Source organism: Poecilia reticulata, chromosome 6 (genome assembly GCF_904066995.2).
Source record: "Poecilia reticulata chromosome 6, P_reticulata-male-v2, whole genome shotgun sequence".
In the NCBI taxonomy this organism is placed as follows: Eukaryota; Metazoa; Chordata; class Actinopteri; order Cyprinodontiformes; family Poeciliidae; genus Poecilia; species Poecilia reticulata.
This window is the reverse complement of record NC_088835.1, coordinates 8,132,221-8,204,309: the sequence shown is the minus strand read 5'-3', so window position 1 is coordinate 8,204,309 and position 72,089 is coordinate 8,132,221. Positions and strand designations below refer to the sequence as shown.

The following is a 72,089-nucleotide window of genomic DNA, read 5'->3' as shown; positions in this document are numbered from 1 at the left end:
ACAAGGTTACGGTGTTGTGTATGCTACAGCAGTAGATTGTATTAATTCTTGTATTTTATGTTAGAAAGTCACTTCTGAACAATGACGCTTGTGACTTTAACACAACATGTAAGTGTGTTTATTGTATTTTTGAGTTAAGACATATTTAATTAAGAAACCAGAGGTGGGGCAAGTAACCCAATTTAAAAAAAAGAAAAGGTTCATTGCGGTGTGCAAACTTACCTTGTGTAAAATCGGATGTCAGCATCGGACCATGCGAACTTTTGTAATCTAAAGGTAGATTGGATTTTCAGTTCTTCGATCTGGTTTGTCAGGGCTTTTATTTCTTCTTTTAATTTCTTGTTTTCATTTATTGCCATGTCCAGGCCAGCTGGTTCTGGGACAGAGCAATAATCGTGATCTGCAGAAGCGCATTGCACAGGCGGATCAGTTGCTCGGCTGCCTGGCTCTGGTCTGCTCACTCGTTCCCATACACTCGCTCTTTCAAGCTGAACACAGAAGTGATTCCATTGAAATAACACAGGGACGGCTCCTTTATTTACCATTCTTCTCCCACCAACAGTTTTAGGCTGAAAAAGCTGATCCGGAGTGAAGGCAGCAAACTTTGCTATGCGGTGTTGGCTTGAATTTGTTGCGACAAATATTTACAAGCCATCGTCTTTTTAAGTCAGGATCGCTTGGAAATCCATGAACACTTACACGGCCGTTATATATGGAAGACGCTGTGCACCGTGGAACACAACAGTGTTCATGGTATTGCTTAAATTGCTTTTGATGTACAATTTTGTCTTTCCTTGCGGTTATGGTCACTTAAAGCGGAAGCAAGTGAACCGCATTTCGCTCATGCGGATGTGACGTCAGCGCCGTGCAAAGAGCCCATTTAAATTCCAAACAAAAATATTCCAATCCAGATTTTTTTTTCTTGCCAGTCCAATCCAGCCGAAAAATAGCATAAAAGAAAACTCCACTCCGCATTTTCCTGGCAATCCACAACAACAGAGTCCCAAACAACAGTCCTCAGCTGCACACGACGTTTAGCAACCTGTAGCAGCAAACGCGGATATAAACAGGTGTTTTTTTGTTTTTCTTTTTATTCACTCACTGCGTTTGGAGAGACACTTGGACCAAAAGGAAGGTTTCTGTTGGGAGCCAGTGGAGCTGTGAAATGACTCTCTCTATTCTGCCCCGTTTCCTTTCAAAACGTTCAAAGGTGCGTTCCAACCGGAAACGACTGAGCTCTCAGCGGCCATTTTGTCAGAGGATGTATTCTCCAAAAGGAAATGGGGCGTGTTGGTAAGTGTAGAGTAATCAGGCTGCCAGAGCACGTCCAATATTCCTCAGAACTTGAGGGAATTGCGTCACAATAAAGGACATTGAGCATTTCCATGTAACGTTACCTCAACTCTGATTATGGCTAGTACATGTGATTAAATATAGGCTATGTACATATTTCATATGATTTACATTGTTTTATCATATTTTTAAAAATCTGCAGGTGTGGCGGCTTCTATTCTTGCCATGGCTGTGCTTCACGATCAATTACATGTAGAGAAAATCCTGTTTATCAAGCAGAAAGATCTCTGCACGTAAAAAGCAACATTACACACACGCCTATAGTAAATTGTATGTGTTTGAGTGTGTATTTATGAGGAAAATAAACCACGCTTTCTCCAGTTATGCTCTAGTTTGTTTTGCATCACATTGAATCCAAGTCAAACACGTCGGTGTTCGTGAATGTAAAGTAGACGTATTAGTAAATTTTTTCAAAGTCCTGCATCAGTGTGAAAGCACTCTTATGTACTGGAACACATGCCTGTTCAGCACTTTTTTTTTCTCAAAAGGGAGAGAACTCCTTTTCTTCTTTACATCTTTGAACTTTAAAGTGGATGTTCGCTGTGCGGACATGCCACCTGCCTCTGGTTTGTTTAGCCGCCCAGACATGCCACTTAGATGAGCTGCAGAAAGAAAAAAAAAAATATATAACCCGCTTCTAAACCACTGATTCGGCACAGAGCCGACTCCGTGACATCTCTCTCCCATCACTTTCGACCGGCGGCCTTCCAACGGTTCTATTAGACAGAATACCGCCATATGTATGTGAGCCCATAATACGGCAATGGGAATTAATACAGGCGCACAAGCGACGGCGGCTTCCCTGTCATTCATAGACTCGAGGACACGTGATGAGCGATGAAGATGAATAGCGTTCCATTGCGCTGAATGTCACGCTGAACAAATGAATTCTGTGGCAGCTTCCCATTATTACAATGAGCTCCCCCTCACACCCCCACACACACTTTGTTTCAGCATAAATCATGTTAACCTTCTCATTTTCAAGTTCATTCATTTTTTAAGGTGCTCTTCCTCCCGTCTTTCCCAGCTCTGAGCCCTGTAAGATGCATCAAAGAGATCTAAGATCTGCTGAGATTCCATTAAATCTCACTCTGCAGAATAGAGTGTCACATTTCAATTTTTTTATTTTTTTTTCCTGGGAGTGCCAGCTCTACTCTCTGGCATATTCAGAAGTGTCATTTAGTTGCTCGTTGCAGCATGTAAATGGCCACAGTAGGTCTGTGAGAATCAGTGAAAATCTGTTTCAGTGCAGGTAAGAACCGGAAGGTTGAAACATTTCCAGACCCACGTTTGGACAGTGTGTGAGTTACCTACCAGAGAAACTGATTGTGACTTATTATTGCAACAATAAACTCACTGAGACGTAGGAGTAAATTTAAGATAAGGATAAGGTAGGGATAGCGTCCCATTCCACATTCTGGAGGTATTCTCCGGTAAAGTTCACTCTGTGAAGGTGAGCATTGCAATCTGGGACTGAGTTCAGACTTTGAAGATATTTTATTTGGCATTGAATCTCATTTCGATATCTTTGCACTGAGATTGTCTTGCTAGAACAATCATTGCTGTTCAATTGAGACAGATTCCACACCATCACACTAACGCCACCAAAAGCTTTTACCTTATTGGTGAAGCAATCAGTGCAACATTCTCTCTCATCTTCTCCACACTCTGATTTTATTACCCTACTGCCTTTGTCACCATTTGGAGAAATTTTGGGATATTGTGTTCCTGTCCATGTTCATGTTCGAGTGCACATGATTCCTACACCAGCTCAAATAGGCCTAATGGTGGTATACATATTGATTGAGGAAAATCAATGGACATCCCAATGGATTGTTTGGGAGGACAGACTTTTTCCATATCATCCAGCAATCCTGTATCTTACAGCACGAGGAAACTGCTTTGTTGTGATGTTGTCTTGGAAAACTCTTTCTACCGTCTTTCTCAGACATCCACTTGTATTTAATTTGGATGTAGGGCAAGGGATACATCTAAATAAGAGTACACGAGATATTTGCTGATCTGGTGGTTGTTTTCTGCCACACGGTGGTAAGTTGTGGCAGGTTTTATAAAGAAGCTGGACCAGCGGTTAGCTCTCCTTGAAAGAGATGAGTTTCCTAGGTAGTTTATTAGGTGTGACTACATATATGAATATATAAGGAAGTTAATATATGAACTTGGAAGTCAATTTGATAATCTGAGAGCAGGTGTAGCAGAAGTTTGGGGTGGATTCCAATTTGGCATATTTAGGACAGAGACGAGAGGCAAGTTACGATTTTACTTAAGGAACAGAACAACTATAGCCTGGATCAATTCCGCTCGATTATAGTCTCGCTGCGCAGCTCAGTCCGGGCTTTCTCCAATGACTCGGATTTGTCCAGTAGATTTTTAACCGGGCCAATCAGAAGGAGAAGTTTTGAAAGTTGATTTCCTGTGCTATTTTAGAATTGTAGTCTGCCTGTAGCTTTAACAGTGGCGTTTCCAAATACTGAATTAACATTAACAGCCATCTAGTTCGGCTCGACACGTCTCTCTTCGCGGTGAGGGATGGTTGTTTACACCGCAGACAATTTCCGGTAAGCTTCATATCATCAAACTGCCGCATTACAGACGTCACTACCAAACAGTGATTGGGTGAAGTTTCAACTTCAATACACACATATCCAAGCTAAAGGCTGGTTGTCTTATTAAAAGTGTGGATGTGCTGCTTAGTGTTGTGCCAGGGTCAAACTTTAAGCGGTCAGTTGTTTTATTTGTCCTTCGATTCACATCCCACAAAACCCAAACATCCTGACCCCATAATGAATTCTGCAGGGGACTACCCATCCAGCGCTGTCCAACTGCGACCTTGACCTAGTTGTTCTCATAAACAGTTGTTTGTTCTCTGTAGCCTGAGCTGTGAACAAGCAAAAAGAAATCCTGCAAGATCCTACAGACTCAAAGCAATATCAACAGAGAAACATGCACTTAAACTGATTGCATTTTTCTAACATAATTATATTAATTCTGTAAAATAACTAAACTTAGTATAGAGATTAGTTATTCATTACATACTACTACTTTCGGTTCCCTTTCAGTTAACTTCTGTGAAAACTAAGCTTAATATTACTCTGATCAGTGGTCAGATCATTGTTCATTATTCCTCAAACGTGCATGAAAGAATCAAAGCTACACTCTAGGTTTGTTTTTGATGAGAGTGTAACATTACAACATGATATAAATCTCAAAAAAAGTCAATTTAACAACCCTTTACAGCATTGCCATTTGTACAGTGCACCTATTTTTTCCTAGTTATTTAAATAAATATATCTCTATTTTACCTTTAAAGCTGGGACTGTGCAAGAACATGTTGCCATAACAGTTCTGTTGTGTAAAAAGTGCCCCAGCAGAGAAAAGCAGTTGAAAATTACATGGTTTACCACTGCGTGGTACAAGTTGTTTTGCACAGAGTTATATTCTTAAGGGAATTACAGCCTACAGGGATTAATTTTTTCATAACTTTTGATTTGGTCAGATTTCACTTTGAAAATATTACATAAAAGCATCAGACCAGCAAGTCACATAAAGCGCTAACATGTTATGTTGTTATTTGTGCCACAATAATGGAACGCCACATGTTGCATAAAAGCTGTTTTCACAAAAAAACATCAACAAAACAACTGCGTTGGGTGTCTGCCATCCACATAGTGTGGATTTTGGTGGGAAAATTATACAATTACAAGCTGACCGTGCCTGATTATAAGCTTATAAAGAGATGATTTCTATAAATATATGCCTAAAATAACAGCAACAGGGAATTTGTCCAGTTTAGGTCACAAGAAAACTTCTCTTTCTTGAAGTTGCTTCAGGCAGGGAAGAAAAATTTCAAGAATCTCTAGGTTTATGTAGGAAGTGTTTTGACAAGATGAGCTTGTGAAGCATAATAGGTTAAAGATGTCAAGTGATATTATGCATCCAGACATAATAATGCTCCTGGGCTTGTCTTGATGAAGCAGAAGACAAGCACTTTTGACACCAGCTGACCTAATGACAACATGGGTGCTTGAAGAGTGTTGTGACAGAGAGACTAAACTTGTGCAGTTCCTTAACTAGAGATGACAAATTACGTAGAATGAGTTTTAACAAACTTGGTTTTTTACATATTCCATGTTACTTTTGTCAAGCTAAACTGGACACATTCTTCTCAAGAAGTCCAGCTGACCTTGTTCTTTTTGTGAGATTCAAGAGTCTCAGACATGTTTAATAATGTCAAGGTAAACCTGCCAGGGTGAGTTTCTTTTAGTGGTGTTTGTCCATGTTTGGTGAATTTGTCCAACCAAAACACAATTAATTTCTAAAAGATCACACAGCTTGCAAAAGCCACAGAAATCCACCAAAGCGAACCCCTCTCTAATGTTCTTCAGGTCATTTTTAAAACGTAATGAAATTACCCCAGACAAAAATGATTTAATAAATCGGGCTGGCGTTGTGGGACCAAGAGGAGTGTGCAGTTGAACTTAGCTGGGGTCGGTATAAAGGGTTACACGATAAATAATCATCAGAAGACTCCTAGACGTTTAATATCTGTTGCGTGTGACATCTTTGTTTGGTTCTGCTTTAAAGCTGCTGAGGAAACTAACAAGCTGAAGTCTACCGAGCTGTTCCGTCTTGGCACATGTGAGCGCGATTTGTCCTTTCGGGGTAGATGGTGATACAAAATGTGCATCTGTTGCCTGAAACTCTCTAGCTAACTAGTACAGAAAGAATTGCTGTATCTGCAATACACAAGAAGGAACAATGGCTTAATCTTTCATAAGTCAGCAGTTAAGGGGCTTTGACAGCTGACTGGTTGGTAATTCAAATGGGCATTACAGTGGCTGGTTGACTTCAACCCCCTTTCACAAAAGACACAGACACTTGATGTGTTTTGTGGAAAATGCGAAAGTCTCACTACTTACTGTACTTCTTGCACAAAACCCATTGAAGCTTTCTAGACTTTTGTTTGAAAGGCTGGTGGATAGCAAGTGGATAGATCAGCGATTGCCAAGTCCTTGTCTATGTTGGGGGAATTAAGTTTAATGGATGAAAAGTTCATGGGTACAATATCCAGCGGTCCATCACAATGCAGATAAACTCTGGGACTCTGAGTCTCTTATAAGGGGAGTTGAAGTTATGGTAATTTTCAGAATCTGACTTAGTTCACAGACAGTATCTTCATCAAATCACAAGTCTTCTTAGAATCCAGACAGCAGTCGTTGTCCATGTGGTGATTTCAAAACCATGTGCTTACAGTCTTCACGTTTAGACCAACTGAGGCTTGTCACGTAAACGCCTCGTGAAATTTTCAATCGTTTCCACTCTTTAAGAAGCCTGGGAGCACGAAAGATGGTTTTTCTTGTCCAAAGGAATAACATCACAGTAGCCTCTCTGAGATCGGACCGTAAATCATTAATGCCAGGATCTCTTCTGGTTACTGATGAGCATTAAAGTGTCCTGAATTCCCTTAACTTACGAGCCACTGTTCAAAATAAACATGGAGCCCGTTTGAAGAGGTGTGGCATGTTCCCCTCCTCATCCTCACCTCCTCCTTGCTCATTCTGTTTGTTGTTTTCTTCCCGAGGAGCATCCAAGGTCAGAGAGGAAACATGTAACTTATAAATCCTTCATTAAGTACACTGTAACCTCACTTTGTGGTATAACACAACATTAAACATGAACAATGTTATTAAAAGAAAATTCAATCGACAACCTAAGTAAGTTGAAATGTGACTTTTGGAAAAATCTTAGTTTAAAGTCATCGCAAACCTTCATTTGACAAAAGGTCAGTTATTTAGTTAAATACAGAACCTAAAATCTGCAATCAACAAAGTTTTAGATAAGTAATTGTAAATAACTTAAAGGTCAGAAAAGAACGGATTACTGATATTACAGCAGAATAACCTTAATAAGCACTGCAGTTTATTACATTGTGCAGTCACTGCATGTGTCTGGATTTAACTAGGATGTCTTCATGTTGTTTTAGTCTTTGAGAATTATTACATTTACTCCTGTTGAAGGCCATACAGCTCCCTCTACCTAGTCAAAGGCTACCTGAAATGATAGATCAAGCAGAGCGTTACTGTTTCATAATGAGGCCTTTTCACTTTAACTGCACAGATTGATTGGATTCATTAAAGATGCATTTAAAGGACATTTCTTCGAAATCATTCAACACATTTAGATGCAACATAATTTTTTTTGCTCTACTGAAAACCGTCATTTGCTTTATAAAACACAAATCTTTAGTAAATCCTGAAACTATAGTGCTTAACTTTAATATGTACCTGAAGCATCTTTTTATCCTGAAAAAGTAATACAGTAGCAGTAGAGTGAATTACTAAGTAGGGTTTCCCGTTTTTTTATAATAACTTCAATGTATTTTCTTGTGATTTTAAGTAATGGAGTATCACAAATCAGACTCCGTGAAAAAAGGGAAGAAAAAGCTGTCTAATTAGTAAACTAAGTCTTCTTGTGTATATTTTATTCTCACAATTGTTGTACAAGAGCCAGAGATCTTTTTTTTTTTTTTACTGATATTTGATAACAAACAGCATCATATATTCCAATTTGGGCCTGGTAGAAACAGTCCAACTGTTAAAAACAACAACAACAAAAAACTTTCGGGCATTTTCTTGCAATAATTTATAATTTTTTGGTGTCTAGAAAACAAGACATTTCAAAAACCTACAGGTTATGGCAGGGGTGTCAAACTCCAGTCCTCAAGGGACGGTGTCCTGCGGTTTTTAGATGTGCCACAGGTACATCTAAAAACTGATCTTCTTGTGTAGATCAGTTCTCCAGAGCCTTGCTAATGACCTAATCATTCTATTCAGATGTGGTGCAGCTGAGGCACATCTAAAAGTTGCAGGGCAGTGGCCCTCCAGGACTGGAGTTTGACACCTGTGGATTATGGCATCACAATCAGTGGTCACTGCTCATACCTAGAAGACAAACACATCTGGCCAGTTGGTTTTATGCCGTATGCGCTATACAATGGCTGCTGAAAAAGACAAATGTTTTGTTGTTGACTTACCGTCCAGAAACCACTTGCTGCATTCTTGTTGGTGACGCAGGAGGCCCCACTTCTGTTTCTGGGTCAGACTCAGCAACAGAGATGTATCATTGCACAATTGCGCATCAGTTTGCACCCGTTCTCGTGTGTAAAGTGCAAGTGTAAACTTTGATTTGGGGGCAGGGGGTGTGGCCAGCAACAGCTTATTTGCATAAAAATGACAGTTTTAAAACAGCTGAAAGGAGCTCAAATGAGGCAAAACTGAGCAAATTAAATTTCATTCTCTAAGAACAATGTTTGTGTAGAAAGTGTAATAAACATGTTTTGTCGTGCCCATAGACCCATCCTGACTTGTTTAAAAGGAAGCGTAGATTTACTGCAGGGCAATTCTGAAATAGTACCTGTTAGAGGCTGCTGGACCAGCCTAGAGCTTAGATGTCCGAGAATTGCTCAGTCACAGTTCAGACATATACTTTCACCTCTATCCCCCAATCATACAGCACATTGTGTCGTCCTTCCAACAAAATACATAGGTTGTCATGTGAAAAACCACAAACGGGCTCAAACGGTGTGAATACTTTTGAAAAGGACGACAGTTCTGAGATACGTCAACAATCAGGAAATGTGTCTAAAATATGTTTTGAAAAAGAAATGTAGCCACTGATTGAAAATTACCCAGACGCTGAAAGAAAGCCTCAGCATTTAGACCAGAGGAGTGGCTTGTAGCTGATGGACCTTCACATGGTCTGAGTCCAGTGATCCACACAGGCTCATATTGACCGAAGCAGAGTTATTGGTAAAATGCCAGTTTACGCAGATGTGGTTTGGGAAAACCTTCACCCTGGAGAATCTCTCAGTAGCTTCATGTACGGTTCTCACTTATATAACCGCAGACGTTGGAAGCCTTAGCTTGAAGTTAAGAAGGATGTGGCATGTCAGTGTCGGGGAGGAGAGCAGTAACATATGGTGAGAGTCATTAAGTGGCGTATTTATTTTGTCTATGCTTCTTGGGGCATTCATGCGGAACATACTTAATTACACCAACTACATATAAAAACAACAATTGTAGGGATTACGTGGTGTTGGACTGAAATCGTTTTTTATGCAAATGAAACAAGTACACTCTAAAATTTGACAAGTTGAGCTTACCTAAAAAAAAAAAGCTTGGAAACCAAGTGCCTTGAAAAATCTAAGTATAACTATTAGTGTTGACTTTTTTGTACTTAGCAGTCTTGTTCGGTCTACTGAAGACCTTGTTGCATGAACTTCATTGTGTGAAGTTAGTTTAACTTGGGTTAGTGAAGCTGTTTCCAGTTAGAAATAGCAAGTAAATTATTTGAACTTAGCTACATCAGGTTAATCCAACTTGTATGACGAGTACAGTTAGCAGAATCTATGAAACCGATTGCCTTAAATCAGTGTTTCTCAACCCTGGTCCTCAGCGCCGACCGAAGACAAACTCAAACCACAACAATTATTTGCATTGCTTGAGTTAAATCAACAGTATGGCACACAAACTCAATCTAAATAAGCATTACCTTTTAGAGTGTTACTTTCAAACATTACTGTGTATGTCTACATGTCCCAAAACACACGACTCCTGCATTTGCAAACTTTATATAAGTCTGATATGTTTAAACACAGAACAGACTACAACAAAACAAAAGCAGTGGAAGTAATTTAATTTGAAAAAGTATCTATGGACCTCTCCCAAAATTAACCCCCTGCCTCTCTACTACTACTACAGTGTTAATAACTTGCTTCTGTTTACAAATGAGTAACCCAAGTGCTAATTAACGTAAAATACAACATGTTTATGCTTACATTAATTACCAGTTAGTTATTCGACGATGCTGAAGTCGAGCCAAAACCGAGGCATTTTGGAGCTCTGTGTAATTTACAAATGTATTTAATTGTTACTGGGGTTTTTTTTTTGTTTGTTTTTTTTTTTTTTTTTGCATGAGCTGAGATTAGTTATTCATACACTACACAGCAATTACCATCACTGTTAGAATATGAGCCTCAGCAGCAGCTCCACTGTTACCAGACAATTAGCTGCAAGGCAATGGAATGAATTAGGCAAAACACTGGGGGGGTTCTGGGTGCTGCGTGTCAGACCAAAAAGTTGAGTATAAATATGTCCAAAATGTGTGTTTGGTCTTTTAAAATTGCTTATATGTGAAATGAAGGAGCACTATCAATTAGGTGGTAATGGCTTAAAGACAAAGCACTGTAGAAACGGTAAATCAATAAATATTAACTGATATTTGGATTTGACTTGAAAAAGTGTTAGCACAGTGGAGCAGGAGAGTAAAATATATCCCTGCCCTTGTAGTTGGGCCACTAAATATTAAAATAGTATTCATTTAAGTTTTTGGAAGCTGAACTTTTACATGTTTTACCCTGTTTACTAGTTTTACCCTGTAACACTACCTTTAAGCAGTGGCGCAACTACACATTATTCAGGTGGATGCCCCCAGGGAAGGAACGTCAGGGTGAAGGAGCGACATTCACTCACTCCCCCCGTCCCCCCAAGGAGACGATACGTGAAGGGTAAACTCGCTACATTTACCTCGTTATGTGAAGGAGGTGAAGGAGCGTAAGGCGCGCTGAAGTGTACGGGAAAACATCATCGGCTCGCCGCCCCCTCCAGACGGGGTTTTGGCGCCCCCTCTGGTGCTGCGCCCCCATGCGTTGCATACCCTGCGTACCCACTTTTTGCGCCACTGCCTTCAAGTAAATGTAAATTGAAGCAGTTTTTTGAATAAATGTAACACAAAAGCAATAAGCAAACAAAACAAACATCAAAAACATTTTTGATGTCATATTGTTTTGACAAACAACAGTCAGGTTACAACTCATATAAAAGTGACATAGAAACAAAATTAATAATAAAAAAAAAAAGTCAGCCTATATATAGAGAACATTATCTGTAAACATTTATACTTATATATCTCATTGGTGTTCCATAACATACGTATATCCACCATTTTATTTATATCTTTCTTGGGAGATTCTAGCACCTTTTAATGAATAATCCATGACTTTAACTTCTCCAAGGGTTGAAATATGATTCAAAGGCTTGTTTCTCCCAGCTGCTACGCTGGTAGAGGATCCAAATGTTTATCTTGTTTCCAAGGAAAAACAGCTTCCAATGCTCACTGTTAGAGAAGTGTGACAGTGAGCATTTTGTATTTATTAAAGGAAGAATGTTATGTAAAATAGATTTTTTCTTGTCTTGCTTACATCATGTTCTAGTGTCATTCCCTCATCAAAAACATGCCTGGAGTGTTGTTTTGATTCTTTCATGCAAGTTTGAGAAATCCTTAAATCTCCCGTGGCAACCATTCCACTCCTTCAGACTAGCCAGCAGCAATTAGCAAACACCTGGTGGAATTGCGCACATCTGCTGAGCTCATTAAGAAGCTACTTCTCAGTGCAACGCTGGTAAAAACGTTGTTGAAGGGTTAATAGAGGAGCCATGTTGTAATGACTCCCGGAAGATGGACATTCAGAAAGAGCAGGAGTTTCTTAAAGAGACAGAGGCACAATTTCAAGGCATTACATTTCTTTTAAGTTATATTTGATTTATACAGGTTATTTGTAACAACTCAAGGTAACATAGTTATTTGATTGTGCTATAAAATGGCACTATGTGGCTGGAAAACAAATAATACTACCTTATTAAAGCTCCAAATACCTACTGCTCTACCCACATTTTGGCTAAGAATATGCCCCATTCTATGTCTACCGAGTCCAATAAAAATATTCTGGACAACATGACAATTATACTTTTGTCAAGATCCGCACATACTTAAAAATCTGCCATTGCTTTCATTTTTCAGTCCGGTTTGTGAAAGGTTACATCACTGAAGAGCTTAGCAAGAGAGCGAAACCCGCGAGCCATGACGGAGTCTACAGGTCCGGCTGCAACAATTTTAATCAGGAGCTCATTATGTCTCTCACACAGAAGCCACTCAATCACATCTATTGATTAATTAAGTGCCAAGGGCGTTCAGCAGGGACCCAGGTGACAACATGCGCCCAGGGGACACTATGAAGGTCCAACAGCAGTACTCATTAAACAAATTGTACTGGGTCCGTGAAATAGTCAAATGTCAAAAGCTGGTGCATCTGCATAATTAAAAAAGAAGAAGAAGAAAAAAAGCAAATGGTTTCTCCTGATGAATTGCGCCAGTTCACCTCAAGGACACGTTCCGCTGGTTTCAGGTGAAATTAAATCCAGTGTCATAAACCATGTCATATAATTAGTTTTTTCTTTCAATATCTTGTTTATTATCTTAAGTGGAAAATCTTCAGTTCTGTGAAGATTTCTTTACGCTGCTGTACAACCCAGCAAGTAATGATTTCTGAGTTTTTATGTTGTGAATCTACAATTGCGACAGCTCTTTCAAATTTTAAGATTTTACAGAAATCAGCCAAGAAGACAACTCAAGGTAACCATAGTGAGTGATGAGGAAGAAATCAGTTCTTTAAAGCAGAATAAATTGAAATAATACAGCAGAACTGGGAGTCAGCTGTTGAATCAATTCGTACACTGCCCAGTAAATTGGTGGATTTGTATTCCTGCATACCGATTTCTCTTCAAAGATGTCAGGGCACTGCTTTATCCAGTGTTTATTTCTCATTGTTAGCGTGGGCCACTAATTCCACTGCAATGCCATCGAACTACAGCCGTCTTCAAGGGAATCTTTTTAAACATATTGACATTTTATGTTAGATATTAGACTTCTCTGCATGGCCCAAAGTCAATATGTGTGTTTTTAGCAGTTCCAAACAGAAATATGTCTGGGTGTTGGAAAGGTGTTATGAAAGAGATGCATTCAGTTTTTCTGAACGGTTTCAGCTAGCCGTCATTGCATCCGACAGTCTCAACTCTGACGAAGTAATTATCTTAATACCTGTCTCTTTTTAAAGTTGAACCAGTTTTTCATATTTTTAGTTAAGTTTTCTTCCCCTGAAGCAAAAGAATATCAAGTGTGCTGTGTTTGAAGGATGCACTGGTAGAAATATAAAACTTGATGTCATCGGTGTATTTTTAGCTTTTCTGAATTGTCAGGTTTTCCGTTGTGGCTGTGAGCGATCAATTTCGAGAGAAGATTGATTTATCAACCAACTAGGGGCAAACTTTGGGCATTCGCTCAATAATTTAAAGACGACATTTGCATGTAGGCTTTTTTTATGGTTTCAATCTATCAAGTGTATTTGTATAGCACATTCCAGCAATAAGTCAGTTCAAAATGCTTTACACCATTAAGACATAAAAACATTATAAACACCACTGTATCCACAAAGTGTTGGCTTTGTTAAAAACAGCCATTTCCTACCATTAGGCTCTTCACCAGAACACACAGTGATCTGACTGCTGCTACACTACAGCTATTCAAGTGTCATTTGTGGTCATTAATATAGATCGCCATGTAAACATGTAATACTTACATGTTTTCTGCTTAAGCACACCAATTTTTGAACAGAAGCCCAGAAGAAGCAAATCAAGCTCTGTCCATTGAAATAAAATAACAAAGAAAAAGGTTATTAAAATAAAATAATTGCAAAGCAGACGTTCACTTTCTCAAAAATTCCAAAAACTGAGAGGAGCTGGAAAAGTAGAACGCTCAGTAATCTAGCCAAAATCATTCATTCATGTTTATCCATCTTCAGGACTGATGCGGTAATTACTGATTTTATTTAAATTATCCTTTTCATTTTGCGTTTTCCCCTAAGTGTGAGTAACCTTCTCCTTGGAACTAGTTAACAGGCGTTAATTTGCCTCAATTATTATTGCATTGACCTTTTTTTAAAGAGCCTTAAAACAATCATTGCTGTTTCATTAGGCTGTTTGGTCAGACGGTTTACATTACTTCTCAGAAATATGAGCAAATCTAAAATGGTATGCATTTTAAGATGATAACTCGGCACAGACGGGACAAATCTTTTCCCGGTGTCTGAACGCTGGTTCGGGGAAAACTCTTGACAGAGAGCTCAGGTGCATCGATACCGACAGTGGCCCATAGGAGCCAAGCTTACTATTATGGATAGATTCCATTTAACATCTGACCTCATAACATTTCTGTCCTGAGTTGACATCTCAGCTGCATATCCATCCCGTAGTAGCGACCGTCTTTATCTAACTAGCCTTAAAGGAACAGTTAATCAAAACCTCCCAGAGTGAAGAGCTCAGTTGCAGGGTAAGTTGTGCCGGTCTTCTTTACAGCTTTATTTACCACACTCTACCTGCACTCACTCCACTTTCAAAACAACAAGAGGCTGTCAAAACGACACCCAAAAACTCTGCAGCTTAAAGCCTCAGTGTGGAACTTTTATACAAAATATATATTTTTTACACATTTGTTGAAACTGTCACTATATTGTGACAGTATGGTGTGAGACAGATGATCTGTGGAAAAAATCTAGCTCCTCTGGTTTCTCCCAGTGCTAATTGGAAATAACCAATCAGAGCCTGGAGGAGGGTCTTAGCGCTGTCAATCACCTTCCATGCGGAGCTGCTGAACCCCCTCTCCTGATGGCAGAGCCTTTCGTAAATGCTTACACTAATTAGCATGGCCACCGACGATAGAGGAAAAACGTTTCTCCGCCATTAACACATTGAGCACGATGCACTAAGACCCTCCCTCTGGCTCTGATTGGTTGTTTTTGTTGGATGTGATTAATTTCTTCAGATGGCAGTTATCTGTGTCATGACATTGTGTCACTTTTAACACATATGTTTTTATATAATAAAATATATATTTTCTATAAAAGTTACATACTGCAGCTTTAATTTGAACTTCAAAAACCTTTGTGGTTACGAACTACATCTTTCATTTAAAACTTTACAATCAGTTTTTTTTTTCCAAACACACTATAACAGCCATGCAAACAAAACATTCAGTTAAATGTATATTTTTTGTAATGTAAGGCTGTCTATTTTTTCCTCTGTAAACAGAACAGTACTGTTAAAAGACCCCACATTTATTCCTGCACACACTGATGCTGCCTGGGATGCATTTTCAAAATGCATCCCAAAATGTACTTTGTCTATTTTAAAGTGCCTTTGAGACGATTTATTCTTTCAGTATAACATTTACCAAAATACCGCGCAACATGCCGTAAAATCCCCTTCACAGTGATGCCTCATGCATATTTTAAACATCCAGTGTTCATTGTGAAATGTGATCTAGGACAGTCAATGAATGAAACCATGCCACTGTTGGCGTCTTTTAACTGAAACATATATAGGACCACCACGACAGAGAATCAGTATGATCGCTGAATGCAAACATGTCACCGTGAACTTCAGTCAGAGCTTGTCGTCCTTTGTTTGCACTTTGGATTTACCTGTCAGAGAAACTTTATTCTCCTCAAAGCTTAAGGATTCCATGTAGGAATGATCTGCTGGTTTTCTGTCAAGGCAAAAATGTCAGTTTTTCCAAAATAAATATTTTATTGCCTCAAACCAAACATCTAAATTTTTCCAGGTTTTCTGGAAGGTTTAAAGGGGCAGTATCATGTAAAACGGACACTTTCATATGTGTTTGAGAAATCCTTTAATCTCCCGTGGCAACCATTCAGCTGTGGAAAATGCCTGGGTGGGACGTAGCCCCACCTTCGATGACGCAGCTCCTCCTCAGAGCTGCAGTTTCCAAGCTTATGAGCTTCTGCATCACAGAGCATCCCTCCCTGTGACTCCCCCGCTCAGCTCCTCCAGACTAGCCAGCAGCAATTAGCAAACACCTGGTGGAACTGCGAAACAGGAGAGCTCATTATAAGAGTTGTTAAAGAGATAATGGAGGTGCAATGCTGAGATGACTTCCTGAAGGCGGAGTTTCGGAAAGAGCAGGAGCTTCTTAAACAGACAGAGGCCCAATTTCAATTGCAACTTGATTGTTCTATTAAATGTCACTATGTTGCTGGAAAAAACCTAAAACTGCCCCTTTAAAAGAAGTCTTTTATTTGTTCCTAAAGTAATTTAGAAATGTTAACCATAAACCGGTTATGCTTCAAAGTTCCAATGCCTTATGAATATTGTAAGTAAACTTGAACGAGCGCTTCACAACCCTGGTCCTAACCACACTCTGCCTCGATGGTTTCAGGTGCTTCCCTGTCACTAAGGTGCTTTGGCTTAAAGCCAGATTAGCACGACCCAACAGACTGTTGTGGTCAGCTTCATCCAGGTACTTACTTACTCTAAGACAGGGATGTCAAAGTCAAATACACAGAGGGCCAAAAAAACAAATTTGCTACAAGCCGAGGGCCGGACTGGTTTAATGTTTATTAAAACATATTGAAATGATTGCACATAGCCTATTGAACCAAGACCTAACACAGTGTATATTATTTAACGATTAAATGAATAAAGCAATATTTTGTTATGGCTCTGTCCGTAACTTCAAGGGAAAACATTTTTCAAGAGGCAAACAGCAACAAATTTAATTGTTTTTAAAAACAAAATATGTTTCTTAATATCAAGATAGATGCATAAATCAAAGTGCATGCATTATAAACTGAAAATGCATTACTGTGCTGCTCTATGATCCTACCGATCACTGCTTTCAAATAGTAAAGTAAAAAAATAAATCAAATCAGTTGTATTCTTTCTCATGGCTCTTATCTGCAATTTTACCTGAATCCATTCAACTGAAAAATAAATACAATAAAATAAAATAAAATACAAAAATATATGGCACACAGACAAAACAATACTTCATTCAAAGAAAAATCACGTTTTGTAGAAACAAATGTAAAAATTGAACTGAAACTTATAAACTGAAAATACGTTACTGCTCTGTGATGCTCACTTGTCTGAGGCTGAGCCTGATACTTGGAGGTGTCTCATCTTTTGTACAAGTTCATCAATGTTCGGGGTGAGGCTCTGAGCTGATGAATAATGAAGCCGTTTGGGCGCGCTGTAGTCACTTCGCGGGCTACCGTTGCATTATGGGAAATGTAGTGTTTGCAGGCAAAACACGAGCGGGCGGCTCTGGCTTGCGGGCCGGTTCTCATAGTAATTAAATATCATTCAGGGGGCCATAGATAATTGATTTGCGGGCCGGATGTGGCCCGCGGGCCTTGACTTTGACATATGTGCTCTAAGATGTTTTGGGTGTTTAAATACGGCCTCATTCTCTACATAAGCACCAGCAACAGCCGGACAAACCGCTTGCTAATTTTAATGTCGTTAAGGCGTGCAAAGCTTCAATGACCTCATGAGGGTCGGATCTGAAAAAAAAAAAAAAGCTAACGCACAGGTTCAACTAAATCCGTCATGCATTGTCTTTGTCATTTGTAATATTTCAAAACAGAATTAGCATCATCAAATAAAAACTATTAATTATTAATTAATTAATTAATCAATCATACTTTAATGAGATAAAGCAAAGTTGTAAATAACCCCAACTGATTTGTTGTATTCTCTTTTTGCATTCACTGCATTTACTTTGTTTTATTTTGTATAATACATGACGGACTTCAGGTCTTTGATTTAGTGCTTTTTGATAAAAGAGCTTCCACAGCAGCTTAACGACAAAAGCAATGGAAAACAAGCTTCAACAAGGTTGTAAAATCTATCGTTATTAGCCGACCCCTTGATAGAGGCACAAGTATGTTTATTTTGTAAAAAAAAATATTTATTTTATTGATTGGTTGGAATTGTACATTTGTTTTATTGTATACAAACACTAGGGCGGGGGGAGGTCTGCTACAAAAGTATTTGTGAAAATAAATGATTAAGCGAGAATATTACAAAGCTAATGCGCAATGCTTTATGTCATGCTACGTTTACTCCAGGAAACGTATTTGACAGCTAATGAATGATCCTGTATCAATATTAGATACGTCAGTTAAAATTCTGACAACGTAAAAAAGGAACCACATATCAAAAACTAGATGATTTCTGAAGAAATTTAAACGGGGCCTGCAAAAGTGTGCCTGTCAGTTGGAACCCAGCGTATGGCATGTGGAGAGTTACAAGCATTTACTCCATTCAGTATGTTAAAATTAGTGCATAAATTAAATTCAGCCAAAATGCTAATGTTAGCCTAAATGCTGCCAGTGACATGTGGGGTATCACTAGCATGTTGTCTTACATTGACTTCCTCCATTCAGTGTGTCAAAACATGATTAATAAAAAAAAGAAGAAAAAAAGCTAAACAGGTTAATGTAGGCAAAGGGCTAGGGAAAAGGAACTACCTGCTAATGTTTGTACTAATGTTAATGCACCGAGTTCTGATTTTAACTTTTGCAAAAGTGAAAATCAGATGTTTACTTCGTGGCCCTTGTAGAAAACGCACTCGTCTCTTAGCAACAGATGTTATTGTTCAAAAAACGTAAGATTTCCTCTGTTCTTTTGAAATACAACTAATCTTATACTAAAAATTCTGCAGTTGGGGAATTTTTGCAGAAAAGAGAAAATGTTTTTTCTTTTTGGTCATTGGTGGTAAATATATTATAAAATAAATATTTCAATACAAAAGTAAAAATCTTATTTATACTTCGTGGCAGTTCGTTATCATAAAAAAACGCTCATCTCTTAACATCAAATTAATAACAAGTAATATTACCGTTTATTAAAACTTAAGCTCTTTTGAAGTACTGCTTATATTTGCTTAGACACAACAAACACAGAGTTGGTAAATTTTGCAAACGTAAAAATCTGACGTTTACTTCGTGGCCCTCGTCTCTTAGCAACAACAAATATTGCTATTGTTCAAATAACATAAGATTTCCTCTGCTCTTTTGAAATACGACTAATTTTAAGCCCTTTTCACACTGCAGGGTCCGGCACAGAACGGGACGGCACGCTTTGGTCCGGTTCCACCCTTACTACAACCCTGTTGTGTGTGCAAATACACTGAGGGGCGCCATCAAGCTGTACCTGATGTCATTATTTTTGAAACTAAACTATGGTTTCGATGCAGCGGCCGAAGCCTTTTCCTCTGTGATGCGGCGGAAAACGTTCTCTTTCCTCGTTGACCGATCTAGTTCGTTCTGTAGTCGTTCATCAGGGGGTAAGGGGAGGAAAAAGAAATTAGCACATCATGGGACCAGAATATTGGGAAGAATTCATTGCAAATTAAAAATAATAATAATAAAAATATTTAAAAAGAGCACTCTTTACAAAATACAGTAAGAACAGTTTAGTGAGAGCCAGCTAGACCCGATCAACGGCTGACTGCAAAACAACCAACGTCTGACTCTAAACCAATCAGCTGCTGAATTCAAAGCAGCCCTGCTTGGCCGGTCCGATTGGAACCACAGCTCTTCCAAAGAGCCGGGTGGAACTGGGTTGGAAGTTCTAATGCAAAAACGGTCGGCCCTACTTTGAACTCGTGCCGTCCCGTGCCGGACCCTGCAGTGTGAAAAGGGCTTTATACTAAAAATTCTGCAGTTGTTGAATCTTGCAGAAAAGTGAAAAGTTTTTTTTTATTTTTTGTCATTGGTGCCAAATATATTATAAAACAGACATTCAACACAAAAGTAAAAATCTGATTTATACTTCGTGGCAGTTCGTTACTAGAAAAAAAACGCTCCTGCCTTAACACCAAAACAATAACAAGTGTTGCTATTGTTTATAAAACAATAGTATTTCTTTTGAAATACTGCTTATCTGCTTAGACACTACAAATTTAGAGTTGGTACATTTTGCAAAAGTAAGAATCGGATGTTTACTTAGTGGCACTTGGCTACTAGAAAACACGCTCATCTCTTAGCAACAGATTAACAACAAATACTGTTATCATTCAAAAAACATAAGATGTGATGCTCTAATTTTGACAGCCCAAAGTTATTAGCTGTGTCCGAATTCAGGGTCTGCATCCTTTGAAGGACAGGTCTACGTAGGACGGATCCTTCGAAGGCCGGGAATAAACTAAGACCGGAAGAAAAATATCTGTGGATTCCGACAGGCCTAGCCTTCATCAACTGTCCCCGGCCCCACCTCAGGGTAACTCATGTTGCCAAGCAACCGTGACAGCGTGAAGCAGAGTGGAGAAGAAAAAAAAAACATTCTTCACTTTTTATATTAAAGGATGTTCCATAGTAAAAAGGAAATATCTTAGTTTGATTCTAAAATGTTCAAATGTGTACTGCACTTTTTCTACAAGGAATACAAATTATTCATTTACAAATATAATTCTCTCCACATCGCAGATAGGACATTACGGTTAAATAAACCCATTATGTTTGAAGGCTTAACTTTAATTAATCAATCAAACCGATGTGCTCTGCTTTGAAATACTTTATAAACCAAACATTTTTCAACCAGACCTGTTTGAATAATATCGGTGTTTAACTCCCACTCATTGGGGAAAGCTAACGGGAGTTTTTAGAACAATGTGCCACCGCGTTTTCTCTCGGTGTACGGAACCTGGAGCGCCCGGCCAGCAGACAGCTGGCGGGGGGAGCTGGCTGTTAACGCAGCGGTAGCAGACAGGTCCGAAAATGTCAGAGCAATATTGCAATTAGGTGAAGTATTGATGAACCGATGATATATTTGAGATTTACACACTTACATACTCGCCTAAAAACGTTGTACAAAGTCACGTGTCATTTAAAGTGTTATATAGCTAAATAATTTGTCGCTATTCGCCGCCATTGACGCTCTGCCTGAACGCTCGGTTGGAACCCGCAATGAATTATGGGATATCGTGGACTGTGAAGGATACATCAGACCCATCCTTCAAATCTGGGGAAAAGAAGGACGCATTTGAAAGATGCATTTGAAGGAGTCTTTGAATTCGGACAGGCCTTGTCGCCACGCTATGACGTAATCGGCCTACAAATCCGTCCTTCGAAGGATGCAGACCCTGAATTCGGACACAGCTTATATCTCTGCTCTCCTCAGTCTATTGCTATGGTGATTAATCCTCTCTGAAAACTGTCATGTGTGAGTGAGACACAGAGGGGCAGACAAAATTCTATCTCTGTTTTGCCTAACTGAAAGAACAGTCAGAATTCGTTTTGATTTGAATTTGGATTGTTTTTCGCTACTTACTTCACCATGGTTACTCGAAATGACAACAAAAGTAATAGCACCTCTCACGGGATCTAGCCGCTCATTTTGAAATATATATTGTGAGGGGAAATGCAGCCAGCAGAGGTTGCATTAACCGAATATTTTCCGTATTTGACCAGTTATTTTTTTAAACGACCGGAAAATTCGTTTTCCGGTCGTTTTAAAACTGTTAACGTTTAAAACTGTGAACGGTTTTAAACGACCGTTTAAACCATAATTTGTTTACATGTTAGCAATTCGCTAACTGGCTTTCGTCAGAGGTTTTAGGCTACAAAATATGTGGGAATGTCAACTATTACAGCTTACATGTGGCAATGTTGTTTTACCGCTACTATAGCTAAATTGGGGAGGGATGGTGACTTGAAGAAATGGCCGTAAATAAACCCGCACTAGCATAGTTAGCTGCTTACTGACTCAGTTGCTTCAGAAACAGATGCAGGTTTTCTTCCCTTGGATTTTTCCCCACAATACACACACGTAAAGCATTTTGGGTTCTCTCCAAGTTTAGAGTTTTAGCCAAATTCTTTTTGTTTCCTCATCTGTCGGTAGGCGATGAAGACATGTTAATTTGTGATTCGGTTTGGTTCTAGTCCAGTGGGGAGATTCTCCATATTTACGGTCTGAAGTGCAGCAGCTGCGGTCATTTCTCTGCTGATTTGCAGATGGACTAAATTTAGTCTGATGGACTAAATGAACTCAGATATTTTGTCTTATAAAAAATAATTGCTGGCCCAAACATAATGATAAAGACTCAGATTATGAACTTTATAATGTTTTTAAAATCAAACAAAGAATAAAATTCACATCACACCAAGCTAATATTATGTAGTTCTGGTATTTTACACTGTCTGCGCAGAACGGCAGCTCAGACTCTGACCAGCTTCTCTGCTTTTCTCTTCTTTATTACCATCAGCTCTTTAGAGAAACGAGCCGCTAGCAGCGCTGCTAACTCACGTTACAAAACGCAACGCTGTGTTCCTGTCGCTCCCCGTGATTAAACTCACAATGATCCTCTGTTCTGAGCAGGTTTCTAACGAAAAGCCACTAACCCTAGCGAACAAGTTTTACTAAATATTGTACAATAATCAAAAAGAGATGTAACTTCTATCATGAATGTAGACTAGCAAAAAACCCTACAAATTACAGTGAAATACTGTTACTTCGCTGGAAGTAAGACCCATGATCGTTTCCCCAGTAAGCCTCCAAGGAATAAGGTGAATAGGGGGAAAAGTTAGGACAATTCCAAGGGCGCCTGACCGACAGGGTTCCCCACACAAAAAATATATTTATATATATATTTTTTTACAGAAATAGAAAATAAAATTGGGGCCCTGTCAGTTTCTGTTGTATTTTTTAAAAATGTTTTTCGCAGTAAAAAATTAAATGTTACCCCTCCCAGACCAAAAAACACACATCTATATTTGCACTTAACACCGCCCTGGATCTACATGAAATGGTTCGTTACTGCTTAGCGGTTGACGGTGACGGTGTTCAGCAGTAGTCAGTACAAGTGGCCATTACTATACCGCCAAGAAAAACAACAGTCAGGTTTTTAAAAAAATTGAGATAAGAGAGACAAAAACGTACAAGCACAGATGGGGGGCAACAAGTATGTCCACTCCTGCTCGGCACCCCTCACAGTGGGCAACTCCAGAGTGGAAGTATGTCCAGCCCCTCTCAAGGAAACTGGTTCCAGAACCAGAGCCATGTGTTGAGGTGAGAGGCAGTATTTCTTTTGGGAACTCTGTAAAAACTGGTCCCAAAGCCTTTCCTCATCCTCACAATGATCTAAATCAGTGAAATCAAAACCTGAGCTGTGAGGTCCGCTTCCGAGTCATCCGAGTCATCATCCTCACTGTCAGAATAACCTTCCCCATCTTGTTCCATGACAGCATGCTCGTTTGCAGTACTCTCCAGGGATGTTCCACAGTCAATGGTCTCCTGCTGACCACAAATCTACCTCTGAGCTGGGCTGGGTCTCATGAGATCCAGCCGGGTCAGCTTGTTCTTGGGGAACAGGGGAAAATCCGTCCCGATCCATATCGCTCAAGCCCCAAAACCCAGGGGTGAAAATCTGTTCCAAAACAGATCACTCTTATCCTGAGAGTGATCTGTTTCGATTTCTTCTGTAACACATTAAGTCCCAAAACAAATCACTCTCATGCTCAGAGTGATTTGCTTTGATTTTGTCTGTGCCATTTCCAGGAAAAAAATTGTCAAATGCTTTCTTCATCCCTGTCGTCACCACGTATCCTAGACCAAAACCTACTAGCGCCATTGAAAAAATAGACAACTAGACTAGACAGAGTTGAATCTCAAAGAACTGTTTGGAAACTAACTGATGTACTGAGATTCAAGCATTAAAAGCCACAGAACTTCTTTGATCTGTTGTGATGGACCCAGCCGGGTCAGCTTGCTCTTGGGGAACAGGTGAAATCCGTCCCAATCCATATCGCTCAAGTCCCAAAACAAATCACTCTCTAAAGACCAAAAACCTCCCCTGGAATAAGCTGACCCAGGGGTGAAAATCTGTTTCGATTTCTTCTGTACCACATAAGTCCCAAAACAAATTACTCTCATGCTCAGAGTGATTTGCTTTGATTTTGTCTGTGCCATTTCCAGGAAAAAAATTGTCAAATGCTTTCTTCATCCCTGTCGTCACCACGTATGCTAGACCAAAACCTACTAGCGCCATTGAAAAAATAGACAACTAGACTTAGACACAGTTGAATCTCAAAGAACTGTTTGGATACTAACTGATGTACTGAGATTCAAGCATTAAAAGCCTCAGAACTTCTTTGATCTGTTGTGATGGACCCAGCAGGGTCAGCTTGTTCTTTGGGAACGGTTGAAAATCCGTCCCCATTTTGTCTTTGATTTTGTCTGTACCGTTTCCAGGAAAGAAGTGGTCAAATACTTTCTTCATCCCTGTCGTCACCACGTATCCAAGACCAAAACCTATTGGGAAAGTCAAGGGGAGTAGAGTCATTGAAATATTAGACATTCTTACCAGACACAGAGTCGAATCTCAAAGAAACGTTTTATATTCTAACTGATGTATTGAGATTCAAGCATTAAAAGCCTCACAACTTATTTGATCTGTTGGGATATTAAATTTTTACCATTCTAAATGATTTTTCCTACTAAGTGTATTACCAGAAAACAGCAGAAAAAAAATTCAGCCCATTATGTCCAACGGTTTTTGAGATTTTGATGTGTAGGTGTACCAGGGGCGCCATATCCACCTTATTCCTGGCCCCCATGAGGCTTTGCATGAGTTATGGGCGCAACTTCCGCCGCTAACCGGAACCGCCATTTTTTTTACATGTTAGCAACTCGCAAACCGGCTTCCCACAGAGGTTTTAGGCTATAAAATATGTGGGAACATCAACTATCGCAGCTTAAATGTGGCAATATTGTTTTACCGCTACCTACAGCTATTGGGGGGCGAGGGCGGGGGTGACTTGAAGAAATGGCCGCAATTAACCCGCACTAGCATATGAAGCTACTTCACTGACTCAATTGTTTCGGATACAGATGCGGGTTTCTTCCGTTAGTTTTTTGTCCACACAATGAAATGAGCACACTTGAAGTATTTTGGATTCTCTGTTCAAGTTTAGAATTTTAGCCAAATTCTATTTGTTTCCTCATCTGTCGGTAGGTGATGAAAACTACCGCTTTTGTGTTGGGAGCACGTTCAAAACACACTTGCTGCAGCCACAAACTAAACTTTGTCTGATTATTAGAGAACAGCCACAAACAGCACAACAGTTACCCGAGCTCCACAAGGGCATCTTACACACTTTCCAGTGGCAAGTTGCTCTCAATAATAGGTTAATGTGTGATTCGGTTTAGTTCTAGTTAAGTGGGGAGAGATTCTCCGCATTACAGTCTGAAGCGCAGCAGCTGCGGTCATTTCTCTGCTGATTTGCAGCGACACTCAGCAATAGAGAACCTCGAGGTTCTGGTTGCGATGGACTAAATAAACCCAGATATTTTATTTTGTCTTTTAAAAAATTTTTACTGGCCCAAACATAATGATAAAGACTCAGATCATGAACGTTATAATTTTTTTTAAATCAAACAAAGAATAAAATTCACATCACACCAAGCTAATATTATGTAGTTCTGGTATTTTACACTGTCTGCGCAGAACGGCAGCTCAGACTCTGACCAGCTTCTCTGCTTTTCTCTTCTTTATTAATGTCAGTTTTTCAGAGAAATTAGCTGTTAGCAGCTCTTACTCACGGTCATTCTGTTACACCTGTCGCTCCCCGTGATGAAACTCACAATTACGATCTTCTATACTGAGCAGCTCTCTGATAGCAGAAGGCGTGTGCGTAAACAAGTTTTACTAAATATTGTACAATAATTGAAAAGAGAGATGTAACTTCTATCACGAATATAGATTAGCCAAAAACCCTACAAATTACAGTGAAATACTTACTTCCGGTGGGCGCCGGAAGTAAGACCCATAATCGTTTCCCCAGTAAGCCTCCGAGGAATAAGGTGGATAGGGGGAAAGGTTTGGAGAATCCCAAGGGCACCTGACCGACAGGGGCCCTCCTCAATTTTTGTTTTTTTTTTTTGTTCAGAGAAATTGAAAAAAAAATGGGCCCCTGCCAATTACAAAATTAATCATATAGGGTTTTCTAAAATTGCTTTTAGCAGTAAAAATTAAATGTCACCACTCCCAGACCAAAAGGCACACATTTTCTCCTGAACACCCCCCTGGATCTACATGAAATGGTTCGTTCCTGCTCAGTGACGATGTTCAGCAGCAGTCGGTAGAAGACAAGAGCGACTGTGGCAGTTACTATGCTACTACTAAAAAAAAAAAGATACAATGAGGTTTTCAAAAAAATATAGAGATGGAGAGAGAAAAAGGTTAAGAGTGTCCATTTGTAACCCGGTGCTCCGAGAGGTGGGTAGACTGTGAGATTAGCAACCATTTAGCTTAGCTACAGACTACTGTTTGTTTCCATTTCACTAGCATTTAATGAATTAAGGAAATAAATTACCAATATTTAACACAGGGGTGCCCTAAATCGGTCCTCGAGGGCCAGCATCCTGTATGTTTTAGTTCTCTCCCTAGTGGTATTAACAACCTCCTCAGCAAGTCAATGTTCTCCTTAGACCTTATAACGAGCCATCATTTGATGCAGGTGTGCTAAACCAGGGAGAGAACTAAAACATGCAAGATGCTGGCCCTTGAGGACCGACCTGGGGCACCCCTGATTTAGCTTGTACCTGTACCTTTTGCAGCAGCTCTAGAGCAGCAGCTCTAGCCCAGCAGCTCTAGCCCAGCAGCTCTAGCCCAGGTCCCTCCTGACCTATCCTCTGCTAAGTGAAATTAAAGCTGCAATATCCTCCTGAGAACCGCCCCATAGACTTATGTCCTTTATAATGGACATTTTGTGATCCTTTAGATTTTGTTTCTAAAGAGGAGAGGTAAGTAACATTTAACATTTTTTTGCAATTTTTGCCATGATAAATATTGATATTCTTGTTAATTAACATACCAGCAACAATATTTTGACCAGTGAAAACAATTTAATGGTTGTTTTTTTTAGAAATAACAGACCTATTATCATTAGTGGACATCAGGAGCATTTTAGTGTATTTAATGACTCCACAATGAATTTAACTTCTGTTATACATTTCAATTTATTTGTTTATTTTTTTTCCCCATCCTACAGATTCACCCCCTTTGGTCCCCAAACTTCCTGTTAATCAAGATAACTGTAAAATACGTGAAAACTGGAGCCCAATTCAGTACTTTTCACAGTGCATTGATGACAAAGTGTTTGAAGATTTGGCTACTTTTACAAACCAAAAACAGCTGCAAACTGCAGGGGTGTCCCTAAATACTACTGCCCAAGAAATGAAGATTTTCTTTGGAATATCAGTACACGTGGCCTGTCTTGGCTTTCCCAGAATCAAAATGTTCTGGGCTAAAAAAACAAAAGTGCCAATTATTAGCAAGAAAATGACAAGAGATAGGTTCTACAAACTTAGAAACTCACTCAAAGTTGTCAATGATCTAGATGTAACTGAAGAGACAAAGAAGTCAGACATTCTTTGGAGAGTCAGACCATTGCTTGACCGTGTGAGGCAAGGTTGTCTTAACCTTCCAAGATACACCAAGGTTTGCAATGATGAGAAAATGACTGTTCAACAAAATCCATGTTCTATTTTTATTTCAAGTAAAAGCACAGCAAAACATGATCAGAAATGAAGAATTTCTTGGGTTAATGTGATTCATTAGTCATTAATTTGTACATTTTCAAATTTTTTTAATTCAGTCATAATTTACACTGAAATCGTCCTGATGTCCTCTACAATGGACATTCTGTAAAATTTAAATAAAAAAATATTTTTAAAAAATGCTAAGGTGTTTTTTTGGCCTAAATAGGTAGGAAATCACAAAAAAACTGAAATTGGAAGACATTTTTTTTCTTCGGTTCTCAGGAGGCTATGCAACTTTTATAATTTTTTTTTTTTACATATTTGTTAAAACTGTCATTATGTTATGAAAGTATTGCATGAGATTTAATCTGTGAAAAATCTATTTCCTCTGCCTTCTCCCAGTGCTGTCTTGAAACAACCAGTCAGTGGCAGGAGAGTTTTAGTGCTGTCAAGCCACAATGTAGCAGCTCATCCTCCCTCCCCCTCGCTCTGTGCTATGCTGTAGCTGTAGCTAGCACAGCCTGTTGTGAATGCTCATTCTAGTTAGCATAGCTACCAATGACACCAGATAAACATTTTTCCTGTAATAAGTTGTTTCTCCATCATTAGCACATTTAGCAGTGAATGAATGAAGTTGATTGACAGCACTAAGACCCTCCTCCTGGTTCTGATTGGTTGCTTTTGGTCGGAACGTTGCATTACTTTAGCCAGTTATAGTAGTTCAGGAAGGAGGTGGAGGAGATTGATTGTTTTCACAGATTAACTATCTCATAACAAACTGTCACAACATGGTGACACCTTTAACAAATATGGAGAAAACATTTTTTATTAAAGTTATATACTATTTCTTGAATAAAATGCAACTACATAGCTTTTTTTTTTAGAAGTCTGGATTGTTTTATGCATATTTTGCACGTTGTCTGAGACTGTTGCAAGTGGGAAGAGACATTTCAATGAGATAAAACTAATAAAAAAATTAAGCAATAAGGTAAAATTCACTAGCAGTGAATATTGTGCTAGTATCAGTATTGAAAGCAAGGCAGTTGCAAGCCTTTAAAATTATGATGCTTTTGATGGGTCAGATAGACTCAAGAAACTGTAACAGTAGTTGCAAGGGGGGGAATCCAATTTCTTGTCATGGGGCCCAAGGTTCCTGGTGGTGCCCCTATTTTGAGGTGTAGAATAATAGGTGCCTTCCATGCATTGCTATGGCAGGGCCCAATAATTATTTTAAAATATGATCAACGATTTGACACAAGGGTGCTTTGCTATTGTTTCAGCAGCCGCTCATTGTTTGTCTTGTAACATGTGCTGTTATGATGCAAAAACTAACATTTTATCTGCAACTAAACATGAGGATATGAAGCCCGTTTTATGAAACCTTACATCGGGGCATATATGTGAAAAATGTACTTCGTTTATGGCATTGTCTGGTTTCCTATGGTGTCTTTGTTTGTATCAGTGGTGGTTTGCTCACTCCACATGCAACAAAAGTAATAGAAAAATGGCTTAGGGCACAACTGCCACATGAATAATATTTTTTTGTTTATCTAGTGCTCATGTATCCTCCATTCTACTGATGCCCTAGGCACTTGCCTTTATGGCCAATATAAAACACATTGGTTTTCCCCTTGCCATTTGTTTGTATTTCATTGTATGAACATTTATTAACATTCATTGTGTGCCTGTCTGTTAGGATGGTTGGCATTAGTTTTTTATGTGATGTCGCCATCTTGCTTTTGTTTATTGGCTTCTGCACATATGGCTCGCCTGAACATTAAACAACAAACACATTTTATTGCTCTATTCACAGATGGTGAGTGTTCAAAACAATCGTTAATTGAGTTAGTCAGAAAATAAGAGCGTGCAATCAACTGGAGCTATTTCAAGCATTCAGAATGCAGAGGTGAGAGAATTTATCAGCGCAGACAGTCTGCAAAATGCATTATATTACATAATGTTGTCCTTGAGTCCAATTTAAAAGCAGTGGAATCTATAAATATAAAGTGCCTTGCAAAAGCACTTCTGTATTTTGTCACATTACAACCACAAACAGAAATATATTTAATTGAAATTCAATGTGAAAGACCAATACAAAAGTGGAAAGTAGAAAGAAAATTATACCTGATCCAAAAAAAGATTCAGAAGTTGCCTGATGACTGCTAATGACTTAATAGAGTCCACATGTGTATACTCTATTAAGTGTTTCTACTAGGGATCCAGGTTTTTTGCTGCCGATACCGATCACCCATGAGGGCGATCACTGCTGATCACCGATCTTTGCCGATCACCTGGACTGGCTGTTAATTTTTTGCTTAGGTATAAATGTTACTATGTGATCTGACCAAATTAAAAAATGATCTGGCAATAAAGTCACCTAATTTAGGCATAAAACATGCAACGTACGTGCAGGCACATTACAGCAGCTATTCAGTCAAAAGGACAACTGAAAAACCTGCAATCAGTAAAATAATATTTAATAGTAAGGCTCTCAGTACCATAAATTATACATGAGTCAAATAAATCTGCTTATATCAAATATTGTCAAGTAAAAAAGGAATTCTTCACTCAAAGTCAAACGCAGGCTGCATCAAAATAAACAATCTTTCCTGATAGCATGGCTAGCTGATTAATGCTGGCTCTGATTGGTTGTTTCTCAGTGGCTAGCTGATTAATGCTGGCTCTGATTGGTTGTTTCTCAGTGGCTAGCTGATTAATGCTGGTTCTGATTGGTTGTTTCCGAGAACACAAGAGGAGGCAGAGGAGATAGATTATTTTTTTCAGAGATTATCTGTCTAGTGTTAGGAGAGCGAAAGTTTTAATACATATCTAAAATCTTTTCCTTTTTTTTTTAAAGTTACTAAAGTTAGTGCTGCAGCTTTAAGCAGAGGTTCGGTGTGAGAGTTCACTACCAAGTGGAGCAAAAACGGCGCTACGTCTGTGAAATATTACTACCAGTAGCGCTTAGCGGCGGTTCAACAACTAGAACAGAACCTGCGTCTTACACCACCAGCTCGAATACTTACATTATTTTTCAGGTTATTTGTTTAGCTTTCTGACCGTGATGCTAATCCGGGTGAGTGTCGGTAGTTGTGTGCTGCTTTACCGGCCGGATGTCCTTTTTTCCTGCGTTGAGCCTCGATGTAGCCAAACTCCGTCAAGTGCTTGTTTTTTAAATGTTACATTAGATTCGTTGTGTTGATCCATTTTGACGTGCTTCACCCCCGAGGTAAATTTCCACCGCGACACGCAAACTTCCCCTTTCACTCTCAGCGCTATAGTTCCACACCATATTGCTTGGGATTTGTTGCCGTGCGCCTGCGCAGTGTGAAGGAAAGAGGAAACCGCTGCACGCGCAGGCTGCGAATGAGATGCAGGTGATTGACAACGAGAGACTGATCGGAGATCACCGATCATTCACTTTTTCACGGAAATCGGCCGATTATGATCTGTGGCCGATCGATCGGCACACTTCTAGTTTCTACATATCCTAAAATCGGGAGTAGCTCTTGATTTTACTTTGATGCTAAAGTATTAAATGAGTAGGAAGGAGATTTTGGAGTGCTATTTACTTCAGACTATCTATTGTCATGCAATCAGCAAATGCAATCAGATATGCATCGGGAGAGAACTGAGACCTTTTGCCCTCCGTCATCCCAACACAAATGCATTATATGAAATGGGGATGCGCCACACACAATACATACTAATAAGGTATAACAAGTTTCTAATTTTCAGAATACATGCTGCATTTCTTCATGTCTTGGACCAACGCGTTTTTAGATAAGCCAACATATTTGGTAAGATAAGGAACATTGACAGTAGCCTGAAGATGCTTCTCTTCCCTTCAGTAAATTAAACTTCAATACACCATGTTACTGTGGAGGCTGGTTTTTTTCATGCATGTGAATTTCTGATACCATTTTTTCCAACACTTTTTTGGGGAGAACTTCAATTTTTGCTTCTTGATCCATGTTTTTCCTGTTAATGTATACGTCACAGAGTTCCACTGCAGGTTTGATTGTCCCTTTTTTCCCACTTTGGTTTGAACTTGGTTTAACTCTGCTCGATACAAACGGTTTTAATTATGCCTGTTTTGGTTCTTTTTGACGTTTAATGTGCTCCACTTGTCAAAAAAAGAAAAGAAACAAACAAACAAAGCTACAATTTCTCTCCTCAGATTCTGTTCACGTCAGCCCTCTTTCCTTTCCCTGTCGACGAGGTCTGGTGTAGAGCCTGAAAGGAAGCATCTCTCTCCGCCGCGATTTAGTCATCTCAGAGGTAAACATTATTATTTTCTGAGCCGTGCGTGAAGTGATATGTGTATTTTGAATCAATAAGAAGCAATAACGTTCCTCCACGGCTGACGGAGCGGTTGTAGTTCTGCGAATTCTTCTTTAATAGCTTATGTGTCATACATAATATGGATTTAACATGGAGGCTTTTTTTACTGTGGAGCGCCTCGCACTAAATTGCGACGCAGTCCAAGGGGCCAGGATTAATTTACGCACTCATTCACTCTCGCTTTGCATCCTCGAATAGCGCTTGACCTGCAGGGTCCGTGCCATCTGTGGCCCTCCTCCACCCCCTCTCGCAGAAGGAGGGGGAAAAACCCCAGCTGCTCTTTTGGCCGCGGCAGAGCTCACCAGGAGGAGTGTTTAAAAATCCCTAATCGATCACTGTGCTCAGCCAGCCCCGTCTCCGCTGGCTCGGCTGACTTCGAAACCTACAACTTCCCCACGTTTGATGTATTGCAGAAAGCCCTGTTATTTTCATTATTAGATTATCTTTATTATTATTATTATTATTCTACGCAGCGAGCAGATGAAGGCAGTCATCCATTACGATTTTTCAACAAGTCGAACGGAAAAGGGAGACGTCCTCAACTCCAGCCCCTCTGCCCCCTTCGGATTGCCTTTGCCTTTTCCATGATGGTTATTTTTATTTCATTACATCAGATTACTGCAGAGTAATTGGATCCCTTGCATCCTGTGCTGTAATCTGTATACTAGTAGCTTGACATGGCACAATAGGCCTGGGAGGTAATCGGACGTCCTGCAGTGATAATAGAATTTACAATAACTGAAATATCCACGGTGATTGTGGTATTACTCAGCAGCAAGGGCGATGTGACAGAGCAGCTTATTCAAAAAAGGGCTTTATTTAATCGGCCTTTAGAGGACCGCATGGCTAAAAGAGTGTTTTCATGCTGGCGCTTCGTAGGAGGATACTTTATGCATTTTCATTAATGTATGCCGGCCATTCTGCTTGAAAGCGACGTCACCAAATAACACGTCTCACTCAGGTTCATTAATGCAACATCCTCAGTAGTGCTTTAAAATGCCGTGGTGAGTGACTCCAGGGCAATTTCTGTTATCACAACCAAACAGCCAACATCGGTTGTCCAAGGTAACCGGTGACACATTCTGTGTAGTCGGACATAATCTACATTTTCTCCTTGAGTTGAAGTTTAACAGCAGCGGCCTTTTGTGTGCCGCCTCCGGTTCCCCAGTGGGCTAAGCTCAGCACTGGCAGGCGGACGATTTTTCACCCGTCTTGACACGTTTCTGAGCGATTTCTTTCCGGAGAACGATTGTAATTCTCAGCCATGTTTCGGAGAAATCAATGAGATCCCTTAGAGGAGGGATGGGCAGGGGGCTAAGGGCACGCAGTCTGAATATCAGCAGTCATTCATTTTTAACCATCATGATGCAACTTAGAAAAACCCAGAACGTATAAATGGACTGACAATTTTCAAACTGGATCTTTTCCTGTCTATATTAAGGTTATGACACGAATCTCCTTCACAGTTTTCCTTTTGCCAAAGATTGTGGAGGAAAGCTTCATTATTAGTTTCTGCCAACAATTTATGTGTTGTACACTATTTACGTAAAGTTAAAATCCACTTCCTCCTTTGGCAGTTTTCTTTTAAGTAAATCCACTATTTAAAGATTTTGAAGCTTCATACCCTGTTCACCTAGTTCGTGTTTTGTTGCTCTCCTCCTGAGCGGTGCTCTAAATCCACACAAGTGTTAAGCTAGTTGAAGAATTACGTGAAAGACAAAAGTGGAAATCGGTTCACTTCTTTTTTTAAATAAGAAAATGGTTTATTCATTAAAATGCAATATGATTTAGCAAAGGGAACAAAGCCATCACCCATTAGCCGTTACGAATAAGCTTGACGCTACAAGTGGACGCCAACGTCTAAGGTGTTCAAGGACATGCCGTTGTGAAATGCCAATTCCGTTTTGCAGAACATGCACTGAGCTGTTTTGTCTTTACTCTTTCATTTAAAGTGATCCCACACTTTAAATGCTAATAGCAGGTAGCATTCATCTTCAGCTCGAAGGAGAACATGAGACCATTGCGCAACACAAATAATGAACCCACCAGAACGCAGTGGACTAAATAATTAGGAACGTCTCCACATCTTTATCTCTGACCACCGAGGATTTTTCTTTGTGATGCTTTTTGTTCACTTATGTCCTGTAACAAACCTAAGAGGCCAGAACAGATGGATTTATACTGAAATAAACACTATCTAAGACTATATCTGCAGTGGATTTTATTTAGCAATATTTGAGAAAAAAAAGGTGCTCAAATTCCTTACTTTCTCATAACTTACATAGGTCTGATATATGACAAACTACAAAACACTGTTGCAAAGCGCCGTTCGTTATTGTCTCGGCCCTTAGAATACTCCTAACACGTGAATCCAGTTTTGGTTGCTGAACGTCTCATTAGGCACCTGTTTGGAAAAAAAAAAAGATGCTGGTTGAATTCAGTTTCAGATGGGTAGAAGCTCCTGTGAAGAAAAATGAATTACCCCATCATGAATACATTATGAAAGCTGAGAGGGCTTGACGGGGGTTTTAGAACCGCTGTCTTTGTAATTAGGCCAACTCCAAGCTAAGCTGAGATACACAGCAGGGCATATTCGCCCTCATAATGGTCTTCATATTTATTTTCTTCTCTCCTTTTATAAAATACAGACTTGATGCAAGGTACACAAGTGTGAATCCATAAACATGATATGCGGGTTGCAAATGGACACGTGTAGCTGGGTTGTGTTCGTTCTTAAATTGAAGAAGGAAAGAAGCGTAGGTGAAACACATTGATGGTTAATTATGGCTGTGTGTGCAAACAAATGTGTGTGTTGCTGTAAACAAAAGGACATAAGGTGAACTGACTTGTGTGATTAGAGGTAAAGTGGAAAGTTCACAAAAGCATTATAAAATGTGGGGTAAAGCCAGATTTAAAAAGAATCAATACTTTTGAGGAATATATTGGATGTAGAGGTGCAGTAGAAAATCTGGATCTTCTTAAATATTATTTTTCTTCTCTGAATAGAATAGAGCACATCTGTCAAACTCCAGGCCCGGGGGCCAAATCTGGCCCGGCAACTTTTTATGTGGCCCTCTGAGCTCCAAATGACATCAGTAAGTCCCTCCAGATTTTCTGCAAAATTCACATGAAATCAACGGATCTCCAAATTTTTTCTGATTTTACTTCAAATTTTTCTCAAAATTCATCAAAAACATTGGGCTTAGTTGACTGCTGCCTCAGCCTTGCTTGATGTCAAGTTACAGTTACAGCGAGGAATTAAAAAGTCACATTTAAAGTCATACATTACCGTAAATATCACAAAACTTCCTTACAAATATTTCTAACTTGGCACCACAAAATATGTGATTTTGATTACAAAAAACTTAAAAACAAATGTAAAATCCTGGAGGAACAGCCATTTATTACTATTTTAGCAGTTTAATGGGTTTTATCAATACATTCTGGCACAACCGGCCCTTTAAGAGCGTTCAGATTTTTGATACGGTCCAAAATGAAACTGAGTTTGACGCCCCTGCATAGAGAATGTTTAAATTAAATATTAAAGTTACACTTACAGACATCAACAAACTGTTTTGCCTCAATCTAAATCACACCTCCCATGTGTGCCAGGGCTGGGCCGTGTACAGTATGCAGTCATTACAGAAGCAATGAATGTGTCGTGTAAACAGACGAGAGCTGGTAATTACAAGTGATTCCCAAAAGTTCCCTCTGTCTTTCTTTTCAGCATCAGTGCATTATTTCCTAATTATCTCGCGGTGCACTTTGTGGAGCGTTTGGACAGCCGTTCGTCTTCAGGCAGCAACTCTGGAGTCAGTGTTATAACTGTGTGTGTGTCATCCTGCAGGTCAGGCCTCGCTGGAGGTCAGGCACTGACTGAGCCCTTTATGTGATGAGTCATCATCACTCTCTGGCTCCGCTGTCGCACTGCTACACAAGCTCAAAAACTCACAGCGAGTTACACTTGACCACTAGCAATTAAGGGGAATTAGTGAGCTTTAGACGTGCTTGCTCGACACGCTCCTGCACCTCACACCCCGCATGTAGCATCGAAATGTGTGAAATAATTAAGCCTGGAAGGTCCGGCTTCGCCACTGCTGCCAGAACCTACTTCTCTGGCATCAACAGCAGTCTGATAACACCTTGGCTTTACAAAGACTTAACTCTGCTGAGCAGAATCCTAACACCAGAGACAAATCTAAAAGTATTTGCATTCAACGCCGTTTGATCAGTGTAACCTTTAGGACCGATAACCTAAGAAATTCTAAATCAGCGGGTAAGTCCGACTTTCATGTTGTTTTCTGGCAGACGTCCACGTTATATTGACCCCCCAGATGGCAAAGGCAAAGAGTCTTTCTGTCTTTGAACTTTGCAGGTCGTTTGAGGCACGCAGAAGCAATGTCTCTCACAATGTGGCATCAACGCTAAGGCTGGACGACCGCTTTAATTTTCCAGAAGGGTCACGAGAGTTTGTGTGATGAAAAGTTGAAGTGGAAATGGTAACCTCAAAAAAACTGTCTTGTTCTAAGCTGAGGATCACCTTTGAAAATGATGAACACTGGTTTACACTGAAAAAAGAAGGTAGTTGAATCAACTTCATTGAATTGCTTCAATTGGTGACAAGTAGTTGGGGAAAATTGATTTTAACTTGACAAATGTCAGTCTTACTCAAATCATTGTTTACTTCAAATAAAGAAGCCAATTGAAAAATGTTTTGTGTGTTTTGGCTCAGGGGGATTTTGTTTGAGAGGAGATAGACTGAAAAGCGGGTAATGAAAGAGAGGGAAGACATGCGTCAAAGGTCGTCAGGCCTGGAATCAAACCTGCGACGGCTGCCTCGAGGACTAATGTCTGCTTATGTGAGTTGTGCTAAACCCCTGCACCACCACAGCACCACGGTCGGTACAGGATCTGTCCCGACCGTGGCGCTTCATGACGTCAGGCAAAGGATACGAACGCAGCATTGAACTTAATTCTTTCAAATGAAGTCTATGTAAAAAGTTCCTTTGAAAATGTGTAACTTTTATGTTGATTCAACACAAACAAGCAAGTTGTCAAAGCTAAACCAAAAGAATTAAGAGAGATTCATGTTAACAAGTCCATAACATAAAGTACAGCCCAAATACGCTTCTTAGAGTCTACCAGTAAGACCTAATAAAATAATCAGTTGTTTATACTGTTGAATATTCGTAAATGATTACGACATCTGATGTCTGAAAAAGCTGTGCATTTTGGGCTGTACTTTGAGACGGCTGCAGTAACAGATTCTGAACGGCGGCAGCTTTTCAGCCGGCTTTCAGACAGCCCAGCAGACGGACCGCAATCACAGTGGCAGATGCATTAAGCTCTTCGGAAACCACTTTTTTAAACCATCACCGTTACAAGGAAAAACACAGCAAATCGCTCCTGTCCGCTCCCAAAGCCTTACATATTGATCGTTTGGGATCATAACTTGTTCTTCCTTTCATGTTATCATATTCTTTTTTTTTTCCTTTCTCCTCTTACATGTACATAAATGATGCCGTTTACATGGAGGATTAGTGGGGATTATCTCATTCAACTTCGGTGTATTCTTGTTTCTCATTGACTAAAGCAGTTTAGCTTCTTTTAACACAATGTTCGTTGCAGCTGACAAGCATTTGTTATGCTCATGTGGACCATTTGTGAAACAGTAGAGAGCTGTGCAGAGTAGATAAAATGAAATTGTGCAACTAGCCAATTCCATCTCTTGTTTGAGAAATTGAGTTATCTCGCTGTGATCAATAGGCTGCCGGTGTTTCACGTCTAGGTCTTTGGCAGGTACTGCTGCAGAGTCAACGTGAATAATGTGGGCACAGAAATGGTCTTTAGTACTGGACTAAGAAAAAGAAAAGCAAAGTCTTTATTTGAACAGGTAGTTTTTATTGTAACCGTTACCATGCCGATGCCAATGCTTCTTTCTGCACCACATCTTGTGACAGAGTGCAACTTGTAAGAATAAAATATTGAGATTTAAAGACGCTTGATTTACAACAGGATATCAGAACCGATTTGGGGTGAGTGTTGTTGGTATTTGTGGGAAACTTGAAGTCACGAGCAGAACTGACCAGAAAGTGTGTCATTTTGGAAATCTTTCCATTTCGATTTTAGAACCAACATTATGATATGAGTATGTTCTTAATTTCCCACAATTTTGATAGCCGTATTCATTAAAAATATTGCTACATTTGGTGAAATTATTATGTTGTAACCGTATAAAATGAGATGGATAATTTGTGAAAAAAAATTGAGCTCCTTTGCCTTATCCCAGTTTTCCCAAAAGTACAAAAATACCAGAGCCAAAAATAATGGCTGTGATTGTCAGAAACAACCAATCAGAGCCAGGAGGAGGTTCTTAGCGCTGTCAATCATGCTCAGTCATGCTGAATGCTAAGGTTAGTTAACGCATCCATCGATGACAGCAGACTAGAATGGTAAGTTGTTTCTCCACCATTAACACATTTGGCAGCGCTTACGAGGTTGATTGACAACACCAAGACCCTCTTCCCGGCTCTGATTGGTTGATTTTGACTAGGAGCGAAGAATTTCTTCAGAAGACAAAAGGATAACTGGGAGGACATGGACCAGCTTGATTTTTTTTTTTCAGACTCTCACGACATGGTGACGGTTTCAAAAAATATGAAAAAATAAAAACACTTTATAAAAGTTACATACCTCAGCTTTAACGAGTTAGTGCCAGGAACAGAGAATCAACTTGCAAAGTTATATAATTTTTAACTGATTAAATTAAGTTTAAATTGCAACCCCATTCTTTATATATATTACTTGACATTTTCTGCATCAACGTTTAACTCAAGCGGTGGTAAAACATTTACTTACTCGCCAGGCTGTCATATTATTTCTGAATCTGTAATTATGCATTTTGACTGTTCTCTTTTCGTAGTGGAATGATGAATTAGCAAAGAACCTCAATGATTTCTTTTTTTTATGATTGGTGCAAAATTTTGAGTTTAATGGAAATTTGCTCTCACTCACAAAGGGTTTCAATTATGTGAGCAGGCTCAGACGTTTACCACCAATAAGAATAAAAACTACCTGTTCAAAATAACAACCTTAAGGGAGTTATTAAACCTACTTTTCATTAATTCCACATTTCTGTATTAAAAATTGAAATTTTTTAATGGTTTGGTGTAGTATTCTAGTTTTAAATGTTGCTTCTAAGAGGAAAATGATCACAATTTAACAATAAAGCTCTTACAGTCATTAGTCTTTCTATAATTAAGCTACATAATATGTTTTCAGGGTTTCCCCTGGTGTATTATAAGTCTGGCGGGCCACCAGGCTTTGCTTGTGTCCCCACCAGGCTAAGTATTGCTTATTTATTTATGTCTTTTTAAAATGTTTGCATTTTTTAAGACTTTATAGTTGATGATGTTCAAGTATTAATCTTCAGTCTTCCAATATCACATAATTATCAAGTGATATTTTCAAATTTCCTTTCAACTATAACATTAGTTAACTCAATAACACGACAGGCTGGATGAATGACTGTCCTGGCACCCAACCACTGGATGTAACAAGTTTTCTGGGGGAAACTAAGGGTTTACTTTGTGAATTTAGTTACTGAAATAAATCAGCTTTTTAGTTGTATAGACTATGACTTGAAATTTGAAGCTAACATATTTTCCGCACTATAAGGCACACCGGATTATAAGGCGCACCTTCAATGAATGGCCTATTTTAAAACTTTAAAATAGTTTTAAACTATTTTAAAAGTACTTTTAAAAGTTCTATTTTAAAAGTTTTAAAACTTTTAAAATAGACGCACCGCATTATAAGGCGCATAGAATAGACGCTACGGTTAGGGTTGCCACCCGTCCCGTATCAAACCTATACAGGACATGATTTGTTCCGTTCTCTACAAATGTGGACGTGTAATAATAAAGAAATGGTCCCCGAGTACTTTATATAGTAGGCTGCCTCAGTCATTGTTTCACTCACGGTGTTGGTGTTGTGATATTTCGCCTAACTGCTTTCTGGGTAACACAGACCAACCGACACGCTGCTGCCGCAGTCTCTGTCTCTCTTCCCCCGACCCCTGGCTTTAAATGTATAGGGGCTGGTCCCTTGGTAACCCTAGTCAAAGCACCCCAGATGAATGTCTAAAGCCACTTTGTTGACATAAAGAATGTCAACAAAACAGTTCGACTCGGGTCGGCGAGGAGAGCTTTCCGCGACTGGGCCGGGGCGTGGCCGGATGATGGTCACCCTTCTTCGTTCGCGCACAGCATGTTGGTGGAGAACGTGGTGCTAACTGACCTGCAGACGACTTGATTATCAGGTCGGCAGGTAGATAGGTCAGTCAAACTTTATTAACAAACCAGCATTCTGACAACTATCCCAGCATGCACCGCGCGCTTCTTCTTCTACGGGCAAAAATGAAGTCGGCAGCTGCTTACTCTAGTTGCTAGACCTGTTGTAGCTCAATATTGGTCCATATATAAGGCGCACCGGGTTATAAGGCGCACTGTCGGCTTTTGAGGACATTGAAGGTTTTTAGGTGCGCCTTATAGTGCGGAAAATACGGCACATGCATCAAATTCAAACTTGAATGAAGCAATTTGTGAATGTAAACTTCTGACCGGCACTCTGTCTCTTCACCAAACCTTTTCCGTTTTGGTTTCTTTCAAGATAGAAGAATTTCTTTATTTCATTTTTTTTTTTTCACGACGTCTTGAGTAAATAGGACAGATGCAAACATGACTGACAGGTGGTGAGGTTAGGGTGAGGCCATATCACAGCACGTCTAATTACCCTTTCAAATTCCTAGCATTAATATTTGATTACCATTAAAACTGGGCTGGCAATGTTGGCACCGATGAATGGAAGGTGGGATTTTTTTCCCCAGAGTCTGGCATCATCACGCTGTCACGCCACCGTGTCACCGACAGCAGAAATCAGAAAGGCAGACGATTGTAATGACAATGATTTATGCAAATGCATCACGATTTTTTTTTTTAGTAGTCTTGAGTTTCACATTTGCAAACGGTGTTCTGAGCGCGGGAGTGTGTGAAAGTTTCACCGTCGGTGTTTTTATTCATGGATTGGTTTTATGTGCATGTCAAGCAACAAACATGAGAAGACTGGTTCCTTTAAAAAACTGATTTTTTTTTTCTTCTCTGCCCAAGCTTCAAAACATAACCTCCTTTCTGCTAGGAGCCACAAAACCTCTGAGATTTGATTTCCATGTGGAATGGAGAAAAGAGGAATACAGAAAAGTAAACCAAGTCTCTGGATTTCAGTCAAAGATGAAGAAAGTTCTGAAACTGCTTACAAAAATCTGTCCCTGAACCTTTTTACTCCCCGCTTACGTCTTTTGAGCATTTCAGACGGTCACTCGGCTGTCAGAGCGAATCGATTTGCAGTTACACGGCTACCAGGAACATTTAAACCCCTTCTAATAAAACTACAATCCCGACTACGTCTACCATCACATTGTCAAATCGGATCTGATTCGTCTTGTTTTGTAATCATCTCATGGCGGCAGAATAACCCATTCTTGCGTCTCTAGCATTTACGTTCAGCCTCTCATGTGTCCCATTGTCTCTTCCACAAAACGGAGGAAACTGGGACATTCGGGATGATTTTTTTTTTTAAACAGGTGGTTCAGCTTGTCAGCCATGAAGAGTTTAGCCAAGTCATGACCAGGCCATTTCCTCCTTAAAGAGGCAACCAATTGTTCTCCAAATCTTTTATTTCAAAGATCCTGTGGGTAGGCATTCCTCTGCAACAGCTGCTTTTGTATCCATAAACTTTGAACATACAGTTTCTTAACTATAGATAATTCAGATAGAAGTAGCTAAGAGAGAAATGTGTTCACTTTTTGCAGCATCACAAACCTAGAAGTATTATGTTCAATAGAGAGAGAGAACAAATCTGTGTAGCTATGGAAACTATTTATTGGGCACAAGGTGTGGCAGACCTTGGCATTTTTTAAGTGTCACTGGACGGCATTGAACAACCCTCCTTTGAAAGCTAAACCCCCTTCTTTGGAAAATTAGAAAAAGTCCAGTAAAGTGGGCGGAGCCAAGAGTCACGGTCGAGTGAGGGTGCGATCAGGATGAAAGAAGCGCTGTTGTCAATGTATCCACTTTATCGTTATGGTTACCGATTTACCAGTCTCCTCCAGTGACTTTTTTTTCACAACAACTAGTAATAAATACAGCAAGTCTTTCTCTTTGTTGTTGGAGACTTTTGTGGCAAAACTCTCGGTTGAAGGCAGCCTGTCGGTCCTGAGCGAGTAGCAACAGTGGCCATTAGCCGCCGTTAGCTTCTCCTGCTTCCTCGGCACTGCAGCCAGCCAATTCGTTCAACACCATACCTTCAGCAATCGTCAGCTTTTATAGTATTTATACCAGAACTGACAAAGTTGTACCAAGCCATACCGCTGCAACCAATAGGAAAATTCAACTGCCTCAGAACCTTTTGACCAGAGAGGCCAGTAGTGAGACGGTTTTAGGTCAAATAATGTTGGACTTAACAAATTGCATAAAAGTGTCAAAATTCACACAGAAACATAAAGATAGAACTCTAGGAAACCTATTTACACAGTTTATCAGCAAAATGAAGAGCTTATTTGTGGGTCAGTTTCTCTTTACGTACAGCTTTAAAGAGCAACTAGCTCTATTTTCTATTAGTCGCAAGTGAGTTACTTTGAAATTCTTGCCTTAGTCTTTAGCTTAAGTAAGCATTAATGCATTAATGGAATGAGAAACTCACTGTGCACAAATTGGAAACAGAAAAGAAGAAATATATACAGATCGCCACAGCAGACGGCTCGAGCCGCTGAAAATCATCACTGTGAAGTGCACAGTTCCACAAACTGCACAAAATCAATGGTTTAGTCAGATATCAAAATACAGGCATATGTGGGTATGTGCAGATACAGATATTGATGTTTTTCCCTTTTATTACTTGGCGAAGGTGCGAGGAAGTTCTCTTCAATAAAATTGCCACCTGGCCAACTCAAGCAGAGTGCATTAGATCTCGCCTGTTGCTATGGCTACAGCCGGGACGGATCCTTGCTAGGAGTTCACTGGACTCGTCGGCAGGCAGACAGACTGGTGGGCTGAACTCTAATTTCCCTCAGTGCGTCGGTCGGGCCTAAATGCGAAAATAACACCGACCCTCGGGATCCATATGGAGGAGTCCTGGAGGACCAGCTGCTCGGGGGCTTTTAAGGCCGCAATCTTTACTTTACTCCCTCAGTGAGCCGTTTTTAAAAAATATATGTTTCTGATGCAGCAAGGTCGTGTTGAAGCAGTCAGCAGGGAGAGGGAAGCCACCTTCATGTGTCCACAGTAATTAGTCGGTATCCACAAACATGTACCTTGAAGTTTGTCTTGTTTTTTTTTTCTTTGTTTCTTTATTCCATCATTAAGAGCTAAATATAACCAGGTCCTTACTAAAGTCTCACAGTCTCCGTCTCTGGTGTTGTTACCGAGTTGCACCTTGTTAGAACTGGAAACCAATTTTGTGCGCACTGAACTCTGGGGCTGAATTAGTATTGCAACAAGAGGCTGGCAATTTAATTTTGCCAATGCAAATCGGAAACTTTCAGTGAGTAGAATAATTTAGAAAAAAAAAAGAAGAAAACACCTAACCATAGCAAACAAAAAAAGAGACTGAACTTTCTCTTGTGAGTGATGTTAGTGTTACCTTTCACTGTCTGCTATATTATAAGCTGTCAATACACAAAGGCTCCAGTGTGAAGCACTGAATGTCATTTCAATATGAGACTACACATCCCCAGATGGTCATCACTGGCTTTAAATTTCCAGAGTTGATTTGACTTGTATTTAACAGCTCTCTCTGAACAGGTTAAGTGCTGTAATTATGTATTTTCTTTCACTTTCCTTTGGGTTTAGAGCCATGTTCAGTTAAAGCTAAAGGAGTATGCGTTAGTACTGAGAAGTATACATGCATGTGAAACTGAAAGAGGTACGGGTTAATAGCTGGGCCAGGGGACGATATCCATTTAAAGTAACAGTATGTAACTTTTATGAGAAAATATGTTTTGTACATATTTATTAAAACTGTCACCATGTCGTGATATAGTGAGATAGGTGAAGTATAATCATGTTGTAATACTCCTGAAGGAAACCAACCAATCAGAGTGAGGAGGAAGATGTTAGGGCTGTCAATCATGCTAGCTGCTACATATGCTAACAATGGAGAAACAGCTTGGCGTTCCAGCAAAATAGTTTATCTGCTGTGATCGGTGGCCAGGGAGCAGCTGCAGGCTAGCAAAGAGCAGGGGGGGGGAGAGAGTGGGCATGATTGACAACACTAAGACCCGCCTCCTGGCTCTGATTGGTTGTTTCTAGTTAGCACTGAGAGAAAGGAGAGGAGCTCAAAATTTCAAGATTTCTGTCTCATATACTGTTAGGACATAGTGACAGTTTAACAAACATGATTTTTTTATTTTTTAATAAACGTACCATATTTCATGTTTAGGTAAGTAAGAGGAATAGTGCCATCATCACTATCTTCTCACAATGGCTTAGTATTCATAGGTTGCCCATTTGAGTGGCAGAAAGATAAAAAGCACAAAATGGGGAAGAATGCACTATAAAAAGCCAATAAAACAGATTCAGGTGAAAGGAACCAGTTGAATCATGGCAGCTCATAAAGACAACTAGCATTCAGAATCAGACATGGGAATTTCAGCGTGCACTGCTTCTGTCCTGTTAGGTTTTAAAGTGCTGTGCAACAATGTTTTGATTATTTGAACATATAGACTATTGATTGAATTAAAATGTTCTGCCTTAAAGAAGATGCTAGATTGTAAGCATCGTGAATAAGACTTAAGCATCTATTCAGCAAGAAAAAAATCAAAAGCGATGCACGATATATCTGTACCAACATTGATATCGGTCGATATTAGTCATTTTTTAAAGGTTTTGTTGACTCTAGTGACCTTTATTTGAAAGTAGTTTGACAGGAAAGAGGGTTATGAGAGAGGGGGACAACATGCACCAAAAATCGAGCCTGCGACCACCGGCATGAGGACTAAGTCCTCGATACATGGGTTGTGCTTTGCCCCTGCGCCACCACAGCACCCCATGATATTAGTCATTTTTTAACATAGCAGTCTCTGTCCATAGATAAAACAGGGCCCATATTTACAACCTACATTAGTTTTCATGTTGCTATTTGTTTCTAGTTGTTTTGTTGTTCTTTTTTCTTTTTTTCCAAAGGTATCAAAACCGTAGCAAAATATAATATCGGTAAATATCGGTTATAACAGCAATATTAATATCTGATATTGACATTGGCCCAATTTTTTACATCAATATATCTGTACTTTTACTGTCTGCCTTTTAAAATATATGTTCTTAATTTTGTTCACATACTGTTATAAAAACCCATTAAGGAGGCTCAAGATAATGTTTTAGTTTTTTATGAATCCGACATCAGGCCTTAAAATATAACAATGGAAATTCTTCTATAAAAACTCCCTGGAGACAATTATTTTCTGTAATCTTGGAGAAATAATGAAACTTCCACAGGTGTTCATTATCAAGCTGCAGAAACACAGAGCAGATTAGTTGGAGACTTTACTGTCATATCCACCATTACATACCCTATGAAACACCGGGAGGCTGCAGGAATCTGTGATTGTGTGGGTGTGTTTAGTTTGAGCGTGACAGAACAGTGAGAACAAAGAGACTGTAAGACAGCAGCATATATAAGGAAAATAACATGTGGCATCAGCAGGTGATCTCAGCTTTAGAGAAGCAGACGTACTCTTCTAACTAGAAATGTATTGGTTTGTATTTAAGAAAAGAAAAAAAAAAAAGTACTGCCGTATGCTACATATTTTCTGAGTTGGTGTGTATGTGTGCTGACGTGTGTGAGGAGAAAGCAGTTTACTGACTTAACCAGAAATCTTAAAGATGACAGAAGTTGAAGCCTGACAGAAACGACCCACGAATATCTGCAGAGATAATCCGATGTGTCTGCCAGAAATATTTTTAAAAAATGGAAACCATCTAATCCAAACTGCGTTCCAGTTACCTGGGAAGTGGGAACTTGAGCCGGGTTTGACCCGAGGTAACAGCGTTCTGGTCCAGAAGTCGAAATTTCAACATGGTGATGCCCATAAACACTGATTGCTATGGCTTTTACAACCATCATTTTAACTTTATGTTCCATAATAAAACACCACTTTTCATTTGCTGAGTTTATTGTTACGGGTGCTGCACGTAACATTGGCTTAAGACAAACTTTAACATGTGTGTCTTGTAAAATAAACTTATTTCCACCACAGCTGTTGACGTGAGGAGCGGCCATATTGTAACACAAAGTTCACCTTACATGTCGGAGCTGGGAGGAAGTCGGACTTGCTACCAATTAGTACGTTTCTTACTTCATTTATGCCACTTTCCTATTTCTTTGGTAGAAAGAGAGAGAGAGACAAAAGAACAAACTGTCATGAAAATGGAAATTATTGAGCTCATTTGAATTTATCATGCAAGTAATTTACTTATTACTTAAACACAAGAAAAACACACAACAGTACAGTGTTTCTGTTTCACAATCCATCATATTCTATCTATTTCTATGAATCACTCGACTCACTGCAGAAGCATCTATATGAGCTGCTGCTGTGTGAATTAAATCAGCAGTTTGTTTATTGCCATTGACCAACACACTTTTTTTTTCCATTTTGATTTATTTGTATTTATTGCTCTCTGGCAGTGAAATATATATATATGACCCCGCTGGGCTATGATCAGCATCACAGTTTGTGGTTCTCTTTTTTTTTTTGACATCTTGTATTTAAAATGTCATATGAATTTGCCTTGGCGTAATTAATTATATGCTGAAAATATGAATGTATGAATATGTGGAAATTTGAATTTGTGTTCCCCTGATTGCATGGCCTGTAATTTAGGATAGATAGACAGATAGACTAATGGTCTGTCATACGAAAACACACAAAAGAGCCGATCACATCTTTTATTAGTGGCAGGTTTTTGCTCTCCAGTGGGGAAATGTTGTTTTGCTGTCAAGCCCATCCCTCTCGCCTGAGCTTATATTTGCGGAGACAGCTCCCAATTAAACACAGCGGCCAATGACACATATCAAAATAACGCGTGCCAGGAATTGGCTGAAATGGAGAAACTTGCGGCTAAATCTTTAATTTTCATCCCGCGTTGTGGATAAATGGAGGCAGAGTTACCTCAGCGGTCCGCATCCAACGACAATTCGCCACGGCAACAGATGTACATGCTATTCTACAGATACTGTACACTGAGGGATTTAGTTTGCAATGCACAGATTGGAAAATATATGTTTTTTTTTTGTTTTTTTTACAGAACAGGAGCATGGATGTTCACACCACACTGTGCCCTGTCACAAAAATTAGAGTAATTCATGCCGCAGCGTCTCATAAGGAGTCTGTCAATGAGGCTCAACCATTCTTCAGATTTCCTTTTTCATCAGCATCAAACACAGACCCTCGAGCGCCTCTGTTTCATGAGTAAATAAATTCTTAATGCCTAAATGTAGCACCGCAGTGCGGCTTTGAAACAGAACAAACAGAACCGAGCTGGCTTTGAACAATTCGTACCAGAGAACATGAGAAATAAACGAAACGAAGCAAAGAAAAAAAAAAAGCCAATAGAAAAAAAAAAAAAAACTTTGAAAACTTCCTAATATGATATTTAATCTATTTTGTTTAATCAAGAACTGATTCTTAATTCAGGATATCTAATTGGATTGAGATTGTTCACTGTGGTTGCTGAGGCGAAGAAAGCAAAAAAATAAAAAATAAAAAATTGATTATGTGGGACAAACTTCCAGGCGCAGAGCCATAGAAGAATATCGATGCAATAAAAAAAAAACCACACACACACCATAAATATTCACACACAGCAAGAGCAGCGTGACTGAACATCAGCCTAACAAGCCATATTTCTGACAAATACTCCATGACCTTAAGAGGCTTGACTTGTTCATTAACCTCCGGGGTCAGGAAAAAACAACTCGCCATGGATACGAGACACAAAACCTTGAAGGCCTTTTCAGCGCCGCAACTTCAAAAAGTAGTATTCAAATTCTGAACTCGAACTTCACACACCTTTATGTGGTCATTTAATTCAAGGTTTATGCAAAGTCATAATGCTGCTAAATTGCTTCAGCAAAGCTAAGGTGCTTAAGTTGGGCACAATAGCCTGCCAATCAGGAAAATGGAGGGAAAATTCAGAATAAATCAAAACTGTTAACTTTGCTTTTCCCGGCGTTGATTACACACTGAACCGCCTTGTAGGACCGAGTCAGAAAATAACAGATTACCCTCTTGGTCTGCATGAATAATGAGAAGCTGTGAAAAAAAAAATCAGCTTTTACTTGAATAATGTATTTCATAATCAGAAGTGGAACAAGAACACTGGAGGGACATATTGCATATATTATTACAGCCAATGAAATCTGCCAGCAGCGATGAAATGGTAAATCAACAGTGGAATATTTATGACTTGATGATCTGGACTACCAAGCAGTTTCAGCGTGGAAATGCAATATTGCAATTCTCACTAACTCATAATTACAGTTTGGGTGCATTGTATCAAAACCTGTCTGATTAGAGGATGAAAGTTTGTCTCAGTTGCCATCCTGCAAGTCAGATGTAGAAACTTTTAACTTTTTACATGTATATTAGTTCAAAGCATTCTTTTTTTTTTTTTTACATTTTTATTATTTGTATTACATGTTTATATGTCAGTTTAACAATTTAGTTTGATTTATTTATGGAGTTTAGAGTTTTATTTTTTGTTAACTTACTACTATAAGAGGATGTGGTAAAGGGCCTTAATAAATACCAATTTGCTGTAGGTCTGTTAGTGTCGGGTTGATGTTTTCTCATGTTTCATAGGGTCAACTGGTCCAAATGGCTCTTGGATTTTTAACCAAAGATAAAAAAGGATTTTTAAAATCTTTTTTGTCTGTATCAAAGTTTATTCTGCAAATCTGCAATGGAAACACTTTTGTTTTGGCTTCACACGAGTCACATGATCAAGTGCCGGATGCTGCCACTGGTGCAAACCACAAAGACGAAGAAGACAGGAAGTAGTCGCATGTAGTAGTAGATGATGTCGTGGCATGTTTTTAATGTCTTATTGCATGAACAAACTTCTTCATGTGTGATTTTTAATTGCATTTCTTATTTAATGGAAACATCAAAAATGAGAAATTGTGTTTTTTACACTAATGTAATGTAGACATTTGTAATGGAAACGCAGCTGGTGGTGCTTGCTACATATGTTAACTATTTGGACATCTTCTTCAGTGGACAATGCAACAAATCTATTGGAATTTGCAGAGTGAATTTGGACAATCACTCTACTGTGATGACCTGTTATTGCCCTGGCACCATCTGTGCACACTCAAGCATACTTATTTTCCAAGTCAAATATTTGCCAAAGGATGTCACCACATATTTTGGGCTTGGCTCTTCCTCCATCCCACAACAACTGAACCCCAATTTGGGATCATTTGAACCGTATTCACTAACGGTTTCACACCTCTTGTTGAAAACTAGTCCAAGCAAGACGTCACTCGCCATGCTCAAGCGGCTGCTGGCACTCGTTCCACGTCCATTGTTGTCCACTTCAATTTCCACTGGAGTTTTCCAACTACTGTCCACTGCGTTTCTCTTGCCTGCGGTTTGTAGCTGTGGAAGTTGTGTGCTCGGTGTAAAATCCAGTCTTGTTTTTCTGCTACAAATAGTAATTGGCATGTGGGTCAAAAAGTTCAGTTCTGCCTTCTTTTGACCAGAGCACCTTGTGCCACATGATTCCTGTGTGAAAACCGCCAAAGGGACTTGTTCTTTTTCTTGAGCCATGGTTTTCTTCTTTGCCAGTTCTTGCATAGTGACCCTTTACCTTTCGGCTACTTGTATGATTAATGCCGACGCGGTCCAGCCTGTCTCTAGGTGGGCGAACATGTATTAGTAGATGCTTGGTATTATTTTATAACCCAACTCTGCTTTAAGCTTCTCCATAGCTTTCTCTCTGACCTGTCTCCTGTGTTTCTTGGTCTTTAAAATGCTGTTTATTCACCAATGTTTTCTAATAAACACTCTTCACAGAACAGCTGGGAAGTGCTTTGTAAACTGAAGATTTTGTACTGACTTCTTTTCATTTTAGTAACTACATACAGACATTTTCCCTAAGCTTTACCATGGCTAGCTTGTTCCTTACCCTACGGAGCAGTTGGTCTTCACAGCATTTAATTTGTTGGGAAAATTATCCTTACATTTCATCAAAAAGCAAGGCCACACATCCATCCACACACACACATGGTTAATTTAAGAGAGAACATTTTACCCAACAGTCATCTTTTTTGCGGGCTGCGGGACAAAACCAGAGTACCCAGAGAGAAACCATGACCTTCTTGCCACAGGGCAACAGTGCTACCGCCTGTTCCATCATGCAACCTTAGAGGAAATTACACTGAATAAATTCAAAACCTTACATTTTTGAAGCATTTTTTTATGACAGCAGAAATATTTTAACTCCAAGATATATCCTTATCCAGCCAACAAAATTATAGGAAAAGTTTATTTGCAATTCTGTTTCTCCAGGGAAGGATCCTGTAATTTCAAAAGACTTGCTGGCATGACTTTCCACCGAGAAATCCGAAAGGGTACCTCAGTCTGTCTGTGTTTGCATTTTTTTTTTCTAACAGTCTTCTCTGCAGGAGGTTCTTATCAATCTTGAGCTGCATGACAACTCGCTTGTCATACAGTATGAAAAATGTAACGGTATCAGTGTGTGGCAGCAAAGTGGAAGGTTAGGTTCTCAGGCATCTCAGCTCCAGTAACTGACTATGTAACCTTGGGAATCTCACCTAAATAATAAATTGGTTATTTTATCTTGTACCTGGCAGTGTGTTCAACGGGCTCAATAAGGGACCGGAGTTAATTTTCTTTAAAAAAATGAGTGTTCTGAATGGAGCTTGTAATTTCTTCCCATGGATTCACGCGTTCTTCCTCTAAACAAGATCTATTGACAACAATTTCTATTCTAACAGTTATCTGTCTCTCTGACATTGGTCTGAGATGGATAGACTTCCTGTCTTTTCTCACTTTCAGCAGTGCAATTTTTGAGAAGGTTCTTGTTTAAACGCCACATCATCTCAATAGCTATGTTTACATGCACAAAACTCATTGATCTGATTGAAATGGATTCAGATTAAATAACCCAAATGTAGCATTTGTACTGGAACAAAGTTAATAAATCTGTTCATGATGTCTGCTTACATGCACAAGGCTTTGTTCGGAGTAGAAGCACTGACATGTGCAGAGTTGTCAAATTTCCTCGCAGTGGCTGTAATGGCCCCCAAGCAACCAATGAGAACAAAGTTCTGCAATGAGAAGGGAGGAGCCACTCAGAGTGAGAGTGAGAGCTGAGCAGCGAAAGGAAGAAACCATGGGAAGTCGGCTCTTCTGATAAACTACAAAACATTTCCTCTTAGAGTAGATTCTTTTGAACACAACCCATCTCTAGACTCATCACTTACATTAAGGTCAGTGTTCATGATTGAAAATAAAAAAAGAGATGGAGCTAAAAACACTTTTTGGAAGGTGGACATCCTGTTACATTTGAAATAAAAACAATTCAAAGTCATAGAAATGGAACATGACAACCTTGACCAAGAATGTTTTCAAATGGATAGTTTGGATAGATTTTTTTCTAAATTAAATGATCAATTAAAAACTGTTTTGTATTTGCATGGGCAACTGATTAAAATTTGATTGATTTCTGAGAACTTATAAACATATTGCTAAATGACGACAACAACAGCAGGGATGACAGAAGAGAACAAAGCTCACAAAACAAATTAAATTTGAAATTTACATCTCTAAAGCTAAAATAATACCTCAACTAAACTCACAAATATCAGATGAGTAGAAAAGGTAATGCAGTTCAATCATCATAAAACATTCTGTCAAAAAACAAAAACAGAACTTTGTCAAACAAAATGTATGAAATCTAAGGACTATTCAGGGTACGACAAACAACAAAGCAAACGAGGGCAACTGTGGCTCAGTGTTGGAAAAGGTTAAAGGTTTAATTCCACTTGCTGCACCGTTGTGAGAGTAAAATGATCACAATCACAATTTACACACTTCATCCCAATAAACACACAATGCACGTAATGGGTTTCCATATTAAATGATCCACATATTTTGTTTAAAGTGAATGATGGCCTTTGATGTTTCACAAAAATGTTTTTTTTGTTTTTTTTTTGGGAATCCACATGAAAAATATAGATGCACCAGGCTTTGTAGCAGGATACAAAAAAAAAAAACAGTGTAACAACAGCTGTAAAGAAAAAAGAAGAGTCAAAACAAATAGGAGCATTTTGGAAAATGTTTCATCTGTGTTGACAATAAAATTGAAGCGATGCATCTTGCAGCAGGTGATGGATGGTGGTATAAATAGCAGCAGATGCTGATAGAAAGCTCCAATCCTCATCTGAGAAGGGCAAGGCCTTTTCAAAGCCTGCTTGCGTGTTTTTCCCCAGCCCCTTAATTAAGAGACCCTCCATTGCCACGAGTGTGACTCCACATGAAGTTATATCGCACGACAGAGCAGAAAGGAGGCCAGATTGCTTTTGGGCTCTTGTCCACTCACTGGTGCTCTTCTTCCTGTATCTTTTTTTGTTTTGTTTGTTATTTTCAACAGTTGTGGAGATTTGTGAGGACAGTGTATACACGTACATATATATATATATATATATATATATATATATATATATCTTTTATCTGTGCACACTTTTGTAAGGTATCTTTCTTTCAATTATTCTCAATAGCTGTGTTTCAGTTACAAATGTGCGCAACTCCTGGTCTACATTCCGCTAATGTCGAAAAAACATTAGCGCAATTGGACTGTTTCCATTAAATAAGAAAACAAGTTATAAGGCAATAAAAATTATGGCAGCAATGAATGTAAACAGTTATATGAGATGTTTTCATAATTCAGACATTGCGCTAGCGTTCATCATCTATCAGCCATTACCGATTCTACACGTTGTGGATTCAACACGTTTGAATGACACACAACTTTTTATAAACTGTGTGATGTTGTGAGAGCTCTGATATTGATATTGCATATTGTTTAAAAAAAAAAAACATCTTCCTACTACTTCCTGTCGTCTTCTTCTTTGTTGTTTTTGCCAGTAGCAACATCCGGCTGTTGATCATGTAACTTGTGTGATGTGATAAATGTGTTTCCGTTGAAGTTTTCCGAAATACATCTACTACAATGCGGCTAAAAAACCCACCTCACCCTAGCGCAAAAACCTTTTGTCAAAAAAATTGTTGTGCTTCCATTAAGCACATTTATTTTCATAATTGCAATTTACGCAATTTTACGGTTAATGGAAGCGCAGCTACTATCAGCCGTACATGCAGGATATGACATACCATCCTACATATAATCCGGATAAGTTTTGTTTACAGAAAGTAAACATTTAAAGGAATTACCGATTTCTAAGTCTAAATATGCAAATCAATATAAAGGTCTGAAAAAAAAAACCCCATCAAACTCCTGACCTAAAGTGTCTAAGTTGCTAAGAGTCATTTAATCCCGTTGACATGTTTGCAAAAAAAAAAAAAACTGAAAAAAACAGTTTTGAAATCTGCTCCTTACACACTTCTAATCATAAATTTTTCGAAGCTTTTTTGGGATTTGGCAAATGTCAGTGGTGACAGACAGTTCAGTAAGCCCAAAAGGATGTATCAACAATGCAGCCCACTAATGCAGGTTAGTGTCAGTCACTCTGCTGCTCAGTCACCGCTTTTCAAAACTGCCAGGTTGAATAAAATCTGGACATAATAAGCCTCCATCAAAGTGACAACTCTCCTGCTTATTTTTCATGTTTTTTGTATTATTTATTTTTTCTTATGACCTCCACTTCCCACGTTTTTTTGATGTATTAAATGCGATATAACTAAAAGTAGTTTGCAGTTCTCAGTTTAAAGTAAATATTTCTTCTTAGAAGCACAGCATAGCAACAGAGAAAAACTGTGTAGCAGCAAATCTGCTGGGTTAAAATAACTAACCACTCTTTAAATAAGAAAATATTGAACATTTTTATTGATTTCACAACCGAAGATGAAGTTGGTGCGGTAAAATCTCCCCCCTCCCCCCCTCATAGTAAATAGCTGGAGCAAAACATCCCCTATCTTTATTATTGCATTTGATTGCTTTTCTCAACTGACACTGTTCATGTTTATCTCCGCCCTGGGAGTAAAAGTGTAATCAGTGCTCACGAAGAAGGTGTTTCAAAATCTGTCAAATGGGTATTTTAATAATATTGAAACAGAAGCTCATAAAGTTAAGACTCGATAATAATTCCAGGCAGGGCATTTCACGTTTAAATGAGTTCTCCGTCTTAATAAGGTTTTCTTTACTCTTCCCGTCTCTCGCTGTTGCAATCCCAGGCATTTCGCTGATGCACATCTTCAGAGCTATGACTGTAAAAGCTGATTAAGTCTTAGCTCCTGGATTTTCTGTTTTACAAGCATTTAACTAAACAAGATGTAGAGTCACAAGGGCCGCACACTGCCGCTGCGAGCTGAAAGTAATCATGTAGGATATAAAATCAATTAAGAGATTATAAATTGTGGGTATAGCAGACATCATGTGCGTATTTTTTCTTAAGCTGTCATGAAAGTGTAACAGTTTTTAAGTACATGGCAAGCTTGAAAAAATATTACTAGTCACAAGGCGTATTTCGTTGTACCGTCAAAGAAGTGAAACAGGGCAGTTGTTCACATTGTGTTAATATTTTATTTCAAGTAAACACATAAAAAATGTTTATCGTGTTTAATTAATTCATTCTAGTAAAGATAACATGGTTTTGTCACTTTTTAACTTAACAAAATAATTTTATTTTTATGTGAACGCAACAAAATTGAGTTAAGTGAATCAGCACCGATACCTCTCTTGGCCATAAGGGGGCAGTAATGCAACAACAAAACTGCACCTTTTCAGTTTAAACCGGATAAGTCTGGCTGTTCATCCGAACATCTTTTACTTTTCAGTTGTTTTTCAGCTTGTAGCTCTGGACGCCTCTATTTTCTATTTATTTTTTTTATATATATAAAAAAAAAGAAAGGTGTTTAAAAACTAAACTAAGCGCAAGTCTGCAGAGCGTGCTGCTGAAAATTTCAAAAGACCGCTGACATTACGATATTTCTGAACTCAGGCATCAGTAGCACAATGGTCACCAAGAGGAAAGTAGTGATACCAAAACCTCCCATTCACATCTCTATTACACTGAACATGTCAAATTGTGCAACGAGTAGGAGGAAGTCGGGAAAATATTGTTCTTCAGAGATAGTAGCTTGCAGACGTTAACAGACGGGCTCTTTACCCAGGAAGTCACAAACGCTCTTGTTAGAAAAACTGGAACTTGCAACATTTTAAACCAGGCAGCTTTTAGGTCGATGCTGAAATTCCTTGATCCACACAGAAGTTAGCTCTATTTTTGTTTCTTCATACGACTTTATCATAGTAATATTTCATATTAGTTACCAATGCAGTGTAACCAGTGGCGCAAAAAGTGGGTATGCAACGCATAGGGGCGCCTTCACGTACCATCGCCTCGGGGGGTTGAGTGAGCGTTGCTCCTTCACCCTGACGTTCCTTACCTCGGGGGGGGAGAGGACGCCGATCTATGTTTTTGCATCCACCTGAATAATGTGTAGTTGCGCCACCAAGTGTAACTATTGGTGAATGGAAGCAGCTGAAAGTCACATTTATTCTATACATAAATCAAGCGTTTCTTGTGATTGTCTAGCTGTACAACAGTGATGGTGCTGTTAAAACATTACACTGAAAACATCATGAGTGGCTGTGTTTCCATTGACCATATGTCTTATTCAGTGGAAACACCGCAATTGCAAAATATTTTTGAAATTAGCGAATGATCAACTCACTTTTGCTTTGTATGGAGACTCTGGGCTCTCAGCTGCTGGCAAAAGAGTACTTCCTGGAAGCGTGGACTGTGTTGAGGTTTGAAATTTGACCCAGTCGCTAACGTTTGTCTGTGAAGTATCTAATGTACCTGTTTTGATGCAATGATGCTTGCCGGAGATTGACTGCGCTCTAAACAATCATCCTCTACTGCGAAGACAGAAGTGCCGAGCTGAACAAGATGGTTGTTAATGTTAGTTCAATATTTGGTAGCATGACCGAACGGATTCATTCACTTCCTCCGCTGCCGCTTTGACTTCTGTTTTCTGATTGGAAAATCTCCTGTAGGGAATCCAAGTAAATGGGAGAAAGCTCAATCCCTGGCTACTGTCAACCACACTGTGAAGCTCTGTGTATATGGTAGGGCAGAGTCCAGTCTTTGGAGGCCCAGAAAATGATTCATCTGCCTTTGAAAAAAACAAAGACTTATGTTTCTTACTTGTGGACTTTCTAAGTTTCCTGTTACCAAAATATGATGACATTTGCAATTAGAGTGAAGTCATTAGTGAGACATATTTGATGTGCCACAGACAGACGGATTTCATTTTCCACGCAATTGCACCCCCTCAGCTATTCCTCCATCAGTACAAGGTGCAGTCCCACCGTGTGCTTGATATTTAGCCACAGGCTAGTCAGCTGTTACCCTCTTTTATTTATTTATTTTATTTTTTAATGGCCTACTTTCCAGCCAGGATGAAGATTTTTGGGACCCGGGGGAAAAAAAAACTAGTCCCATAACAGCTCAGTGCCTTGAAGTCATAATTTGTACTGTGGTGATGCAGATGTTGCACTGTGCATGTATCTCACATGTGATGACGGTCAGAAATGAGTTGGCGAGGAGCCAGGTGGGGTTTAATCAAGCCAACAACAGATGTGCTGCTGATCCCATGTAAAAGTTATTTGAAGCTCCTGTTATTCCGTGTATGTGTGTTTGTGTGTGAATGGATTTACAAATGCAGAGATCAGAAGTGGATGGTCACTTTGGTTTGAGGATAATATTATATAATTAAGCAGAGTAATAAAGATAATGCATTTCTGGCTGGAATAACCACTACTTACTCATTCTGAGTACAATTGTTGCTTTTAGTTTAGTGAGAATTTCTTAAAGTCAATATAAAAGGATATTAATCTATGTATTTTTTTTCTTTAATTGCACAATTGTCATTCTGAAAATGATTTTTTTTAGGCTCAACTGACACCTTATGCTACAGTGACTTCAGATCCTTGAAAAAAAATGTAATCTTCAGTAGTCCACGCTGCCAGGAAGCAATTGTTTCTCAATAGCCGAGAGCCCAGATGCTTAGAAATGTAGAACGAGGGGCTGGTTTATACCAGGCTAGCTTAAAGGAGATAGCACGACATAGCAATTTTGTTTTTTACCAGGCTAGCTTAAACTAGGAAGGAGATAGCATGACCACGTACATATCCAAAACATGATTTACACCTTCTTACTTCTCTTTTAATTCATGTAGCGGCTTAATTCCAATGCTCAGCATTTATAGGAGCTATTATTAAATTGTTTGGTCCTGACATGTAATCCATCTGCCATTCTCATCAACACTGAGCACTTATTTGGAGCTTGATGTGTTTTAGCAGAAGAAAAAGGGGGAAACTGCTATCACCCTGGAGTTAAAGTCTCTGAGAATCTGCTCACTCTCATTTTCCCGCTCCCTCTTTCGTTCACGGTGCCGCTCCTGATAAACCTACATCAAATGAAGCAGAACAGGGCCTGGATGGCTTCTATCACAAAAGCAGAAGAATGAATATATTCCTTGAGCTACAGGGTAGAGAAATTTAATGACTTTAACACACGCCGGCGGTTTAATTGAACGCCTTCAACTTCTGCGCAAAATGCATACTTGGTGTCACTCGCAGGTAGAAATGCTGTCAAAAATAAAATGAGAATTCTTCTAACAAATTCTTCACCTAACAAGGCGATGTTACTTCATTTTTGATTTTGCTTTGCTTTATTGTGTCATCAAATACAGAATTACTGAACAAAGTGATTCAGTGCTACTGGCATTGAAGCATTGGTATGGAGATGTAATGTTTTAAGTTAAGGCTGAGGAGTTTCCTGAAAAACTGATATTAGCATCAACACTGGAAAACCTGGAATATTCTTACTGCTACTTATACTTTTTAGACTGCTTGATATTTTTTTTGTGGATATTTTTAAACAAATTTGTAATGAATACTTTTATTTTACATCATAATCAAGTATGTTACCTTCAGCTTTTATAAAAATTCTGTATTCATCAATATGACTAAAATAAATTTGACTTGGTGATTTAACGCCTTGAATTTGGGCTTCTGTCTCTTTAAGAAACTCTCATTCTTTCTGAAACTTCTGGAAGTCATCAAAACATCGCTCCTCTGTTAGCCCTTTAGCAACATTTTTACCAGCATTGCCATGAAGTACGTAATGAGTTTGGAAGCTTGGAAACTGAAGCTCTGAGGAGGAGCTTCGTCCTGGAAGGCGGGGCTTGGTCCACCCAGGCGGTTCATACAGCTGCATGGTTGCCATGGGAGATTAAAGGATTTCTCAAATATGCATGAAAGAATCAAGGCAACACTCCAGTTATGTTCTTGATGAAAGAATAACAGTATAACATGATGTAAAACCAAAGAAAAAAACAGATTTAACTTAATACTTTCTTAAAGTTCTTCTTCCAAATGTAAAAAATGTATTGTTTTGCATTTATTGTACATTTTTCTTTTAATATATGCTTGTGACCACACATTCATCTAACAATTAGAATGGAAGATTGTATTTTCTGCATGGAATGCAAACCCAACAATAATATTTCTCTCAAAATAATGGAAATTCAGGAGCAATTTTATTGTTCTTATCATTTGCCTCATCCTGATCTTTCAAGGTAGGACGCTCACACTTTGCAGCAGATGTTATTCATTATCCTGCTGTTTATACACCACACCTTGCTGTAGGCAGCCACACACTGAGCCAAGAGCTGATTCTATTTATTGAATACACAAGAACAACCAAGCTATTAAAACTTGCCGTCTGAGCAACAGAACAGCAAGGCCAGCGGAGACAATTTTATTAATATAATTACACAAACCAGTGAAACAGGAAAAACGTCCATTTTTTTCCCCTTCCTTTGTTCAAGGTGCTGATCATTACTCTCACTGTTGGTTGGCATACCGATTTTGGGAGAATTCTTTGCTGGCATTATCTGGTATTCTTGTGTCGAGCTGTGATCGCCTCGCAAGGGGAGGTCATAAAATCCAAGAGCCTGAAGCCAGAGCTTTGGAACGTAAATGAGCCTCTATTTCCTCCCCTTTCAAATTAATTGATTCTACTTCAAGAAAAATGAGCAGGAGCAGAAACTCGAACAATGCAAATTACTTTTACAAAGCGAAGGAGTAACTCACTAGTTCCTGGGGTTGCAAAATTAATTCGTCTGCCAAATGAATGCCAGCATTTCCACATATTCATTGATAATTGACTGCTTTTCTGAGCAGGACGGCACACTTTGTCATAATCTAATTTATCTTGTGTTAAGACTTGATTTTTGGGGTCCATCATTCAAGACCCCATGGCAATAAACCTCTTAATGCCAAAGAATTCTCACAGCCATGTTTACTATTGAGTCAAACATGACTAATGTTGCCAAATCACATGCCATTTTTAGTCAAATTTAGTTTATTTGCACAAATGACCAACAATCTAATTTTAAATGAATGTTGCTTCATAGATCATATTTTTGTATCATCTGGGATTAATACCTCCAAGTCACAGACTCCTGTGTAATTCTTTTGTACCCTCACCATGTAACTTCTCTTATGGTGCTTTGACACCTGGTAGTCCGGAAGGCTCGGTTTGATTTGAGACCAAAATTGCAACTTTTGTTACATCTTCAGATGGTGCGGTTCGCTTTCACACTGCACTGTATCCAACACACCAAACCATCTGAAAAACCTGTTCACCCCCTCGCCTGTGGTGGCGCTGCACCACAAACCACTGAAGGAAATGACATGAAAACCTCTGAAGAAGACAACTTCCTCCTTCACAAAATGTAAACAAAAACAGAGTAGTGTCAGATTTTAGCGTTTGTAGGATTCCTCTCGTCTTTGGTGGAAAATTATGAGTTATTTCTCCAGCTAGCACGTTTGGATCAGCTGCGCTGTAGTTTGCTTCCTGCCTTTAGAGCGGTCTGTGGTCTGCTATTATGGGGAATTTTAACTCCATAAGTCAAGAGGACACATTTTCAGTTTGAAAGCAGGATTTCATCTCCTTGTTCTCAAAACTTACGTAATACTCGCACTCGAAACTTCTACTCTTCTGCAAATATTCTCTGTGCTCTCTCAAACCTTTGTGCTCACGCTCAGATTTTGTCCTCACTCACAAAACTTCTCTCTGCACAGCCTAAGGGGGCGTTTACACGACAACGATCCAACAAAAACGGAATTTTTGTTCCGTTTGTTTTGGATAGTTTACACGAAAACGTTCTAATTACGATCTGTGTTTACACAGTAACGGTAAACATCGAAAACATGTAATGCTCTCTCTGCGCCTAGTTGGTGCTAGGTTCTTTGAAACTGAGTGTGCATGTGTTTAAAAAAAAGTTGTACTTGAAGGCATGTGGATTCGCGTTTCCCCATCAGGTACCGTTCTCCCATAGATTGGGAGAAAACACGCATTGTGTGCGTCTGATTAGGGTGCATGCAGTTGGAAAAGTGGGATAACTTTGCTGAAACACCTTGTTTGAGCTTTCACGGTGTCTGTAGCGGCCCCGGACTGGAAGATGTTTATTATTTTTCACCTTGGAATGGCCAACAATCTGTTATTCCTATATCAATTTGATAAAATAGGAGTTCCCGCACTTCCCATATCCGTGTCCTCTGTCCCCTTTTTCAGCAGTTAAAACAGTTTAATCCGTTGCTAACAAGTCGTAACCTGTTTTTCCGAGCCGCCTTCAAACGCAACATGAAAGCTGAGACGCTCGCGCTGGGTTTACACCTGTGAGGCAGCGAAGGAGACCTGCTGCTGCTGCGCAGGTGTGTGTTAGAATCATGGCAGCAAACCAGCAAAACGTAAATAACTTGGCACAGTTTTGCCCCCGAACTAACCGACTGAGTTGAGTAAAGCTGTTGGATGCAGGTGATAATAGCTAAAAGATGACTGGCTAATATCAATACAGCACCTTAAGCTTAACAAGTAGCCTGTATGCTGCTGATGTTGTTGTCCATGTTCAGCTACGTAGACTCATTTTACCCCCCCCAAAATAAGTCGATGCCCCCTCTGTTAAACTCGTCTGGAGCCGGAGCCGGGGCTGGTCCTGGTCCGTAGTTCTCTAGATAAGAGCGCTGAACAAGCAGCCGTGTATTTTGCCACCTGGACGGTGCGGAGCGGTGAAGAGACGCTGAGGGAACCGAATCTGATGGGGAAACAGTAACACCAGCATTGAGTAGTTTCTTCTTCTGTGGATTGTAGGAAGCAGCTATGTTTTGCGTCATACTATGCATGAGCTGGGGATTCTCTGGAAGAAAAGATCCGTTTTCTAGGTTTACAAGACAACGGAACACGGAACATTGCACTCTGGAACCCGTTTTCAATCTGTGCCGTTGTTAGAGAAAACATTCGGTGGTTTCGTGTAAATGCACACTACAAACGCAACAAAACTTCCGTTTTTCCCCTAATCCGTTGTCGTGTAAACGGGGCCTAAGTCTTTGCGCGCAAATTCTTTTCTGCTCTCTCGTGGAACAAAACTGCACCGTTGCCTGGCAACCGTCCCAGCCAATAGAATGAAAGTGTTGTACTGGGCAGTGGGAGCTTCCTGCTTTTCTGTGCTGCCAACTGGATGTCGAGAGGAACAACCTCAGCTTCCTGCTCAGAGTAACATGGACAAAACCAGCTTATTCTCAGACGTAAGAACCTTTAGTGCTTCATCTGTGGACAACTTTAATATTGAAGAGCCATTTTTAGCTTTCAATTACATTCCTCTCTATTTAAAATAATGACCATTCAGATGGTGACCTTCACAACTCTGGGATGATTGTAAGGTACTGCCATTCATCACGGCCAAGTTGGTTTCCTGAAATATAAAATTAAGGTTCTGTAAAAATGCTTTGGCTCCCGTTTTTTTTTTTTTTTTTCTTCACAATTTGACATTTTGTGACGATGTGATTCAAAAATGTTATATCACAAAGTTGTAGGTATTTGCAAAAATGAAAACATTTTCCACACATAAAATCTGGAAAATGGGGGTTTTGATTGAGCAGAATTTACTGCGGTGCCCCTAAATACAAGAAATTAGAATCAATTTCATTTAGAAATACATAAATCACATCCTGGAGAACTGGCTAGTTGTATAGCTGCTAAATCAAGGATTGCTTTGAGAAGTTCAATGAAGGGTTAGGTTATAAAACTATATACAGTCAATCATATTATTGTTCAGTGCATTTCTCAGAACTGGAAAGATACATTTCTATTTCTACAAACGGTCATTACTTTGACCTTTTTTATAAAAAGTTTCAAGAACAAAGCTGGTTGTAAAAGAAAACCACAATGGTAAATTCTAGTTGAATATATCCGCTCACTGCACTTTTTAGATTCACTTTTAGTAAAAATACATATTTTATTTGAAAACTAAGCGTCTTCTCTAAAAGTGTGCTCATTGGTGTCTTTATCACGTAAAGTTCCCATAAAACACACAAACGTTTGTGGTTGTGACGCGACAAAATCTCGTCACATTTCAACCACTTTTTGCAAGCAACTCTATCGATGCCACACATCAGGTGAACCTCTTTTTTTCTTCTCAATTATTAATCTTTTAGTTTCGCTCCGAACTGAAGCCTCAGAGATCAACAAAGACATCGATTTCAGACAAGAGCTTCACACGGCTTCCATTGTGTTGGCCTATTTTTTGCGTTGTTGTTGCCTATGTGTAGTTTTCCCTTTTGAGTCTCACCAAAAAAAAAACAAAAAAAAAAGGACTCTTGATTCTCTCCCTGAATCTGAAATTAAAATGAATATTAATCAATTCCCCTGGCAAGTCTCAACCGAAGTGAGAATTGAGTGAAGCTGCAAGATGTCTGACTGAAGAGCAACGTCCCCTGCTGCTCCTCTATGTAACATGGTTTTCCACATCTTAAAGGAAGCAGGGGGGGGAAAAAAAGGGTGAGGTCTTTTTTTTTTTTTTTTTTTAAAGACAGGCCTGACATCACGCTTGACAAAGCAGAAATTGTATTAAATGCATCTTTATTTTTATATGGAAGCCCTCAAAACTCTTTTTTTTTTTTTTTTGGCTGGAAACCACGTCGCCCACATTTTCAGGTTTGTTCAAAACGCTGATGCAATCTTCTGCCTGGAATTTCGGAGAGCAGCAGGGGTCCCGGCGGGGGGTAAATCTGCTAAGGCTTCCGTCAAACTGCAGACACATCATGAAATCGCACGGCGCTGACAAGACGCTGCATTTTATTCCTGACTGTTTAAACAACAGCAGCAGCAGCTAATTACAAGCTTAGCATTTCTGTTAACACGCCGCTCATATTTCGGGGAGTTTAAAAAAAAAAAAAAAAAAAGTAGTTGAATTGCGAGTGAGGATTAGGTTACCTTCCACATCGGTCATTTAACGTGCTTTGATTTTAATAGAGGGGGTTCTGCGGGAAATTTGCATGGTGTGTGTGGAGAGGAGTGGAGGCTGCTGAGATGTCTGAAAGCTTGGGAGACCATGCATGTTGCTGTGCCCTCTGGGAAACTAATGACCAATGCACAGAGGCTATGCAATGAGGATCCCCAACACAGCTCTGGCTCTCGCTCTCTGGTCGAAGGGATTTTCTCCAGTAATTGAACTTTAGAGTGGCTGCACATACAATTTAGGAGAAATATAACTGTGGTGCGATGCTGGATGATGCCTACATACTACAACGCGTTTAGTGTGTCTATTGGCTTATGTTTTTGACTGGAAACATAACCAAAAAATACTATTCATTTTGCTAACTATGCATGTATATATATTTATGTCACATATTGTATAGTTTAAGCGCAAAAAGCGTGATCTATTTTCAGTTTTAAATGAAAATAAAAATGATCCTAAAATTTCATAAAGACCAATTGTAAAGAACCCCAAATTAAGTTGTTTTTGTCCTTTTTTGACGCTTATTGCTTTTACTTGTGTTTATCTATGATTAACTTCTGGTTTGATGCTTTTATTTTGAAGGGACAGCAGCAGGAACATTCTCTCTCTCCAATAGACCTGCAAAGAAAAGAACCTGGGTTTCAGCATTTCTCCAATCAAGATTATTCGCTAAGATTCATCCATCACTCATGTAAAGCACTTTGAATTGCCTTGTTGCTGAAAATGTGCTATATAAATAAAATTACCTTACCTTATTATTTCCATGCAAATTATCATTCAACAAAAATGTTACATACATATTTTATCCGTGTTTGCTCAGTGACAGTGTCATGTTTTTTTTTTTTCTTCCCCAATCATCTAAACTCCCAACTTCATTAGCTGCTCAGCACATGTTAGCCCACAGGATTCACATGTCAGTACAGCCATAGTCGCAACGAAATGAGCCACCCCAGGGAAGTGATTTAATGGAGTGGTTTAAATTGCTCTAGGCATAGATGAGTGCCCCTTTGTTAGCAGTCTCATGAGATAGCAGACCCAAGCGGCAAAGACGTTTTTGTTTTTTGTTTTCCTTTTTTTTTTTTTTTTTTTCATTTTCTCACATTCCCTTATCATTTGGACCTGATTGTTGCTGTGAATATGCAAGCACGGTTTGAAATCCAAACAGAATTGGAAACCAGTAAAGGGCCCTTGTTTGCTTTTCTTAGCACCGCGAGGAAAAGTTTTCAAAGTTTGGAGTCGTACAAATATTTGCATGCGTCGCTGGAGAACCCGAGGTGGGGGCTGCCTGTGTCATTGGGCCCCTGCTTCACTCATTACTGAGGCTTCCAGCTGTTTTACACCGCAAAAGTATTCCTTTATTTCCATCTCGCCGTGTTGTTTTTATCCCCAAAAATCGACTCGTGATAGAATGAATTCACTTAAACACAGCAGCGGATGATGGTAATTAGCCAGAATCCTCTGAATTACTCCTGATCAGAGATACTTCAGATAGTGAGTTATTTTCCAAACTCATCCTCGGCCCCACACAGACTTAAATTATGCATGCAAAGTCACTTTGACTTAGTTTATGTATTTATTTAGGAGTTTTATACACAAATTGTTTTTGTTCTTAGGTTTTATTGGCTCTAGTGGCTTTTATTTGATAGTGAATTGACATCAAAGTGGGCAATGAGAGAAGGGGGAAGATAAAGGTGACCAGGCTGGGAATCAAACCTGTGACGGCCTCCTTATGTGGGTTGTTCTTATCCACTGCATCCCTTTACACAAATTGTTCAATTTCAAAGCAGGATTTCACCAAAAGCCAAAGGGTTACACAAAGCACCACCAGTGCTTAAGGAGAGTGAACATCCAGGTCGCCGATGTAAAATTTGGGTATTAAGACGATCATAATAATAGAAATAATTGTAAACAGTAAGGGTTGACACAAATATCTGCGGTTTGGGGAGGAGCAGGTTGATCCAAAGAAGACTTCCTGACAGAGAGATCGCTGCAGACTGTTCAGACTCTGATGATCCACAACATTCATAAATATGGATTCAGAGGCTGAAACAATTGGTGACAAAAATAATGATCGTCTTCAGAAGCGGCATCGATCTTTTCATTTTGCTTTCATATTGCTTGTGTGAAATGTCCGCAAAACAGTCATACAGACGACACACAAATCGGTGTTGTTGTACATTAAACGCTCTGCAAAGTGCATAACCATGTAGGAGAGGGCTTTTTTCCCTACGAATAACTGAATCGTGTGTTTTAATGTTCACCCGTTCAGCTACTGTGATGTGACTTGGTCTTTACGTAGTTACTGCTTTAACGTCTGTTGAATCATCTCTCAAGTGCAGCCATTCTTGGGCTGCTTCTTTGAGAGGATCCACTCAATTCGTCCACATCGATGATAATCGTTTTGAGCAGAAATTGAGGAATTTGTTGTTTTGCGGGTCAACAAAACCAGCAAAACCACAGGTTTGTTTCCATTTAACTAAAGAGTTGTGAATATGCAAACATCTTAATTTGAAGAAGTACAAAACAAATTCAAAACTATTATTGCTCATTATTCCTGGATTTAGTGAATAAAAGTACTACTTACTATCCTAAAAGATGAAAATCAATCAATTTATTTTTATTTTTTTAACAATGCAAAGCCTGGATGTGTCCTTTGACAATGTGCATCACGCGTTTTATGTTTATCATTTATGCCTCATAGCCAGAATATCTTCAGTTTAAATGTCAGGAAGAAAACCTGGACTTTTCCTGCCCATGTTGGTTTTCTGTGGGCACTTTCCATTCTAGCTGCGCTGGATTAATTGGCCACTCTAAATTCCCTTTAGGTGAGGCTGTGCGCCTGTATGGGTGTCTGTTCAATGTGTCTATGTGTTTGCCCTTTGGTCGACTGGTAGCCTGTCCAAGGTGTAACCCTCTAATTGCATCTGCTTGTTGGATGCTAAAAAGGGCCCCAAACCTCCACCGACCTCAAGCATGATGGAACGTGTAGGGGGAAAAAAACGTGCAGTTAAAAAGTTCATAGTTTGGTGTCAAATGCAATCTGTCAAAGCTCTGCTACTTCTTGTTCCCCCCCCCCCCCAAACAAAGACTCAATTATGTAACTGAGGTATTTGTTTTTCTCAGAGCTGAAAAGATTTCCTGAGGGTTCTGGAAATTAAAAAAAATTATCATGTCAAGATAAAAACAGAAGACAAGCAAGATTAATTACTAGTGCATGTAAAAAAAAAAAAAAAAGAATATTGCATTAAAGTGCAATAATTCTTGCCAGTTTTTTCAGAAAATGAAACCCATGCCTTCATACCAAGCCTTGGTTTCTTGTGATTTTGATGATTATGGCTTAAAGATGATGAAAACTCAAAATTCAATGTCTCAGACAATTTGAATACTGTGAAAAATGTCATTAATGGAAACTAATGGTGTTACACCCTAATCAGCTAATTAATTCAAAACACCAACAAGGAGGCACAGAATCCACAATGCTTGAAATCCAGTGTAACTGTGACCATCACCACAGTCATGGTGATGGTCTGTGAGGGTTTGATCTGCCATGTCAACTGCTGGTTCTGGTCCACTGGGTTTTCTGAAGTCCACAGACCACACAGCTGTCTACCAGGAAATTCTAGAGCACTTCATGCTTCCTTCTTGTAAGGTAGTCTAGGCTCAAGGATCAGAGGTGAGCAGAAAATCAGGACCAGCCACCGCTTCAGTTTCTTCCAATTATTATTTTTTTATTCAGTCTTTACTCGGACTTCTCTCTCAGCATCCAAAAGCTCACCGTTTTTATACAAAATTGGCACCACACCTGTGCTTGATTGGACACAGCCACCAAGGAACAGGTCAAACAAACATTTAAACAGAGAAACACAAAAAACTACAAATCAATTTACAAACTACTACATAATGAAGTTATCTGCAAAATAAATAACATAATACAAGATAACTCAAAAGGTTATTTTTAAAGGAAAACAAACAATACACAAAAGAAAAACCCTCTAATTGGTAGAACCCAATAAGGTAATCACTCACATCATCCAACCATTTAACCAGGAAGTACTGGGCCGGCCTCTCCCATACTCCTGCAGATCTACAAGGACAGATGATGGTGAGTACAAAGAAAAGTAAATACACCTTGAAACAAATTCAACCCATAATCCAGACATAATAACTTTAACCTAAACAGATAGATCCTGCAACATAATGCTAACACAAACAAACCCGGGATAGTAAGTGAAGCAAAATGGCAATGTTTGAATTAATTATTATAACCAAATATAAAAATAAGTGAATGAGAAAGAATAAGGGACAAGTGGTGAACACAAACTGAACCACTTTGTCACACTTCTCCTGACAAGCTGTGTGGAGACGATACATTATTTTCCAGAGTTACTTGGTATCTCCCCACACAGCCAAAGGTACCAAAAGCTGGTTCAATGGCCATGGTTTTCCTGCTCCAGGTTGACCTTTAGCCCTATAGAAAGTCTATGAGCTGTTGAGACAAACAGAAGAGACACCAGATCCAACATGTCAGATGACCAGAAGGCATCTGGGCTCCCATTACACCTACGCAGAACCACAAGCTTATTGTCTCTGTGCGACGGCGCATTGATGCAACAATTCATGAAAGAGGACGCCAGAAGCCTGGCATTAGTGCCTAAAACATCAATTTTCGATTGGAAGCACAGATTTTTGGGTAGTCTTTACCTGAAACTGAAAAAAAACAACACAACAAAAGCTTGAAATATTTTATCCTGTGAAATGAATCTCTATAAAATGACCGTCTCACTTCTGACCAAACAAACAAACAAAAAAATTTCACTTTACGCAACATTCCAAATTTCTGATATTTGGAAATTTGGCAGATTGCCACACATTTAACACAAGACCTTGAAAAACACTTTAAAACCAGTTTTATGCTCAAACTATTGAGTTCGTTTCACCGTCGTTCACAGAAGACAATGCAGTCTGTCGAAGAAATAACTGCACAGGTGCTGCTGTAGACTCTCGCGGCGAGCCTTCGTGATCAGTAGAGCTCTGGCGCAGGGGGGACACCGAAATAGATTCTCGCCATAATTAATGTAATTGTTTACACCTGTGTTTGACAAGCCATGCCATCCACAGCAAGGGGCAGACTGACTGCCCAGCTCGTTTTAAACCTGCAATAAACTACAGAGGGATAATGAGGGATTAGAAACAGGTGTCAGAACTCCAGGAGTGCATGTTGTTGAGCTTTTATCCGTCTATCCGACTAACACCTCCTAACAGCGCACACTGCTTTGTTCGTTCTACTCGGAGAGCAATATTAGTTAAAGGGAAAGCAGTCCCTTGAGAAAATCAGAAATACCGTCTGCTCGTAATCTAATCACATTCCTATCATGCTTTATAACCGGGCATCATAAAGCTCTGTTGTCTCAGACTCCTTTAGATTATGCATAATTCTGTAGTGGTTGCACACCTTCATCCTGACTGGAATATTAATGATATGAACTGAGCACCTCGTCACATACCTGCAGGCTGATTCATGCTCACACACATAAAAATCAGCAACAACACAGAAGAAGAGAAAATAACAACAACTTATGTATGCTGCAGTATCACAAAACGTATTCAGTTTCTGTTTTACCCCATTCTTGGTACGCTTGGTTGTTGCTAGGTTACAAGGTTTTGCTGGTCTAGTTTGATCAGAAAGTCGAGGGTTACTTCACTCTGGATCTGGACATGTTGGTGTAAAACTGGTGAAGATGGAATAAGATCAGTCACATTAGCTGAGTTTGCATTACAAATGGGAGCAAATTCTTGTATTTCACTAATGTAAAAAAAACACAATTTTGCAATTGCTGTGTTTCCATTAAATAGGAAATCAAATTATAATCATGTGAATAAGCGGGCTTATTCACATGTGATTATAAGAATCCCATTTATTCACATGTGATGAGTCATTAAAAATCATGGCAACAACGGATGTGAACAGTTACATGAGATTATATATGCTTTGAGAGCTCTGAGCTCTCATTGTCTGGAAAAAACAAAAAAACTTCATCCTCCTGCCACTTCCTGTCGTCTTCTTTGTGGTTTTCGCCAGCAGTAACATCCGGCTGCTGATCATGTGGCTCATGTGAAGCGGAAAAAAAAGTGTTTGCATTGCAGTTTTGCTAAATTATTCATCTATTTCGATAAGGCTGAAAAAAAAAAAGAAGAAAAAAACTTGAGTTTTGTCAAAACGGGTGTGTTTCTATTAAGAACATTTATTTTTGCTACTTATATGTGCATAATTTTCTGGTTACTAGAAACAAATCTAGAGATTAGATCTTGAACTCATATGTACAGGAACAATTTGATGTGCTTTGTCCGAAATTACTGTTAATTTGTAACTTTCTAATTCTTAACTACAACAATTAAGGTAATTGTTGTAATTAAATTAAATTAAATTAAATACAATTAAAGTAATCCCTCCCTCTTCACGTCAGCAGGAATCTGGATTTTTTTTCTGGTTTTTTTAGGTATGCCTTGGAAAGAGTTTGAGGTAAAAGTTTGACTTAGAGGGAGTCAAAAAACTGAACTTCCTTGAGGTTTAAAATAGTTTTAAATGGAGGCTCAAGTTACCTTAAAAAACCTTCCATCCTGTTTTACAGAGCAGGGCTCTGGTCTGCTGAGAGACAATGAATAGTGCTAATTTATTTAACAAAGTTAATAATTCATACCACAACATGGTAAAACACCTGCAGACACAATGGCAAACATCTGAGAATTGCAGATTTTACATGTTTTGATTTGCATGAAAGGTCACACATGGAGCACTTTTAGACTGACATGGGATATCACGCTCCAATAGGCCTTAACTTTGTGATTCATAAATCATTATGTTGTCTTTTAGCTGACATTATGCAACCGATTTTATGTGTAAAAAGATTGAGTCAATTTATTATTATTATTTAGTCCTTTAATTAAAAAAAGAGTCAAAGACATAAATAATTAAGTAGAAACGTTTGCAGAGCTTAATAGCTGCAAAACAGACACTCTTGTTAAACGTTCTTTTCTCCAGTGTTCAGTTCAGTTCAAATCACATTTATTTTGCTGTTCTTTTCAACATTTAAGTTTAAGAACAGACACTTAGTGCTGTATCCCAAATGTTTTCATTGTGCCCACATAACCACTCCAATCTGATCAGTTTCTTTTAACCAACAACTTTTTTATTACAAGATGTGCACTTCCTTGTTGCATCTCTCTGATTTCCTGCCTTGGCAACGTTCAAGGTATTACGTATTCAGATCCTCGTTCCTTTTTTTTTGTTTTTCAAAGCTTCGGAACAATTCAGGATTTCTCTTCGCATACACAATAAGAACAAGTTCAGAAAAGCCTTGAATGAAAGTCTAGTTTCAACCTGTAATATTGAAACAACTGTAAATCCTTTGCGACGCCCGGTGGCATGTTGTTCAACATATTACATGTTCTACGGCCTAATGTGCTACTGGGTGAAGTTAAACTGCTTTAGGCTTGACTCTGCAGAGTCTTCTGATTAAAACACGTTTCACCAGCCGTACTCTCCTACTGTACAGTCCCAAGAGTCACAATTTCCGTCATGCACAGACAACGCTGTAGACTACAGAGCCACTGTTCCTCTCCAGGTTACCAACAGAATGTGAACGTGTTTCTGCTAAAGCGATAGGAGTGGCAGTAGCTCAGGACTACTGAGATATGATTAGTGTCGCAAAAATACACTTGGACTGGGTTTTATTTGTGTTGGGGTGAAGTTACACAAAGGCAATTATTTTAGTAATCCAGTAATCTATTGATTATTCTTTCGATTAATCGAGTAATCGCATAAAAATTGTGATAAAGTAAAAATATTGGTAAATTTTGCCAGAACAGCGGTATTAATATCAGCCCACATTTTCATATCGGTGCGTCCTGAACTTACTTTTCTGTAGCTTAGAAAATTGACCTGCAACAATAACAAACTCATTTTTTAAGTCAACCTGGACAAAAACACTCAAAAAATCTAGAATTACATTCAAAGTAATAATGAAATATTAAAGCAGCTGTCGGACAAAGACTTTAAAAAAAGAGAGAAAACGATACTCTGGTTCTCAGTTTATTTGTTCATATTCATTCAATTGAATAAACTCTCACTTTGCACAGCCAGTCATAGCTTTTCTGTCCATGTGAGCGACGGGATCTTCAGGTAACCTGGTCACACACAGAAACACACCTGCCAGCTACGTAAAGACCTTTAAATTAACTAAACCTCTCCTGACATTTTCTAGGAAGTAACTTTTAGGTCTTCTGTCACTGCTCTCGTCAGTCGTGTTCATCAACGTTTTATCATCCGACCTCGTCTCTGAGGATAAAACGCACAGAAAGACCATCGTTTCTACAGAATCTTGTGGGATATTTTCCCTCTGTTACGATGGATCCTCTGCATTCCTGGTTGCTGTACGTAGATCAGGAAATGCGTAGTGTGTGCAAACAAAACTCTGAACAGTGTTGTGTGTTTGAATTCTGGTCTTGTG

The 72,089-nt window shown here is 39.1% G+C and overlaps 1 long non-coding RNA gene across 1 annotated transcript; it reads left to right on the top strand.

Moving 5' to 3' along the window:
* Nucleotides 1-30,351: 30,351 nt before the first annotated feature.
* Nucleotides 30,352-66,106, top strand: LOC103465944 (uncharacterized). The gene is made up of 3 exons (XR_533882.2): nt 30,352-31,620; nt 31,786-31,886; nt 64,165-66,106. It is a non-coding gene; the product is annotated as an uncharacterized LOC103465944 (long non-coding RNA).
* The last annotated feature ends 5,983 nt before the right edge of the window (nt 66,107-72,089 follow it).